This window comes from Salvia splendens, chromosome 20 (genome assembly GCF_004379255.2).
Source record: "Salvia splendens isolate huo1 chromosome 20, SspV2, whole genome shotgun sequence".
NCBI lineage: Eukaryota > Viridiplantae > Streptophyta > Magnoliopsida > Lamiales > Lamiaceae > Salvia > Salvia splendens.
In genome coordinates this window covers 7,224,072-7,295,157 of record NC_056051.1, presented here as the reverse complement: position 1 = coordinate 7,295,157, position 71,086 = coordinate 7,224,072, and the positions used below count along the sequence as shown (strand labels likewise).

At 41.2% G+C, this 71,086-nt stretch overlaps 5 protein-coding genes and 1 long non-coding RNA gene across 9 annotated transcripts in view; 2 read left to right on the top strand and 4 right to left on the bottom strand.

Moving 5' to 3' along the window:
• Positions 1-1,419, bottom strand: part of LOC121780601 (probable protein S-acyltransferase 14) — a 3,265-nt gene extending 1,846 nt beyond the window's left edge. Inside the window, exons 1-2 of one of the 2 annotated variants that reach the window (XM_042178211.1) lie at positions 1,015-1,419; positions 88-298 (exon numbers count right to left, since the gene is read on the bottom strand). In XM_042178211.1, the coding sequence (XP_042034145.1) occupies positions 88-298; positions 1,015-1,224 (421 nt within the window). In that variant the 5' untranslated portion in view covers positions 1,225-1,419. The remainder of the gene's footprint in view (positions 1-87; positions 299-1,014) is intronic. The other variant, XM_042178210.1, reaches the window with a different exon arrangement.
• Positions 1,420-19,530: 18,111 nt separating this feature from the next.
• LOC121782163 lies at positions 19,531-20,688 on the bottom strand. 2 transcript variants are annotated; one of them, XM_042179892.1, is made up of 3 exons: positions 20,575-20,688; positions 20,139-20,491; positions 19,531-20,070 (listed from the first exon to the last, which is right to left on the bottom strand). In XM_042179892.1, the coding sequence occupies exons 1-3, from the start codon at positions 20,615-20,617 to the stop codon at positions 20,032-20,034; spliced, it is 435 nt and encodes a 144-aa protein (XP_042035826.1). In that variant the 5' UTR covers positions 20,618-20,688; the 3' UTR covers positions 19,531-20,031. The 2 variants fall into 2 exon arrangements, with proteins under 2 accessions (XP_042035826.1, XP_042035825.1); XM_042179891.1 differs by having other exon boundaries at positions 20,069-20,491.
• A 3,501-nt stretch (positions 20,689-24,189) lies between these two features.
• On the top strand, positions 24,190-27,842 carry LOC121781102 (receptor kinase-like protein Xa21). The gene is made up of 2 exons (XM_042178796.1): positions 24,190-27,245; positions 27,334-27,842. Exons 1-2 carry the CDS (start codon positions 24,590-24,592, stop codon positions 27,705-27,707), a joined length of 3,030 nt encoding a protein of 1,009 aa, XP_042034730.1. The 5' UTR covers positions 24,190-24,589; the 3' UTR covers positions 27,708-27,842.
• Positions 27,843-37,657: 9,815 nt separating this feature from the next.
• Positions 37,658-42,256, bottom strand: LOC121781390 (fibrous sheath CABYR-binding protein-like). The gene is made up of 5 exons (XM_042179139.1): positions 41,909-42,256; positions 40,241-41,023; positions 38,897-40,180; positions 38,178-38,386; positions 37,658-37,664 (listed from the first exon to the last, which is right to left on the bottom strand). The coding sequence occupies exons 1-5, from the start codon at positions 42,254-42,256 to the stop codon at positions 37,658-37,660; spliced, it is 2,631 nt and encodes an 876-aa protein (XP_042035073.1).
• A 3,995-nt stretch (positions 42,257-46,251) lies between these two features.
• LOC121781300 lies at positions 46,252-50,240 on the bottom strand. 2 transcript variants are annotated; one of them, XR_006046173.1, is made up of 3 exons: positions 47,822-50,240; positions 47,149-47,744; positions 46,252-47,065 (listed from the first exon to the last, which is right to left on the bottom strand). XR_006046173.1 is itself a non-coding variant. In XM_042179042.1 (2 exons), exons 1-2 carry the CDS (start codon positions 47,398-47,400, stop codon positions 46,784-46,786), a joined length of 534 nt encoding a protein of 177 aa, XP_042034976.1. In that variant the 5' UTR covers positions 47,401-50,240; the 3' UTR covers positions 46,252-46,783. The 2 variants fall into 2 exon arrangements, 1 of the variants encoding a protein (XP_042034976.1); XM_042179042.1 differs by having other exon boundaries at positions 47,149-50,240.
• Positions 50,241-61,153: 10,913 nt separating this feature from the next.
• LOC121780606 lies at positions 61,154-63,332 on the top strand. The gene is made up of 2 exons (XR_006046059.1): positions 61,154-62,773; positions 62,865-63,332. It is a non-coding gene; the product is annotated as an uncharacterized LOC121780606 (long non-coding RNA).
• Positions 63,333-71,086: the final 7,754 nt, after the last annotated feature.

Sequence of the window (71,086 nt, the reverse complement as noted above, 5' to 3'; positions counted from 1 at the left end):
ATATAAATTCAACACAAACTCATCAATCATGGAAAAACCAATATTGAAATCTAACAATCTCCTAGGAAGTATGCAAGAAGCACTAACAAACAGAGCAGTGATGGCAGCGAGGTGGCTTCAACTGGTTGCACTTTCTACAAAAGCGAATTCTACCATTCTCTGTGTCAGATGGAAATTCTGAAGCAGTTAATGGGTCATTATCACCCCTTTCTTCATCTGCTGCTGGCCGCCAATTTGGAGGCACAGTGCCAGGGTCCGTAAAGACAACCGAAAAGTAACTCCATAATAGCATCACCAACTGCAGAACAAGTAACTTTATTAGAAATTTTGTTTCATTGCTTGTGTCGCAGCCAATTCTATAAGAAAACCCAAAATGATAGCCAAACAGAAGACAGTATTGCACTGTTACAAAATACTTATAAATCAGTACTTCAAATTGGACAGCAAACAGCTAAACTAAAATAATTCATAGTCCTTTTTCTAGTTCATATGATTCTGGACCACCTGATTCAAGACAGTGAATGAACAATCTCACAAAGATACCAATGAAGAAAAAAGAAAATAGACATGAATACATCTCGATAGCTTTCGATGAGACAGATAGAACACTAACTTCAACTTACAGAATGATTAGTTCAATATCCAATAATCATCAATGTAGTAGACATTCTTGTATTCCTAAACTTGCTGATCAAGCTTCGAGAATACAAGTTTTTAACACCATCACACTGTTCTTCCTGATTAAAAGATCTTAACCACATGAATCAAAAAAAATAAAAATCATTTTTTCCACGATGGTCACATTTAATCAAAAACAAAATGGTCATTCCTGAACATTCTATTTCACTTATCAAGTCCAAAGAAAGATTCATAAAAATCCCCTAAATTTCCCAATGGAGTCAAATTGAAGAAACGGACGGATCAAACTCCACAAATCATTGAATTAAAAATTTCACAAACAGGATAGCATCATATTTTGAAACAAATAAAAACGAAAATCCTGTATTTGAATACCAGAAAATGGAAGAGCGCGAGGACGAAGAAAGCGATGAGTGAATCGAGGCCGCCGGCAGCGAGTCCAGGGCCGTAATTGGAGATGACGACCGCGTAATAGCTGACGCCGACGACGCCAAGAACCAGTAAGATCATGATCGAGCCGAGCCCCCGCAGCGCCGTACAGAACTTGAAGACGTTCCAGGCCATAACGGCACCAGATCTATACATGATAAATTGTTCAATTACACAATCAAAATTAGCTACGGGAAACAGAAGACGGGAATAGAATTAGGTGAATTGAGGTTGTGAATTGTGGTTAGGGTTTAGGGATTCCGATTCCGCCTGACGAGTATGAGTCCAGGTACGGTGGACATGGAATCCAATCGTGAAATATACAGACAATCAGACGAGTAATATCAGTTGCATTTCCATACCAAAAATATAGAGAAATATTATTAAAAGACAATATTGGTATTTAAAATCATAAATTTTGTTAAATTTTGGTATTTTTCATGAAAATTTTGTTTATTATTTTACATAGAAGTTCAATCATCATATTTGTCCAACTTATATGCTTTAATCTTACATGACATTATTAAATAAAGGGTGTGATCAATTATTAACTCCCCTTTAATTGCTAACTACAATTAATTTAAGATCATATGAATTAAGAGATCTAATGGTCTATAATTTGTCATGTGTAATTTCATTTTTCATATTTTAATATTGAAAAAATAAGAATAACTATCACATTTAAGGTTTTGAGTCGCAATGTCAATATAATTTATTAAAGATATCAATACAATAAACTGAATATGTCAACACAATTTAATATTGACATTGAACACATATTAGGTTGACATATTATGTTATCTAGGTTGACATTAACTGTTTGACAAAAAATATGAAAATTTAGGATTTTTTTTAGATTTATGCATGGAAGATCTCGTTGGAATTCTTATAAACTTATCTTTAATTTGATATATGTTGTGTGAAAAAATAATTTAAATTGAGATAGTTATAATCATTAAGTTTTGAGATATTTTTTAAAAGTTAGTTATACCTAACTTTTTGTTAATTGACATAATACCCTAATTGACATTTTTTGTACAATGTATTGATACTCGTGGTTGTATGATCTTGTGTCTTGATTTAGTGATCCAAAGCCTACCATTTAGTTGTAGTTAGCAATTTAAGAATGAGTTAGCAATATAACACACTCTATTAAATCAAATCATCAATGTGATATTTTATGCAGTTTTTAAGGGCCTATATCCTATTTTGAAATAGGGAAATACCATGTTGATAAATATATCATATATTTTTTTATTAAATAAAAGGCTCAAACCATCAACAGCGGTGAGCAAAAAGTTTCAACCCAACCATAAAAAGCGAACAACAAAAACACCAAACGAGAAACAAACATCAAGCCAAAAAACAGACACAAAATAAACGAACACCAAAACCCCGACCAACACACCTCCCACCAACAAAGAGGCAAAAGCAACACCACTGCCAAAAGCCAAGAACTATCCCAACCGTAAGCAAAAAGATATGAGATAAAGTTCACCTTTGTAACATTTGGCAAGTGGTATTGATTCTTTGATAACTTCTATACCATCTTCTAGCTTTGATAAGCTCTTAACACATTTCTCCTGGTAGGAAAGGAAAGTTCGGTAGTGAGTAATGGGATGGGTAGTGAGTATTAATGATCTATAATGCAATAAGATTGATTTATTTTTTCAAAATGTATTATAAAAGTAACTTATTATGATACTAAAGTAACAATATATTTTAAGTGGAAACTTTTTTTTAAAAAATAATCAAAACAATAATAAAGAAATATGCATATTATTAATTATTATAAGAATAATTGCATATAAGTATAAGGCCACCCGCAACGCGTTACGCGGGTGGCTCGAATCCCGTCCCTCCGTGACGAGACGAGCGCGGGACGCGTTGCAGCGTCTCGTCTCGTCCCCAGCCCGCCGAGACGCCCGGCTCGCCGAGACTCCCCGCGAGCTGTCTCGCCACGCGCGCGCGACGTGGCGCCCTCCGTCGCGATACGCGACGCCCACTCGCCTGCCCGCGAGTGGGTTTCGTCACGCTGACGCAATAAATCATTTTTTAAAATAATTTATTTAATAAAAAATTTAAATTTGAAAACGGTAATATTACCGTTTTTCCCAATTTATTTATTATTTTTTATTTTTTACTCTATAAATACTCCTATTTCATCGTCATTTTACACACAAACACACATCTATTCTTCTCAAATCATCTCTCTTTCCACTCCAATTTTCATCTCAAATCAACTCTTTTATTCTTCCCCCAAAGTTAATCGATCTAATGGGTCCATACGAGAAAATGCGTCGAATAATGGAAGAATCATTTGAAGAAGATCGACGCCGGGAGGCGGAGGAAGCTGCGCCTCCCCAAAGACGCTCCCGGACTTACATCCATCGTAACCGGGAGGAAGCTGCCGCAAGGTTAGTACGCGACTACTTCTGCGATAACCCGGTTTGGGGAGATACCTACTTCCGTCGCCGTTTCCGCATGCGGAAACCGCTATTTCTCCACATCGCAAATACATTGGCAGCCCGGGAAGAGTTCTTCCAAGAAAGGTTCGACGTCGTCGGCCGTCCCAGACACGACGCTGCAGAAATGTATTGCAACAATCCGTCAGCTTGTGACTGGACAAACGGCGGATGTGTTCGACGAATACCTCCACATTGGAGAAAGCAATGGGAGAATGTGCTTGATCCAATTCTGCAAAGGCGTCCGGGCAGCCTTCACCGACGAATTTCTCCGGAAGCCAAGCACGACAGATAGCCAGTTTCTGCTCCACATTCACGAAGAAGTGCACGGATTCCCCGGGATACTCGGCAGCGTCGATTGCATGCACTGGCAATGGAAGAATTTCCCTGTGGAGTGGAGGGGGTCGTACACGAGCGGCCACAAAGGCACCCACCCCACCGTTATACTCGAGGCCGTTGCCGACTACCTGCTATGGATCTGGCATGCTGAAAGAGCCAAGGTGTTGCAGGTGTCGCGTCAAGCAAATGATGTATCCTACTGATCATGATAGAAAATCCAAGCTATTCCTGAACCTGGCTATCAATAATTCCTCAACCCACTTCTACTGACTAGTATAGTGGATGTAAGGGTCGAATCCCACAGAGATGAATGCGCTTTGGTAATTGTGGTGATATTCTGGAAAGGTTGGTTAGCTACCACGCTTTGGGTTGAGATTCTAACTATGCAAGAATTTAAGATGGTACTCTACCGACTAGGGGGGTGAATGATGATTGATAAGCGGTTGTGTACGTGAGAGTGGGGGAATATTATGTCTCTGAAAATATGTGGAAGGTACGGTATTACTATAAAAGGCTAAAAAGAATATCAGAGAAAAAATGGTAGTTAAGTGACTAGGCCTACAAATCTGAAAAGTACCAGCTGAAAAGTAAAGGACAAAGTAAAAAGTAGCTAAAAAGCAAAAGTGGTCCCAAACTTGGATGGAGATGTTATCTTCTTCGACATGAATTGGATCAGATCAACAAACCCAGATTAATGGACAAGAACTGCAGATTAACAACTTCGGAAACACAGATCTAACAATTTAAACTTCAAATCAAAAGATTAAACTAACGAAACTGACAATACGCTTACTAGGTGACATGCAAGGTGGTAGAAATCATGTAAGCTAGGCTTCCACACTTAACCATTTCAGATCTAGAATCTAACAGCTATCTAAACTCATGAACTCAGATCTATCAATTCGGAAATGAAAACATGCTTGCACAACTTGGAAATTACCGAAACAGTTAGATCTAAGCTATCTAGGCAGAAAGAAACTGAATCAAACAAGAACCGATGCACAAAAACAACTTCATAACATAAAAACGCAACAGATCCAACGTAAGAAAAACAAGTAAGATTAACTACGAAAGCAAGTAAGATTGTTTTGTCACTCCGGGCGATGAAACTGCTGACACTACGATCACACTAGCTGGAACGAGAGAATGCGGAACTCCGATGAACTGATGGAACTCTCAGGTGATCATGGTTGTGGCGAGGAACGAGAATATGAAGGACAATGCTGAAGGAACTGATCTGCCGAGAGAGAGAACTACTCTAACTAAGAGTGTTTTCCTAAGGTTGATGATTATCTCTCTCTCCAAGTGGCTCCCTTTTATATGGAGGTCTACCCTTGATTTTTAGGGTAGACTCTCTTTTGCCCTTACTTGTGGCTGTTCTTCCCAGCAATCCTTCTTCTCCATCTCGAGCCCTTTTTTTTGCATGCATACTGGTCAGTATGGCAACATTCTGACGCCCTTTTCTCCTGAGTTGTCCGAGCCTTTCCATATTGACTAGAACCCTTTCCCTGCACACTTTAGCAACTGTTTTGCAGATATATTCCAATTATGCACGTTATACTGACCAGTAACCAAGGCCTAGAATACGACTTATCAAACTGCTCACACTTACCACATGCTTGTCCTCAAGCGTGAAGAACAAACAAAAAGAAAATAAGTCGAATTCTAGCCTGGTTACTCCCCTGACCGACCCTATCCTAAACTAGACTCTAAACTATGACGCAAAGAAAAACACATAAACAAAGACAACACACATAAAAGACAAAAGAAACACTTAAACATGTTAATCGGGCTATATTTTCAACCATCCCTCCCCTTCAGATCAGGTGAAATCCGGCCTTAGACAGCCTTGAACTTCCGCCGCCCCCCTTTTCCTTCCCAGTCAGTACATCTGCTCGTCAAGATCACCCATACTCGTGGCCACGCACTGGATTCGCTCAGTCACTCATTCCTCACCAGGGATGTTAGGACTGTTTTTCTCTCAATATGCTAACCACAGATGCTTTGGACTCGGATTTCACGTGCTGCTCCTGAAGGTCTTTAAGGCTTGTAACGGGGCTATTGGTTTGTAGCGTTTGGGGTGGATGTTCCTAAAGCTCTAAGGCTCAAAACTACTACTTATTTTGATGTGGGAGAACTGTGTGCATTTGAGTTTTGGGCTGTTACTCCTCTTGGCTGGACATTTTCTGATATTGGTCTCCAACTGGTCAGTAGCGTCATGTGGCTTCGCCACCCTTATTTCTTCTCTTCTTTTTGTGGTCAAATATTTTCGACCATTTTCTTCGCATTTTCTCATTTTCTTCTGTGGCTTCGCCACCCTTATTCCTTCTTATCTTTTTTGGGGCCTGGAATCTCTTCCTGGTCATTTTCTCCTTGTCTCTCTATTTCTTCCAGTTGGTTTTCTTCTTGTATGTTCTGCTGGTCAGTTGCTTTCTTGCCTTATGCCTCGCACACACACAGTCCCAGTGGCTAGGGGATCATATATGGGTATATACGGCTAGAAAGTGGGGTTCTAAAGGCGGTTTTTTTAAGGGGGTTTCCTACTGCCTTCAGGTCTTGCTACACGCGGTCACCTTACCCTAGACATCATGTGGCAGCCACTCTTTTCTTTTCTGAATTAGTGGAAAGTGGTTCCACTTTAGGCTTTTAACTGGCATTTTAAGAGGGCTTTTGTGTTTGGCTCCAAGGATGGGCTTTTCTCTCACACTTGCATCATCTGTACTGACTAGGAGGTACTAAAGGGGGTGGTTTCCATCTTCCAGCATGTCCTATCTCCTTCAATTCCTTCACCACCAGTTCGAGGCAGTTGAGTTTTAAGCTCAATCAACACACATAAGAAAAAAAAAACTAGAACTAGAAAGACACTAACACAAACACTAAACACAGACTACACATATATACATGTCATACTGGCCGTTGCATCCCCCCTCCCACTTCACAAGTGTCTGCCCTCAGATAAGGCTGTGAAGTGGAAAAGGTAATGGCCAGTATGGCTGACACACAGACAAACCAAACAAGAAAACACATGTTGTTTCTAAAAACTTCTCACACTTAGACTATATAATAGGCTAAGTGGGAAAATTAAAACCTAACAGAACCCAACAAACACAATTATATATACAAAACTCCTCACACTTAGGCTACGCAGTAGGCTAAGTGTGAATTAACATGCACTAAAAAAGTAAAAACACATAAACATAAACACACGCGCCAAAATAGTAAACCCCTTACTTCTCACACTATATAATAGTCTAAGTGTTATGAATAGGGTTTACACACATTATGCTACCTAAAAAACAAATTAAGAAAAATTAAAACTGAAAAAGAAAAAGAAAAACTAACTTGTCACGGGGTGTGGTGGTCACTTGTTCCTCCCGCTCCTTCGCGGTGCAGGGGTTGGTACATGTGGTTCTTCAGACTCTTCTCTCTCGGACTCGGACTCACTTCCCTCGGATTCTGCCTGTCCCTCGGCAGCTTCCTTCTCTGTCTCGGTCACTTCCTTCTCTGGTACTCTTGGTTCATCAGTTTGGCCTCAACTCCTTCAGAATCCCTTCCATTACATTCGTCAGGCGGTTCAACTCCGCCCTAGCTTGCCTGTTTTCTTCCGCTAGTTCCGCCACTGCCCTCTCCAATCTCTCTTGCCTCTGCGTTTAAGCCTATGTTCCATGGCTCGCTGCAACTCTCCCGACCGGAATAGCTTCTTCCCCCATCGCGTAGAAACGCGGTACTCCCTGACAAAGAATGGTGTATCAAACAGACCAGGGGGTCCACCATGGTAAGGGGGGATAAGTCTTCAGCCTCCGAGATGATGATGTTGTTTCTGACGAAAACGCCCAAGATATGGCAGAGAGAGAGGTTTCTCGCAGGATGGGTGGCAATGAGATGGCATTGATAAGCGGTCCAAAGGAGGTATAGCTCTGTCATGGATGTTCGGACAGCCGAATTCGATTGTCCCAGCAAGTTGAAATCCAGGTGGAGTTGTACCAGACGTAAGATTGGATTGTTGAAATGGATGGAGCGAGAGATAGTGGAGGCGAACTGGCCGGCGGCCAGGTGAGTTAACTCCTCCCATGCCTCTTGGGGCTCAAAGTCTACGTGCCTACGGAGAATCCCCCGTTCCCTGCTCCTCCATTCTGGCCCTATGGCCTCCTCCAGACTACACATTCCCAATCTCATTGTCCACTCTATCAAACTCATGCTTATCTCCCCTCCGAACAACCTGAAACTTATAGAATCCTCATCCAAGTCTGTGGTTATTCTAAATCTGAATGTAGTAAAGAACTCTTTCGCTAGCTTAACAGGGATATTCGGATCCCTATTCTCCAACTACCACTCGAAACCCAATGCACGAAGATAAGACAGAAAAGATTCACGGGCATCCAACTCATCGAGAGAAGGAAAATGAAGTACCTTACCACACTTAACTTGCTTACTCTCGTCATCCTTATCGTTGAAAGCATCTTGTAGCTTTTTTGAGTCGAACAGCTTCATCTCCTCCAGCAGCTCATCAAGTGAGCTCCACTGTCCAGCGCTTATACCTCAATCTCTCTGCTGGGGGATGTATTAGCTCCTGGTGATTGTTCGGGAGCTGTTGTTCTCTGCACTCCTCATCCTCCAAGGAAATGTTACTGTCGGAGTTAGACTCTTCACTAACGGCATAGTCACTGTCGCTTGCTTCCTGGTGGTGCGGTGTGGTTCTCTGAGTTGGATCTGTGATAACGATGCCTATGTTGCTTGTGCGCTGTCTCTTGGTGCTTGGCTTTCTCTTGACTGGGGCTTTCCCCTTTCGTTTCCTCTCCTCTTGGTACCTGTCCTCGTCATTATCAGGCTTGTCTTCCGGTTTCTTTCCAGCTTGTGTCGAAGGCTGGTCCTTGGCAGTAGGGCGGGTCTCTACGCGGATACGTGTACGGTCGTCTCTTTGCTCGACATGACCTACTGACTCAGGTGCGAGGTCCAAACCCTCAGCCATCTGCTCAGTCTCATCTCCCTGGTCACTCGGCATTGGGGAGACCACTTCGGTTTCCATCGCAGTATGCTCCAAGTCAGTAGCAGATAAGGACTCCTCCCCAGGTTTTGTGGGAGTGGTCCGTTCCTCTTCGCTTAAAATCTCCATTGGATCTTCTGTTGTGTGTTTGCCCTCACCTTGCTAGATGCCCATTTTCCTAGGCATCTCTGCGATACTCTCTTCGGTTTTGGTCGTACTGCCTTAGGGTCGTTCTTCAACACCAACTTCCGCTTGACGGCCTTCGGTTTTAACACTGGCGGTGCCACTAGTACCGGTACCTCTGTTCTTGCTGTTGTTTCCTCTTCCTCAATCTGCGCATCACTTCCCCCCGCCTCTATTTGGGGAGTTGTTGACTCTGTTTCTTCAGCTCTAGTCTGCCCTTCTTCCACCCGGTCTACTGGCTGGTTAGATAGGCGTTCTGAGGTGTTCCCTACTCCGGTTTCCTCACTCTTTCCTACTGCCCCCAATGCGAGGTCCAGATCTTCAGCCATCGTGGCAGTGTCATCATCCATCCTAGTCACTTCGCTTAAAAGCGCTTCAAATTCCTCATCAGTCATGAGGCTTGCTTCTTGGCCGTTTATTCAGATCTATTTCTTCCCTCGCGATTCTCCTGGGGATTGGTCTCGCTAACGGCGTTCTTTCTGGTTCATCTCCTCCCTCCCGACTCTTCTGTTCCCTTCTTCTCCTCTCTTCGCGTTCCCTTGAGTCAGAGTTCGTAATAGGCGAAGATTGGGGTCAAACTCCATCGAGTTGCTTTGTTCTTGAGTCGGGGAGGGTTCGAGGGCTCTGATGGTGTGGCCGCCCGCGGGAGATTCCCGTTCTGAATGGGTTGTCGAGGTGGTCGGAATGGAAGTGGGTGGTTGTACTGTGGGTTGCACATTCGGTTCTGCTGCAGGTACTCCTGGGTTTCCCTTGTCTACGATTCAGCTAAAATTTGCCAACTCAGCCGCCCAGTATCTATGCTGGTCTTGTGTCGAAGGAACTCCGCCATTATGTCCAAAGAAACATCGCTGAAGCCTGAGGGTTCGGCTCCTGCGGTTGCGGGTTCGGCGGCCGTTCTTCCGGTGGCGGATGCGATTCTGTCTTCCTGCGGGTTGAAGCAGGTTTCGCCACGGTTTGTTTCTTGCCCATTTCTTTTTCCCATGGCTAAAATCAGTGGTTTCTGGTGGTAATGTGGTGTTAGTTTCTGCGGATGACAGCGGAAAAATATTTTTTGGAAGAGAGAATTCGCAAGGTGAGGTTTGTGAGATGAAGGGGGAATGGTTGGAATATGAGAGTAGAATGGGTAGTTGAGGTTTTGTAACCGCCTATGAGCGGTTTTCCAGGTTGGCGTCGATTCGCGTGGGAGGCGGTTGAGAGTGCTGCTCCCTGATTAAAACGTCGCATTCCTTTCTCTGCACACGCGCCCTCCCAGTCACCGTTCGCCTGCAAAGCTGCAACAAACGCCAATTCAAATTTCGTCCCTTAATGATTTTCCCCCTATAATTCCCAGATTAGTAACAAAGTAAAAAAACACTTAAATAAAATGAGAGTTTCACCAAAATGGCAGTCTGGCGGTCAGTACTACTCCCAATTAAATATTTGAGGTCCGAAAAATATTTTTAGGTTTTTTAAAAGATTAACTTGCATGAAAAGAAATTAAATTGACTACCACATATTTACAATATTTACATCTTCCCTTAGGAAATTTGGAATTCTACTTGGCCAACATATGCAAATCATGCTAAAGGAAGCTAGCCAGTGGAACTCCAAATTCCTATCCTACCAGTCAGTATGCAACCTTACATGTGGTTGCAGTGGGGATCTCATCCACTACACCCACATAACTATTCTGCCTAAACACTTTCAGCCTATGTCCATTTACGATAAAATGTTCAGAGTTAGGAATACTCCCTGAAATCTCCACTGCTCCATTAGAACGGAGTGCGGTTATGACATAAGGTCCTGCCCATTTCGACTTGAGCTTTCCAGGCACTAGCTTTAATCTCGACTGGAAGAGTATACTTTCTGGCCAACATGGAGGTCCTGGTTCTTAGATTTCTGTCGTGCCACAATTTGGTTCTCTCCTTATACCACATGGCTGAATCGAACGACTCTATTCTAAGTTCCTCCAACTCCTGTAGCTGCAGCTTCCTTTCCTCTTCACAGGCCCTAGCATCCATATTAACTTTCTGTACTGCGAGTATGCTCGGTGCTCGATCCCCACTGGTAAATGTCACATCTTTCCAAAAACGATCCGATACGGGGACATTCCTATGGGAGTTTTGTAGGCTGTCCGATACGCCCACAGAGCATCCTCTAACCTTACACTCCAGTCCTTCCTAGTAGGGTTGACCGTTTTCTCCAGAATCTTCTTTATCTCTCGGTTAGAGATCTTCGCTTGACCATTTGCTTGAGGGTGATAGGGGCTAGATAACCTGTGGTGCACACCGTACTTCTTCATCAAGGCTTTGATAGTGCGGTTACAGAAATGGGTTCCCTGATCGGATATGATGGCCCTTGGTACTCCAAACCGACTGAAAATGTTACTCTTGAGAAACTTGGCTACCCTCATCCGCCTCACACGTACTGTGGCCTTGGCTTCTACCCACTTGGAGAGTAGTCAACGGCGACTAAGATATACAATTCCCATAAGACGAGGGAAAAGGACCATAAGTCATCCCCCATATGTCGAACAACTCAAAACAATGACCGGGACTTGTGGCATTCATCGCGTGCAGAGATCCCACGGTCAGTTGACAACGCTCAACAACTTCTACAGAATTTGTAGGCATCTCTGTTGAGGGTTGGCCAATAAAACCGCTGTCCAGAATCTTCCTTGCCGGTCTTCTCTGGGACCGAAAATGTCCTCCACATGCCAAGGAGTGGCAATGTATTAGCACGTCCCTCTGCTCCCAGTTAGGAACGTATCTTCTTATCACTTGATCGGCTCCTACCCTCCAAAGGTATGGGTCGTCCAAAAGTAGTATTTTGCTTCACTTTTGATCTTCATTCTTTGAGCTTTGGTGACGTTCGACACTTCCGGAAGCTCTCCTAAACTAAGTAGTTGGCGAGGTCCGCATACCATGGCTCCTGCCCTACTTTCCTTTTCCTGTTTCTGTCACATCCTGGCCAGTAAGCTTCATCACTTCTTCCCAGTCATTTTTCTGGAGGCGAAAATCACTTCACACAAGTGTTCCTCATGGAATCGATCTCGTACTTCCTCGCTGCTCCCAATCTTGCACTATCCTGCTCAAATGATCCGCAACTTTGTTTTCGACCCCCCTTTCTTGTCTTCTACCTCCCAATCGAACTCTTGTAACAGGAGTACCCATCGGATCAAGCGTGGTTTGGATTCCTTCTTGGCAACTAGATACTTAATGGCTGCATGGTCAGTATAAACGATGACCTTGGATCCCAACAAGTACTGCCGAAACTTCTCGAATGAATACACCACAGCCAGCATCTCCTTCTCAGTGTATCATAATTCCTTTGAGCTTGATTCAAAGTTTTAGACGCATAGAAATTACATACCTTTTCCCGTCGATCTTCTGACCAGAACAACCTCCCACCGCATAATCGCTGGCATCACACATCACTTCGAACGGATGATCCCAGTCAGGAGCCCGAATAATTAGTGCAGATACCAGCTTTTCTTTGAGGAGGTTTGAAGAAGCAGTCTTGCACTGTTCACCTCAAAATTTGGAATTCCACTTCGTTTTGAAGAAGTCTGGTAAGGGCCTGGGTGATTTTGGCGAAGTCTTTTATAAATCGTCGATAAAATCCTGCATGCCCCAGAAAATCCCTTATTTCCTTCTGGTCAGTAGGGAAAGGTAGTTTGGAAATGACCTTCCACTTTGGCTTGATCCACCTGGATTCCTCTCTCTGACACCACGTGCCCATAGGACGATGCCACTCTTTGACCATGAAATGACACTTCTAAAAATTCAAGACTAGGCTCTTTGCTGACACCTCTCCAGAACTACGTCAAGTGATGAAGGCATGAATCGAAGGAGTCTCCGTAGACTGTAAAGTCATCCATGAATATTTCTATGCACTCCTCGATCATATTAGAAAAGTATGCTCATCATGCATCGTTGGAATTTCCCAGAACGTTGCAAGACCGAACGGCATGCGTCTGTACGCGTAGGTTCCAAATGGGCAGGTGAAGGTGGTCTTATCCTGATCTTCAAGGTCCCACGTAGATTTGAAGATACCCGCTATACTCATCCAAAAAACAAAAGTACTTCTTTCCCCGCCAGTCGCTCCACATCTGATCGATGAACGGTAGGGGGAAGTTGTCTTTCCAGGTTGCGGTGTTCAACTTGCGGTAGTCTAGCACATCCGCCAACCAGTGACTAGCCGTGTTGGTATCAGCTCATTCCTTTCATTTTGAACTAGTTGAATCCCAGACTTCTTGGGAACCATATGGATAGGGCTGACCAACTCGCTATCGGGTACCAAGTAGATGATTCCTAATGACAACAACTTAAGATTTCCCTCAATATTTCCTCCCTCTTATTGGGGTTTACCTTCCTCTGCTAGCCTCGATGTGCTTTCGCTCCTTCTTCTAGCCTGATATGATGCATACAGACATCGGGGCTTATCCCTACCATATCTGTAAGGCTCCATCCAATTGCTTTTTTGTTCTTGCCTAGAACGGTCAGTAGCTTTGCTTCTTGTTCTTTCGTTAGGCTGCTGCTAATGATCACCGGGTATGAGTTTTCGTCCCCTAGGAAGGCATACTTCAGATTCGCCGGCAGCTTCTTCAATTCAACTTGTGGGGGAAGTGTATCAGCTGGTAGAATGCTCCTTGTAGCATCCCCCTCCTTTTCCAACTCTTCATCTGAATCTTCATCTGTACTAACTGGTAGCTGAGCTCCTGCGGCTCCAATAAATTCCGATTTCTGGCAGAAATCCTTAATTGCTCCTTCTATCTCTTCGTCAGTTAACCCTTGGCTACTGATCAGATCGCACCATGCAGCCACTTCCACATCAGTCTGCTCATACACATCCAACGCTTGGAGTTTTTTCTGCAATAATTCGGTCTCAAGAAAATCTTGGACTAGGGGGTTAATCATATCAACATAGCACAGATTTTCAGAATCGATAGGATTTTTCATGGCCTCATTGATATCAAATGTGAATTTCTCTCCATGAAAATCGATGCAAATTGTTCCCTCTGCCATGTCTACGATTGTCTTGGTCGTCCTAAGAAACGGTCTCCCTAACAATATACCGCTAGACTCCCTAGCTTCAGACTCACTCATCTTGATCACATAGAAGTCAGCAGGATAAGTAAAATCATGCACTCTCACCAACACATTTTCTAACACACCCTCCTGGGCTTTCCCGGTTATGAATTCTTTGATAAATTTTCCAAGCGAGGCAGCTTCACGGCTTGGAGGAATGGTATGGTGACATCCAGCTTCCTAAAAATTGACATGTAATCCACTGGATTTTCCTTCTTCCTCTTGATTACAAAACTGTAAGGGAATGGTTTCTTTCCTTTCTCCTCTTCAATCGGTCCTTCAACATCCTTCCCGGAGTTTTCCTTGGGTACATTTTGGGCTGGAGCCTCCTTCGTGGGTTCCGTTTCCTTAGGAGGGTCTCTCCTAGGCAGTACGCCTCTTGTTTCACCTTTTTCCAATGGTGCTTCATCCAAAAAGAATGGATCCTGCTTCTGAGGTAGAGGTCTGTTGAGCTCTCTTTCCGAGATGACGTCCTTCAGTATATTCATCCCACTAGGCTCTCCATTGGGCTTCCTTGGTTGAGGTCCCTCATAGGTAGTACTGGACCGCAATGTGACCTTGCTTACGTTTGCCTTTTCAGGCACATGGACTGTAGACGGGAGTTTTCCTGAATTCCCCTTCATTTCAACCATTGAACTCGCCAGTTGAGCCAATTGCCTATTCATCATGTCTATGTTCGCCTTATGCTCCTTCTAGGCATTCTGCATCCCCTGCACAACTTCATTATTGGACTGCAACTCACCCATGATGCTTTGCTGCGAAGCGAGCAATTTTCCCATAATGTCCTCCATAGATCTCCTTGACCTGTTAGGATATTGGGACTGATTTGGCCCTTGGTGCTGGTTATACTGGGGGTTTTTGGTAGGGTGGGTAATTTTGGAAGTTCTGGTGGTTCTGGGTAGGTGAGTAGTGGTTATACTGGCCAGGAGGGTTGTACTGGTCTTGGTGATATTGATTCCGGTTCTGGCCTTGGAATTGGTTTTGGGTTTGGGATTGGTTTTGGTTCTGCTGATGTTGGAAACCTTGAGTATGCTGACTCTGGTAATTTTGGAAATTTCCCTGGTGGGGTGGTACATTGACAGAGTTTGAGTTTTGGTTCTGTGGGCTCTGGTTATGGGGTTGTTGGTTCATTCCTGACCAGTTGGATTGGTGGTCGGGATTTGCTGGGCCATGGTTGGAATTCTGGTTCGGGTGGGGGTTGTATTGGTTCTGACCTTGACCTTGGTTCTGATTTTGGTTTCCATCTCCCCATCGAAAATTTGGATGGTCCCTCCTTGGTGCGTCCCGCTGTCTCCCCTAGATCCAATTCCCACTAGAGTTATAATACCCTGCAGCATTGACTTGCTCCATGTTGACGAAGTCATTCGGCTGATCGTAGGTTGGCCCTTGACTCCCCTGCACTGCATCCTTATAGCTCCTAGTTGGGGAAGGTGGTGGTGCGTTCTTCTCGATTGCGCTCAGGAGTGTCTTTTTCAGCTCTTCCCTTTTTCAAATCCATCTTCTGCTATATCTTCTGTTCCTGGTCAGTAGACGAAGCACTCGCAATTCTTTCTCTGCTGTAGCCGTCCCTTGAATTGTCGTATTCCTTCTTCGCACTCAATAGCTTCCCTAGGACCTTTTTCGCTTCACTGACCCTCAGTTGTGTGAAACTTCCTCCTGACGACTAGTTTGCCAAGTCTTTTGTTGCCTTGTTCATCCCTTCATAAAGGTATGATGTATCTCTATATCGGCCATACGATAGTTCGGACATGCATCCAAAAGGCTCATATACTTCGCCCAATAATCACTCAAGGGTTCATCGTAACCTTGCTTCACACTGGTTATCTCTCTCTTCAGCGCAGTCGTCTTAGATGACGGAAAAAATTCGCCTAAAAAGGCTGACTTGAAATCGGCCCAACTCTCAATGGAGTCGGGTGGCAGGCGCATGAACCATGTGTTGGCCTCCCCTTTTAGAACGAACGACAGAGCCTTCAATCTGTAGTCATCCTCGGTTTCCCCCGTCGACCTTCTCTGTGCCCTACAAATCTTACATAACTCATGAAGGAATTCGTAGGGGCCTTCATAGCTCTTCCCACAATACGTAGGCAGAATTGCAAGAATATGGGGCTTCACATCACAAGCCGTCTGTCCTGGGGTGACGACTATAGCCTGCGGCGGTTCCCCTTCGGTATGCGCGTTTAGCGTCCCTATCTCCGGGTCATCATCTACATGGGCAGCCATTCTCCTCGGGTTACCCTCCAATTGTAGCACCTGTACTGGTGTTTCTCCTTCTATGGTGGCTTGCTCTTCGTCACTACTCGTGTCTAGGTCAGACAGGGCTGTCGACAGGCCAGAACGAGTGGTCACGAGTATAGTCCCTCGTGGAAGTATTTTCAGTCTCCACTGGTCAGGAGCCGAGCTGCTTCTCATAAACTGAAAGAAAAAGAAAGGAAAAAAATTATGAACAATATATACGGCAAAGTATCACACACAATAACAGTTAATAATGCCATTCATCCCCGACAACGGCGTCATTTGAAAGAGCCAAGGTGTTGCAGGTGTCGTGTCAAGCAAAGGATGTATCCTACTGATCAGGATAGAAAATCCCAGCTAATCCTGAACCTGGCTATCAATAATTTCTCAACCCACTTCTACTGACTAGTATAGTGGATGTAAGGGTCGAATCCCACATAGATGAATGCGCTTTGGTAATTATGGTGATATTCTGGAAAGGTTGGTTAGCTACCACGCTTTGGGTTGAGATTCTAACTAGGCAAGAATTTAAGATGGTACTCTACTGACTAGGAGGGGTGAATGATGATTGATAAGCGGCTGTGTACATAAGAGTGGGGGAACATTATGTCTCTGAAAATATGTGGAAGGTACGGGATTACTATAAAAGACTAAACGGAATATCAGAGAAAAAGTGGTAGTTAAGTGACTAGGCCTACAGATCTGAAAAAGTACCAGCTGAAAAGTAAAGGACAAAGCAAAAAGTAGTTAAAAAGCAATAGTGGTCTCAAACTTGGATGGAGATGTTATCTTCTTCGACATGAATTGGATCAGATCAACAAACCCAGATTAATGGACAAGAACTGCAGATTAACAACTTCGGAAACACATATCTAACAATTTAAACTTCAAATCGAAAGATTAAACTACCGAAACTGACATTACGTTTACTGGGTGACATGCAAGGTGGTAGAAATCACGTAAGCTAGGCTTCCACACTTAACCATTTCAGATCTAGAATCTAACAGCCATCTAAACTCATGAACTCAGATCTATCAATTCGGAAATGAAAACATGCTTGCAAAACTTGGAAATTACCGAAACAGTTAGATCTAAGCTATCTAGGCAGAAAGAAACTGAATCAAACAAGAACCGATGCACAAAAACAACTTCATAACATAAAAACGTTCGGATCTCAACCAAAATACTTCGAAATCAGAAAGTATTGAAAAATGCAACAGATCCAACGTAAGAAAAACAAGTAAGATTAACTACGAAAGCAAGTAAGATTGTTTTGCCACTCCAGGCGATGAAACTGTTGAAACTACGATCACACTAGCTGGAACGAGAGAATGCGAAACTCCGATGAACTGATGGAACTCTCAGGTGATCATTGCTGTGGCGAGGAACGAGAATACGAAGGACAATGCTGAAGGAACTGATCTGCCGAGAGAGAGAACTACTCTAACTAAGAGTGTTTTCCTAAGGTTGATGATTGTCTCTCTCTCCAAGTGGCTCCCTTTTATATGGAGGCCTACCCTTGATTTTTAGGGTAGACTCTCTTCGCAAAATGACCCTTTTGCCCTTACTTGTGGCTGTTCTTCCCAGCAATCCTTCTTCTCCATCTCGAGCCCTTTTTTTGGCATGCATACTGGTCAGTATGGCAACATTCTGACGCCCTTTTCTCCTGAGTTGTCCGAGCCTTTCCATATTGACTAGAACCCTTTCCCTGCACACTTTAGCAACTGTTTTGCAGATATATTCCAATTAGGCACGTTATACTGACCAGTAACCAAGGCCTAGAATACGACTTATCAAAGTCCCATTGCAATCGTATTTTTTGTACAACGGAAAGTGGAATGCAATGCTAGACTCTCGCCTAATCAGTACTATGTTGCAACTCAAGCATGAGTCAGGGTGGAAAGTTGAGGATTTCCCTGCATACTTCTTCATGCTTGTAGCAGCGCAAATTCACGCTTGGTGTGGGGTAGTGTTCACGCTCGAGGACTTGATTAATCGAGTTCCGCTACTTGCTATGTGGTACCAAACTTTCCACCACTTGATCAACTCGAAAGGAACTTATTGGGATAGAGCTGCCTAGTTTGTATACGCTGCAAATTGCGTATGGGTGTCCATGTTTGAGGTACTCCTTTTCGCAACTTAGTACATGCATGTGTGCATTTCGTACTATTTGTTGTTCATCAATGTGTTGTGTTTGAATATGTCACACAAATACCCTTTTTCGGCTGCGTATTATTACCACGACGAGCCGGAATACAACCGACTCCGGTCATTGTTCAGTGATGGCGAAGACATGGCTGGTCAAATGTTGGACGCTATCGATGTTTCTACATAGTCCATAGAGTTTTGTTGGGAAGAATCAGACTTCATGGATGTAGACGTCGATGAGGGTGAAATCATCTCCAATCCTTTTGTTCCAAAAGCACTCGTATGCTGCAAGCTCGTCTTCGGGGATATTAAACTGGAAAATTGGGCGTCGACGTCGGCTGGTGGTGGTGTAGGTGGCTGCTAGGACAACACACAGTGTACACCGCCATCTCATCATGTCCAAACCTCACAAGTATCTCCCTTCGGTAGCTCATGTGCGTCCAACTCGCCTTACGGAGTGTGGCGGCAATTCGAGAACTACGTATGAAGAATGTTTTGGGCGTCAGAATGATTTCATCCTTTTGTTTGACGTCGAATTGGATATGTTGCTTTTGTATCGTATCTCTAATGTATGCGTCAGTCCTTTGTATGTCGCTTTTGTCTAAGAGGAACCGGCGATAGGGTAATTTTGGTGTGATGTTAGTATGGGGCATGATAAAGTTTGTAATATGCATGCATGGTTGTATATATAGTTGGGGTGCATTTTAGTTGTGAGCATTGTCGAATTATGCACCTCATACAATTACTTTTCTAAGTGGTTTGCATGGATTTGAACTAAAGTTGGTATGGGTTGTGGGCTCGATGTTGTGTAATCAAACAAAACCCTATATAGAAGGGAATTCCTCCAAACCCTTGGCATACGACATGTAACATTACAAAATTAGGTGGAGGTACAATATATACGGTCCTAAACAAACGACGGAACATAATATTGCCTAAACATACCCTACAACGGAATTCAAATTAAAGCATACAATACTTTGCCAAATTTTTGTGCTACTCTTCCAAAGAGTCAATGCATAACCGAGCCGTGCTTTCGGCGGCATCCCATTAAAAAACTCTAACCGCTGAGGCTTGTCGGAGAGTATGTTACAAAGTTTGTACCTCTGAGCAAGGGTGAGCCCATCAACCCCACCAAGCTTCTTAAACACAGCATGTCGGGCCAAACCGATGTTAAACTCATACCCTATTTTGGTGGATATGGCTTCTAGCCTTGCGTTTGTTTCAGCATGAAGGTTGGCTAGGAAAACCATTAGTGAACCATCGCTATCACTAGCTTTCCATTTAGAAGAACCAGCCTTAGTACCAGATATGGGTTTGTCGATGTTAGTAGAGCTATTAGGCGCAACAAGGGGGTCTTCGTCACCATCATTTTCATCAGGAGGTGGGGTCTGTTCAAATCCTGCTTGGGATCATTCTCACCCCATTCACTGTGTCGGCCGGCAGCCATGCGAACCCGGTTAGCGGCGTCGGGTAATGTCCCTGCACCACCGCCGGTCGCGCGGTCTTTGCCGAAAATAAGCTTCCACGTCTCCCATAACGGCTAAGACTTGTTCCGCATGAACTTCGCTTTGGGATCGCGCTGCAAATTCATCGTTTAGTACAATGCTCAGGCGGACAACAAAATAACAAACAATACCAGTTACGTACCTGAACAACTTGCTCCCATTGGTCGTCGTCTATGTCAATTTTGTAGTCTCCATTGACGCTAAAACCAACACCGGACCTCTCTAGTATGTTGCGAAGGGAGCTGTAGCTGTTCTTCCATGACGTGATCTTCGACACGATATTTGGAGTCCTCTTAATATCAGTGGTCGGAAACTCTTGTCTGATACTATCCTCACACCTCTGGAGATACCTAGAACGGAAACCGTTGTCAGATTTCCACCCAAGGGCTACAAGTTCGACCAAAGTCACCCCAAGGATCTCTTCTTTGCGGTGGTTCCACAATCTACGCGTCTGATCCCCCTTTTTGAATTTCCGGCTAGGTCTGTCACGTTGGCCTTCAACATGAAGGAGAATAAACAACCAATTATAGTGGAATACAAAACAAACACGAATGGAGTAACAACATTGATTTACCAACCTCCACCACGTTGGCCGTCCCTAACACCATCGCTCGACGCCATTCTGACATGAAAAAAAGGCAACAAATAAGTACTACGACTGAAGCAAACAATATACGAGGTCAATTGGTGCGAGCTCCGTTTAGTTTACCTTGTAATGTGGATGTATGTGGTGCAGTAAACACCATTTTATACTGCTTTGTAGTCATGAGAAATTGGAGGGAAATAAAAATTGAGATTTTGAGTATGGCAGTTTTATCACCCAAGGATACCACTAAGAATTTGGATACAAAACAGAGGACAAATCCGGCAACTCACACGGATGCACAAAGTCAACATCCGCCGTCACTTCATTGTCAGAAGTTGAATTATGCATTTCACACTGCAGTTAGCAATTATGTGGCACCAAACAAGCTCGAATAATGTTGAGAAGACTCTTAAAATTATTTTGGTATAATTATATTGGCATTTACTGCTATTAACCGTTTGTTTGTTTATAAAAGCACTTTTAATAAAAGGCATATATCATTGTAAAGTATTGGTCAATTTTAAAACGTTTGAAAAATAGAATGTTGAATTATGAAGTTTAATTTTATCAATTATCCCCCGTGTGTTCCTGTTCTTTTCACTTTTGTTTATTATTTTAATCAAACACTATCGTTCATCATTAATGACATTATTTTGTAGGCTGAGAAAAGTTGAATGTTTGTGATTTAATTACTGATATTTTGTTGCCAAATTTTGACGAATTAATCAAAATTTAATTAAAATTCATGATTCAAATTACTATTACTCCAAAAAAGTATTAGTATGAATAAATAATTTGAAACATACTACCCCACTTTAGTTGTTGTTTTTAAACGGGGGAGATTTTGGGTTCAACCTTATTATAAACGACATAAGGAAAAGAAGAAAGAAAGCGTCCATGCTTATAATAAATATTGCATAAATTTTACGTCGGAGATTAGTCTTCACATTAATTATGTATAAAAATTTGTATATGGACAATAGACCCTTGACTCAAAACATGCACATCACCAAGTCTTTTAAGTGTAATTTCCTTGAAGTGTAATTTTGTATATGGACAATAGACCCTTTAAGTGCCATTTTTTTACACATAAATGTACGTTGTCCCTTAAAGTATTCATATTTGAAAGTACTACAGTGAAATTACACTAATTTTTACAAGTCTAGTCAACTTTGGAATTAGTAGTGGACATAGGGGTTATAATGGTGAAGATAATGGGATAGTGGCAGACTGGACGTACTGTTAATATTGGTTATATTAAGAGTAGAATCTAGAGTCATAATAAAGTGGAATAAGTCAAGTAAATTCTCCATCGTCTTAACACTCAAATAATATACATTTATTTTACTACGGTGCATATGAGCCTAAAAAGTTGCAACAACCAACTTAATGGCTTGTCCATTTGATTTACCATAGGAAAGTATTTTGAAGGGGCCAGAAAGAATATGTTTGGTATAATAGAATGGAACGAGGGTGAAATGAAATGACAAGTGTTTTGAATTTCCTTTACATTTTCATTCAATTTTTTCTCATTCGTTCCATCATAACAAGCAAATAAATATAATAGAAATAGGAATCACATTTGGTTCTATCATTTCATTCCATCATATCAAGCATATGCCCTAAACCAAAGATAGAATGACCTAGTCCAAAGTGGACCATACTAGTAGAAAATTAAGCTAATTTTCATCATTTCCTTCAAGTATGAACCCAACCTTTGGCTTTGGAAAATTGAGCAGATGATCTTCTATTAAACCAAAACTTGCAAAAAGATTCTACTACCAAAATACCATGGCAACACCTTTCATCTCAACTCCCTTTCAGTATACCAAACCTAACAACCCGACGCCAACCTAGCTCTGATACCAGCGGCGGATGTAGGTGGGGTCGCGTGGGGTCGGCCGACCCCACCGCTGGCCTGGGCGACCTGCCGTAAAATACCCTCCAGCAGCCTCCGATCCCACGGCATCCAAACCTCTTCCCCGTCGCCTACTCTCCGCCGCTGGCTCTTCCGATTTTTGCCGCTTATTTCTAAGCTGTAAAAACTTCCGCCCCAGCATATTAGTATTTGATTTTTTTAATTTAATTTGGTGGGGGTGGGTTTAGAAATGAGCCTTTTTAATTGACTTAAACTGGAGTACTTTTTATTTTGCAGTCCATGGATATATATACACTATTTTTAGTAAATGTATGTCAGCATTTGTTCCATTATTTCAATTCCAAACTAAGGTAATGCAATTACGCAAAATCAAATTTTAAGTCTAACAGGCGCCACTGATTGTATGTCATAAGAAATAAAAGAATTGTGATATGTATAACAATTATTATTATTATTATTATTATTATTATTATTATTATTATTATTATTATTTTCTCTCACTTTATAGTAAGGATCAAATTTTATATTTCATAATTTTGTAATTTCTATTTGTCCTAATTTAAATAGATATGATAATTGAATTTAATTTTTTTTATTATAATTTAAGTGATCTATTTAAAAAATTTCAATGTATTGATTATGTTATTTCACTTTTAGATTAATGAAAAAAAAATCCAAAAAACCTCGAGTCTCTACTAGTTCTTTTAATGTTGAATAAGAACCACAATAATTGAAAAAATCATGTGGTAGTTGATAACAATCCAATGACATTGGTATTGATAAATGAGAAATTAAGGTTGATCATGAATTACGAAAGTCAATTAATAGTTTTGATGTAAACATTTGAGATCGTATTTGTAGAAAATATGTATTACAAAATAATTTTGAGTGGTTTTCAAAATATGTATACTCATAGAAGCTAACTATCTTGCACATATAAGATATAGATATTTATATTTTATGTATTTTTGTTGAAAAATTAATTATTTAAATATTACTCCATATTTATTGACTTAGTTCAAATCGACCCCACGATTATGAATTTCTGGATCCGCCATTGTCTGATACCACTTGTCAAGATTGTCGGCGTCGGCAATAATAATTTGATATTGTCCGCTTTGAGTCAAGCCAGCACGGATTTGTTTTTGGGTCACTTCCCAAAAGTCCTCAAATTAATTGGTGTTGGACAGGAATTATATACACCTTCCAACTTCTCTCAAATTTCCGATGTGGAATAGGTTTGTACTCAACAAATATAAATTTAGGTTTACCTTATATAATCCTCCCTAGTTACTATATAATGGTACTCAATGTACAGTTATCAAATCAATGAAAATACAAACCCTTTTACCGATCCATTTAACATGTCCCATTGCTATATTCTTTAAAATTTGATGTTACTCTATTATCCACGGAGAGCCATTTTTCTACACACTTTGTCCCTTAAAGTATTCATATTTGAAAGTACTACAGTGAAATTACACTAATTTTTACAAGTCTAGTCAACTTTGGAATTAGTAGTGGACATAGGGGTTATAATGGTGAAGATAATGGGATAGTGGCAGACTGGACGTACTGTTAATATTGGTTATATTAAGACTAGAATCTAGAGTCATAATAAAGTGGAATAAGTCAAGTAAATTATCTATCGTCTTACCACTCAAATAATATACATTTATTTAACTACGGTGCATATGAGCCTAAAAAGTTGCAACAACCAACTTAATGGCTTGTCCATTTGATTTACCATAGGAAAGTATTTTGAAGGGGCAAGAAAGAATATGTTTGGTATGATAGAATGGAATGAGGGTGAAATGGAATGACAAGTATTTTGAATTTCCTTTAAATTTTTCATTCAATTTTTTCTCATTCGTTCCGTCATAACAAGCAAATAAATATAATAGAAATAGGAATCACATTTGGTTCTATCATTTCATTCCATCATATCAAACATATGCCCTAAACCAAAGATAGAATGACCTAGTCCAAAGTGGACCATACTAGTAGAAAATTAAGCTAATTTTCATCATTTCCTTCAAGTATGAACCCAACCTTTGGCTTTGGAAAATTGAGCAGATGATCTTCTATTAAACCAAAACTTGCAAAAAGATTCTACTACCAAAATACAATGGCAACACCTTTCATCCCAACTCCCTTTCTTATTCTCTTCATCCTACTCACCACCATTCCCTCTTCACATTCCAACAACCATACAGATCTTGAAGCTCTTCTAGCATTCAAGAAATCCATACATGACGATCCGTTGCATGCTTTGAGTTCATGGAACGAAACAACGCATTTCTGCAGATGGAATGGTGTCTCCTGCAGCAAAACTCACCCAAGTAGAGTCGTCTCTCTTTCTCTGCAATCTCAAGCCCTTGTTGGATCGCTCTCGCCTCACATAGGTAACCTCTCTTTTCTCCGAACTATCAACCTGCAAAACAACACCCTCAGCGGCCCAATCCCTCAGGAGATTGGCCGCCTCAGAAGGCTTGGCAAGATCGAGTTTAGCAACAATTCTTTTGGAGGTGGGATTCCAACAAACCTATCACAATGCAAAAATCTATATTACCTGAATTTGATTGACAATGAGCTCACCGGAGGCATAGTCCCCGAGATAGCTTCTCTTGTCAACCTCCAAGCTTTAGGCTTGGCAAAAAACATGCTTTCAGGGACTATCCCGCCATTCATAGGAAACTTCACAGATCTAATCCAACTTTCGTTACGATCCTGTGGCTTAGTAGGAGAGATTCCCCAGTCGCTCGTTCAGCTTAGAAGATTGCGGCTGATAAATGTGGGTGAGAATGATCTAACTGGTTCTATTCCATTAGGCCTCTACAATCTTTCAAGTGTTGAGATTTTTGGTTTTAATTTCAATCGACTCCATGGAAACATACCTGTCAACATAGGCTCTACACTTCCCAAGTTGAGGCAACTTTATTTGAATTCAAATAATTTCAGCGGAGCGCTCCCTGCTTCACTATCTAACTCTTCCCTAATTGAACGCATAGCAGTAGCTAATAACAGTTTCACCGGAAATATGATAGATTTAACTAGGTTTTCAGCTCTTCAAATTCTTTTGGCTCAATTTAACCATTTCAATGGAGATGTACGTAATATTTTATCATCGCTGACAAATTGCACCAACCTTCAAACTTTGACGTTGGGTAATAACCATTTCACTGGTTCGTTGCCAGATTCCATTGGCAATCTTTCTAATCACTTGTCGTTCTTATCCCTTCATACAAATCAGTTGAGTGGAAGCATTCCATCTAGTATAGGAAACCTTGTTGGTCTCACTAGTTTGGGAGCTTTTAGCAATAATCTACGAGGTCCAATTCCTTCATCCATTGGAAAACTTCATAAGTTGCAAGAAATATATTTCGCTGAAAATAGACTGACAAATGAGATACCATTTTCATTAGGCAACTTGACTTTGTTGAACAATCTCTACTTGGAAAAAAACAATCTTTCTGGGAGTATACCTCATAGTCTTGGCAACTGTACCAACTTGTTAGCGTTAGAACTTTCAGAAAACAATCTCAGTGGCTCAATACCTTCCGAAATCATTAAACTTTCCTCCATCTCTGTTGAACTTGGCCTATCTGACAACGTTTTGACTGGTACTATTCCATCAGAAGTCGGGGCTTTGAGAAATCTTGGGTACATGGACTTGTCCCACAATAGATTATCCGGAACCATACCGCCTTCTTTGGAGAGTTGTGTGACGCTCAGTATGCTTTACCTAGATGGAAATTCTCTTCAGGGTGAGATACCTGACAGTCTCTATGCTCTGAGAGGTTTAGAATATTTGGATATTTCGCAGAATAATCTCTCAGGGATGATTCCAAGATTTCTTGTCCAGCTTCGGCTGCTGTATCTCAACCTTTCTTTCAATGAGTTGCAAGGTGAAGTCCCAACTCTCGGAGTTTTCCAAAATGAGAGTGCAATCTCACTTGAAGGAAACCAAGGCTTGTGTGGTGGAATTGCAAGCCTAAACCTACCTTCTTGTCCATCATCACCAAAATCCAACAAGAAAAGTTTTGGGAAAATCTTGATCCCAACTATTGTCGGAGCCATATGCCTAGCGCTTGCAGTGTGCTTATGTGTGATCATTATCTACAAGAGACGCGCACATCTAATTGTTGGAACCCCGACATTCCAAGGGCCAGACTTTTTGAGGCTATCTTATGCTGATCTCTTGAGTGCCACAGAAGGATTCTCAGAGACAAACCTACTTGGTATAGGGAGATTTGGATCCGTATACAAAGGAACTATCAATGGTGATGATGAGCAGCAGACAGATTTAGCAGTGAAGGTGCTAGATCTTAGAGTAAGAGGAGCTTGTAAGAGTTTGGCATCAGAATGCAATGCATTGAGAGGCATACGACACAGAAACTTGCTCAAGATTGTGAGTGTATGTGACAGCACTGATTTTCAAGGGAATGATTTCAAGGCATTGGTGTACGAATTAGTTTCCAACGGAAGCCTCGAGAACTGGCTACATTCTGAGGGTGAAGGCAGGAGAAATCTTAGTGCTATTCAGAGACTCAATATTGCAATTGATATTGCATCTGCAGTCGAGTACTTGCATTGTGGTACTAACTCCATAGTTATTCATGGAGATTTAAAGCCGAGTAACATTCTCTTGGATCAAGACATGGTCGCCAAAGTTGGTGATTTTGGTTTAGCCAAAATTGTTTCAAGCATTTCACAGAGCTTGCCATCTACAGAAGGAAGCAGTTCATCAGCAATAAAGGGTACAATAGGCTACATTGCTCCAGGTTTACTTCAAGCTTTAAACTTGTAAATTTTCATGTTTCTTATGTGGATATAGCTAAGTCCGTTGTCTATGTATATATTTTTATGCAGAGTATGGCATGAGCCTCGTTGCATCAATGCAAGGGGATGTATACAGTTACGGAGTTCTAGTGCTAGAGATGTTCACAAACAGAAGACCAACAAGTGATGCATTTGAAGGGTGCCTAGATCTCCAAGACTTCGTTAGCACGGCTTTAACGGACCATGTAATGGAAGTAGTGGATCCATTTCTTCATCAAGAACTTAATGTAGATGAAAAGTATTGGGAGTGCATTGTTTCAATTTTGAGGATTGGAGTGAGATGCTCCAAGCAACTTCCAAGAGATCGCATGTCGATGACAGAGGTTGTTAATGACTTGAAAAAGATAAAAAAAGTGTTTCCAGTTTGTAAAAATGGAAGAAATGTTGCTTCGTTACAACATTGAAATAGTTGTTCATTTCTATCCGTTGGCAACATTTTCAGTTGTAATTGTTAGGCAATGCTCCTGTTTGTTGTAAAGGCAGTTTCTGTTTACTCTTTTTTTTAATTGTGATGTTATGTGTTATGTCTCATTTCTATATTCGTCAAGATTTGCGGTTTCTTTATTTTAGAGTACAAATCTATCCCACATTGGAAATCTGAGGAAAGTTCGAAGGTGTATATAATTTCTGTCCACCCCCAATTTCTGACCCAAAGTGGACAATATCAAACCAATACTGCTGACTTTTGTTTGCATGCTAGAACGCAAATAATTCATGCTTAAAGAAAGTAAATCCTAGAAGATGTGATCTTATCAAAATACTAGGACTCGAATAAAGAATATTTCGATTGCTCATATCTTATCAAAATACTAGGACACGAATAAAGAAGATAGAATTTTCTCACGAAGGAGGAGCGTGAAATCTCACGGAGGAGAAATCATGAGAAAAAAATCGTCCTCTACTCTATTTAGGAGTGGACGAAATTTCCCATCTCAAAATTAATTAATTTATGTCTCATTTATTCTCCTATTTATAATAGTTACATATTGGGCCAAGTCAGGGATCTATGGAAGGTTTTGGAAATGGTCTCCCTCAATTTGCTTGTTACTAATTAAATTGAACCCCTAATTAATACAAGCTTATATTGGAATATTACGAGCAGCCACTACAGAAGTAATATTGCACTGCCCATCCAAATCCAAAATTATAAGTAATCCGGGCTTCCTTTTGTTTAAATGATTATTTCCTGTGCTTAAGATATAAATGTCCATTAATTAATTAATTTATGCTATGGACTTAATTAATTAACATTTTATTAATTCCAAGAGTGGACTTAGCAAGAAACACTTATTTATTATTCGTGGAATAATTAAATTCCAACTGGCCAGTTTTCGAATAATAAAAACTTGTTCGAGCTCCTCTTGGGGACATTATCAAACCAGACTTACCAGACGCGCGATTCAACATAATAGCAATCCTAGTACCGCTAGATATTAATTACTACTACCCAATATATCAGGATTATTGGGTTGCGAAAAACCTGCACCAATTGATAAGTCAAAGTAGTGCATAATCAATAACGTAAGCTCAATGCTAACGTATGTTGATTAAGAAATAATTGTTTATGAAGACCTAGTCTTCCAGTAGATAGCATGAAGACATGTCTTGCTGTTAGATCCGTTCAGTGCTATACCACACCAATGTCATCTTATTTCAGTAAGACTTAGAAATATCGGACTGACATTGCAATCTTTCACGATAGGTAGTCTAAGCCTATCTGGGTTGTGAAATTCTTCTTTTTCTTTTGCAAAGCATTGCATAGAACCGACCGTGTTACCTTAAAGTGGACGATGCCCACAACCGGTCTACTAAGCAAACGACTTAGACTTTGTTTACTTCTTATGCATTCAAATGTTCATAAAATATCTTATAAATGCACAAGCAAACACAATGTAATAATATTAGTGATTTTATTCGTGCGAAACTGCTCGAATAATACTGAATCGGGTTAAAAGTGGATTGTAAATTTTTTCGTATACAAGCAATATTCTATTCGTGCTCATTCGTGCTCGAAACATGCTTTTCAGTATACCAAACCTAACAACCCGACGCCAACCTAGCTCTGATACCACTTGTCAAGATTGTCGGCGTCGGCAATAATAATTTGATATTGTCCGCTTTGAGTCAAGCCAGCGCGGATTTGTTTTTGGGTCACTTCCCAAAAGGCCTCAAATTAATTGGTGTTGGACACGAATTATATACACCTTCCAACTTCTCTCAAATTTCCGATGTGGAATAGGTTTGTACTCAACAAATATAAATTTAGGTTTACCTTATATAATCCTCCCTAGTTACTATATAATGGTACTCAATGTACAGTTATCAAATCAATGAAAATACAAACCCTTTTACCGATCCATTTAACATGTCCCATTGCTATATTCTTTAAAATTTGATGTTACTCTATTATCCACGGAGAGCCATTTTTCTACACATAAATGTACTTTGTCCCTTAAAGTATTCATTTTGAAAGTACTACAGTGAAATTACACTAATTTTTACAAGTCTAGTCAACTTTGGAATTAGTAGTGGACATAGGGGTTATAATGGTGAAGATAATGGGATAGTGGCAGACTGGACGTACTGTTAATATTGGTTATATTAAGACTAGAATCTAGAGTCATAATAAAGTGGAATAAGTCAAGTAAATTATCTATCGTCTTACCACTCAAATAATATACATTTATTTAACTACGGTGCATATGAGCCTAAAAAGTTGCAACAACCAACTTAATGGCTTGTCCATTTGATTTACCATAGGAAAGTATTTTGAAGGGGCCAGAAAGAATATGTTTGGTATAATAGAATGGAATGAGGGTGAAATGAAATGACAAGTGTTTTGAATTTCCTTTACATTTTTCATTCAATTTTTTCTCATTCGTCCCATCATAACAAGCAAATAAATATAATAGAAATAGGAATCACATTTGATTCTATCATTTCATTCCATCATATCAAGCATATGCCCTAAACCAAAGATAGAATGACCTAGTCCAAAGTGGACCATACTAGTAGAAAATTAAGCTAATTTTCATTATTTCCTTCAAGTATGAACCCAACCTTTGGCTTTGGAAAATTGAGCAGATGATCTTCTATTAAACCAAAACTTGCAAAAAGATTCTACTACCAAAATACCATGGCAACACCTTTCATCTCAACTCCCTTCATTTGTTACGCCCCGGATTTTAATCGTTTTATTTTAGTTAAGTCGGATTTATTAGCGCGATTAATGCCCGTATGAACGAAGGATATCTCGTTGTAATCTCCGACGTTGAATCGAATTAAGTATTTTGTTGAGGAAGAAAGTTTAAGTGCAACAAGGATTTCTATTTAAATAGCAAGGATTTAAAATAAGAGATTATTGGAATTTATTGAAGAAAAGCAAATACAATTTCATGAAATAATTGGAGTACAAAGGAAGAGTTGCAAGAATAAAAGTAATTGAAGTGCTATTAGGGGAAAATGAATGCATACAAATAACTCTACATCCAAATACCCAATGAAGAAAATACTACACCACTTTTGAGCTCTAAATCCAAGAAATTCACAAGAATGGATATACAATTTCTCTCTACTAAAAAACTAGGATGAGTAGGAGAGTAGGGCTTCTGAGTGTAAGCAAATCTCATCTCTTCTCCCCTCCAGCTCTCTCGAAAATCCCCTCCATAAAGCCAAGAAGAGGCAGCCCTAGACCTGCAAATCAACACCAAAAAGGGGGAGGTCAATACTTTGCACACATGAGAAAAATGGGGAGCACAACTAAATTTAGAAAGTGAGCAATGGACATTTCATAGCAACAAGAAAGGCTGCAGATTTGACAATAAGGTCAGCCCCAAATGGCTCCCTTCCCAACTTTTCATCATTTTAGAAGCTAACCCAAGCTAGCCAAAGAAATAGAGATCAACCACAAGCCAAGAATTTGAGAAGAAGGCTTCCCTTCTTTCGAGATTCAAGGGGGCAGCCAGGAGAGGGGTTTGTTCTCCCCAAGGATTTCACCAACTTAGTATGTTTTGCATAAACACAAAACTCAAAAGTGAGTCAACCATGCAGCCTAAATTAGAAGTACAATCTCTAAGGAAAGCTGGCACAAAGTGCCAAGGATAAAGACTATATAAACAGCTTCATCTCCCTTCTCCTCCCCACAAATTCGACGCCCCAAATTCACTCAAAGTTAAGAAGTGCAGCAAGGAAAGGAGGAGGAGCAAGGAGGAGGCTTTGAGGCAAGGATCAGCCCGATACCGAGAGGAATCACCAAGCAAGGTAATTCCCTCAATACCCCATACCTTTTTGCATCATGATATCAAGAACTTAGAGGACATAGAAATAGTACCAGCACTCAATTACCGTAGCTCCCAAGTAGAACGTGCTCACGTATAGTAGTTCAAGCATAGCGATGTATAAGCATTAAAGTAGAGACAACAAAAGCACATTCCAGTGAGCTAATGCTCCCAAATGCATAGGTTAAGGCATGACGATAATAGCTAAGAATCAATTCCAGAAATCAAATCCCTCCACCAAGAATCACAATTTTTTTTGAACCAAGAGACCACAATCGAATAACGATAAGTGGGGAAAGAGGCTTAGCTTAGGAGCGGAGGGCTGTCCGACGACGGGCGAGCGCCGATGCGGCGGAGACTGGAGCGGTCAGCAGCTTCACTCGCCGAGGCTGAGGCGACGACGACCCCGAGCTTCCTCGTGCAGCATCGGAACCGCGCCAATGGCGGAGGTAGTGCAGGCGGCGAATCTGCCGCCGAGAATGGCCGCGACGAAGACGTGACGGATGGTGTGCGTGCGCCGACGGGACTCCGGGATCCCCGTCGAGACAGCGGCGACTTCGTCAAAGAGGAAAGGATGTCGCTGCCCTCCGATTAGGACTTTGAATTTCAGAGGAGAAGGGGGCGAATTGGCGGGCTCCGGCGACGCAGAACAGAGTCGGCGACCTCGCCGAAGACAGCGACGCGTCGAAGGGGGAGGAGCCGTTGTGATCAATTGAGTCTGGAATCCCTAAATTTCTTTGAGAAGTTGAATTGGGAGATGGAAATATGAGGATAGAGGAGTGGCGATGGAAGGGAGTAAATGGGTGGTTGACTTCAATTCCGATTTGGGCCAAGGGGATTTAATATAGTGTTTGGGCCCCTTGCTTTAATTTAGCAAATAGGCTGCCGCACATGGGATTTAATTTGGATTATTTGGAGAAGAATTTGGGCCAACGGATTTTCCTTGGAATGGGCTTCACACGTAACTTGTTGGACCAAGACTTAATTATTGGGAGTTGGGGTTAATTTAATAATCGAGTTGAAGATTGATAAATTAATTCCCAAATAAATTATTGAGTTCCCGAGGATGGAAATTATATTTCGGACTCGTTAGAGTATGATCAAGGAAAATGTCTTGATGGGATGCCCATTTGTGTTAGGAGAAATCTTGGTAACCATAACATTGCTTATGAAATTGAGTTCACATGTGTAGTATGGTTAGGTTGGAAATCCTATGCTCTTTACTTGATACAAACTTCATTGTTTGATGATAGCATCCTAATCTCTAGTGGCCGAATTTTTCCAATATTGTTATTACTTTATGATCACGATGATGGTATGATTCATGAGACCATATATTCACTAGATATACTCCACGTAGTGATGTGCGAGCTAGACTATGTAGCCCACAACACCTTTGGTAAGCCTAGTCCAACTTCTAGAACTATGATATTTGATTTGGACTCGCTCGATTTTGTAGGTATACTTGATTAGGATTTGAAGACAAATCCTTCAAAAGAAGGAGGGGATGATGTAAATCCGGGTGTCCCAAAGAAGAATCGAAGAACCGGATTTGAGGACAAATCCTTTCACAAAGAAGAAGAGGATGATGTGAATCTAGATATTCAACATCGAGTTCTTTCTTTTTTTGTTATACTCCACTAATGGAATTCCATTTTAATGAAGGAGATTATATGTATTCCGAAGGGAGGAGTGACGCATAAGAGTTATGCGTCGTTATTAATGAACGCACAACCCTTATGCGTATTTCGTTAATGACGCACAAGGGTTATGCGTCGTTTAAAGACGCATAATGCTTATGCGTCACTAACGAAAGACGCATAATGGTTGTGCGTCTTTCAGTCAGCTTTTAACAGCCCACAGGCAGAAGCAGCGCACAGAATACAATTTCATTTCCTCTCTCGGGTTTTTGGCGATTTCCGACGATTTCCAACGTTATCTCCATAAGATCCGGTAATTTGTTCATCAATTTAGCTACATTCATCATTGTTCATGTTTATTTTGCTTTCATTTGTTAGTTTTACCAAATTTATAAAATTAGGGCTTGTAGGAAAAATGTTCATAATTGTTGTTGTTTTAAATGTTTTTGATGCAGAAATCATGCAAGTATTTGTGAGTTTGTATTGGGGTGGTAGAGTAGTTCAACTACCACATATGGGTATTGGTTATGAACCACCTCGTGCGAGGAGCTCCATCATATTAAATTCATGTGTTTCCTATTATGAATTGGTAGCAATGATATGTGATGCGATGAGAATAGATATGAACCGACACACAATTGAATTATTATGGAGACAATGTATAGTCTTTGCTTCCGGTATGAGTTATACATGTTCTGTGATTTGCAATGATGAAAGTGTGATGTATATGTTCAACAATGCTCAAAATTCAAGTGGGTGTATTGAATTATTTGTTGAGTATTCACCTGTGAGGAGTTCAGAAATCCCACCAGTTGTTAATTATGGTATTGGATCATCTGCGAGGGTTAAACAAATGAGCTTTGATTGTGGTATTGGATCATCTGCGAGGGTGGAGCATATGAGCTTTGATCATAGTATAAATAAGCAGAGAGATGTTGCAGATGTTGCTGATGTTTGTGTTGGATTGAACGATGTGGTAGATGTTGCAGATGATCTTGGTGAGCCAAGGCCACTATCTGAGATAGAGCCAGACCCCGATCTCAGTGATGGTGATGGTGCTGATGATGTTGATGATATTTCTAATGATGAGATAGTACCATGTAAACCTATTATGCAAGGTGAACAACCACTTCCGGAGTACAATCCTAGGAGGTTTAGATTCTTTCGTGAATTACCAAGTCGTCCGTCTGGAGTATCTGATGATGTTGGTTGTAATGAACACAGCCTTTTGTATTGGGATGAGAATGCGCCGCATCAGATTGTGTTGGGAACAAAATTTAATTCCAAGCTACATGTGAAGACTGCTATAACTATGTGGAGTTTGTGGAATGAAAAACAGTTTAAGGTCGTCGAGAGCAAATTAAGAAGGTGGCATGCCGTATGCAAATTTCCAGCAGGAACGACAGTAACAGGGGCATGCATCATTGAAAGAGCAGGTTTGCGTAGGTGTCGTTCAAGCAAGGATGTATCCTACTGATCAGGATGAAACAATCCCCTGCTAAGCCTAAAACCTGGTATCAATAAATCCTCAACCCTCTTCTACTAGGTAGTATAGTGAAGGTAGGGGTCGAATCCCACAGAGATGGTGACGGTTGGACAGATTGCGGTGATATTTTGGATGGTTTGGTTAGCTACCACGCTTGGTTGAGTCTCCACCTAGACGGGAAATTAAGATGGTGTCCTACTGACTAGGAAGGGTGAATGGTGGTCGACATGTAGTGGTGTACGTGGAATTATGGTGGATGCGGTGTAACAGAAAATATGCGGAAAGTACTAGGTTTCTATAAAAGGCTAAACAGAAAAGTAGAGAATAAGTGGTAGTTGTGGTGACTAGGCTGACAGATCTGCAGGGTGTACTAATGGTGAAGGACAAAAAGCAAAAAGCATCTAAAAAGCAAAAGTGGTCCCAAACTTGGATATGGACATCATCTTCTTCAACAAACACAAACTAAAATCAGAAAACAAACCAGATTCAGCACCATAAAAACACAGATTAATAACTCACGAACACAGATCTACAATCAAAAATTCCAAATCGAAAATCAAACATCGAAACTGAAATCCCGCCTACTGATCAGCACGGAAGAAAACAGGAAACACATAACTGCACCTTGCACGAAACAAACATCTATGAAATAAAAGTAAACAGATTATGCTAACTCGAAGAAATAAACTACTAACTGGAAACACACGATTCGGTACTCAAAACGACCAGAAACTCTAGATCTAAGCTAACTAGGCGAAGGAAAAGGAGATCGGCGAAGTAAACTGAACAGAAAACAACTTCATAGCATAAAACATGTTTGGATCTTCAAACAAAGTACATCTAGGCAGTGAAATTCAAAAGCAAACAAAGATCCAGCGTAAGGAAAAACAGGCAATTTAACTACGAAAGCGAAATAAAAGTGTTTTGCCACGCCGGGCGATGGAACTTCTAACTACGATCTTGCTGACTGGATGAGAACGTCTGGAACTCTGCGAACTTCTTGATCTTCAAATGACCATGGCAGTGGCGAGGAACGAGACTCTGGACTGGGCTGAAGGACTGAACTACCTAGAGAATTCTACCTAAGAGTGATGATGATGAAAATAGATCTCCCTTTTTCTCTCCAAGTGGGTTCCTTTTATAGGGAGGCTTGCCCTTGATTTTAGGGTAAATCCTTATTTCAAGATGACTCATTTGCCCTTAACTGTGGGTAATCAGCCTCAGCTATCCGTCTTCTCCATCTCGAACCGTTTTAGCATGTATACTGATCAGGATAGCAACATCCTGACACCCTTTTCACTTGAGTTATTCCGAAGCTTCCCTACTGGTTAGAACACTCAACCTACACGCTTAAGCAACTTGTTTTGCAGATAAAGTTCAAATATGCACATCATACTGACCAGTAACCAAGGCCTAGAATACGACTTATCAAACTGCTCACACTTACCACATGCTTGTCCTCAAGCGTGAAGAACAAACAAAAAGAAATAAGTCGAATTATAGCCTGGTTACTCCCCTGACCGAATCTACCTAAACAAGACTCTATACTACGACGCAAAGAAAAACATTTGAACAAACATAGAAAAACACACAAACAAACATAAAAAGACTAAAACACAAAGATCGGGCTATATTTTCAACCATCCCTCCCCTCGGGATCAGGTGCAATCCGGCCTTAGACAGCCTTGAACTTCCGCCGCCCCCCCTTTCTCTCCTAGTCAGTATATCCGCTCGTCAAGATCGCCCAAACTTTCAGCCAAACACTAGGTTCACTTAGTCACTCATACCTCTCCGGGAATGTTAGGACTGTTCTCTAATAGTGCTCAACCACAATTGCTTCGGACTTAGATTTCACGTGCAACTACTGAAGGGCTTAAAGGCTTGTAACGGGGCTATTGGTTTGTAGTGTTTTGGGTGGATGTTCCTAAAGCTCTAAGGTTCAAAAAATTTCTATTTTATTTGATGTGGGGGAACTGTGTGCATTTGGGCCTCTGGTTAGTTGTTTTTCTTGGCTGGCGCTTCTGGTTTTGATCTCCAACTGGTCAGTAGCTTCTTGTGGCTTCGCCACCCTTATGCCTTCTTCATTTTTTTGTGGCCAAGTTTTTCTGACCATTTTCCTTCATCTTTTCTCTTTTTTTTTCTTTCTTTCCCCCCCTTTTTTTCTTTGTGGCTTCGCCACCCTTATACCTTCTTCTTCTTTTTTGGACCTGGGATGACTCCCTGGTCGATTTTCTTCCAAACTTCCTTGCCCAGCTGGTTCCTGCCTTCTTATACACCTTTCTGGCCAGTAAGCTCCAATCGTCTCATGCCTTGCACACACAATCCCATTGGCTAGGGGTATATATCTGGGTATAAAGAGTTAAGAAAATGGGTTCTAAAGGTGGTTTTTTTTTCGGGGGGGGGGGGGGTTTCCTACTTCCTTCAGTGTTGCTACACGCAGTCACTTCACCCTAGGCACCCTGTGGCAGCCACTCTTTTCTTTTCTGAATTAGTGGAAAGTGGTTCCACTTTAGGCTTTTAACTCACATTTAAAGAGGGCTTTTGTGTTTTGGCTCTAAGTGTGGGCTTTTCTTTCATACTCGCATCATCTATCCTGGCTAGGAGGTACTAAGGGGGGTGGTTTCTGTTTTCCAGCATGTCGTATCTCCCTCAATTCCCCTCACCGTCAGCTCAGGACAGTTGAGTTTTAAGCCCAATCAACACACAAAAGAAAAAAAACTAGACCTAACAAGACACTAACACAAGCACAAACACAAACCACACATATACATATACATCATATTGGCCATTGCGTCCCCCTCCCACTTCACAAGTGTCTGCCCTCAGATAAGGCTGTGAAGTGGAAAAGGTAATGGCCAGTACAGTGGACACACAAACATGACAAACAAAACGACATGCTAAAAACTAAAACTTCTCACACTTAGACTATAAAGTAGGCTAAGTGGGAGAGTTTAAAACCTAAGCAGAATCCAATAATTACAAAACACATATATACATAAACTTCTCACACTTAGACCATGCAATGGGCTAAGTGTGAGCCAACATGCTTATGAAAACAAAACAAAGAAAAAAAACACAACACATGCGTCAAAATAGCGAACCCTGACTTCTCACACTTAGACTATTGCGTAGGCTAAGTGTTATGAAAAGGGTTTGCTCACATACTACACGGATTATACTACCTAAAAAAAATAAAACACAATTAAAATACGAAAAACTAAAAACTGAAAATAAAAAGAAAACTAACTGGTCAGGTGGGGTGGTAGTCACTTGTTCCTCCTGCTCCTTCGTGGGGCAGGTTGTGGTGCAGGTGGTTCTTGCGGTTGCTCCTCCTCATTCTCGGACTGTTTTGTTTCAGGCTCGGCCGACTCCTCGGCATCTCCGTCCTCTTGTCTCTCCTCTTCTGTTTGGGGTCCTTGTGATCCGACTTCCTGGCCTCCGTGGCCGCTTGTACCAGCTTCTCGTACTAACTTTTCAGCAGCTAACTCCCTCAAGATTCCTCCCATCACCGTTGCCAAACGGTTCAACTCCGCCCTTGCTTTCCTATTTTCATCGGCTAACTCCGCCACTGCTTTTTCCAATCTCTCATGCCTCTGCTCCTGCGCTGGTGTTCCTTGGGCTGCCGTCGCTCTCCCGGCTGGTATAGCTCCTTTTCCCATCGCGTAGAAACGTGGTATGCCCTGCCTCATGTAAACGGTGTTCATTCGGATGAACAATGGTGTATCAAAGAGGCCGGGAGGGTCGACCAATGTCAAGGGGGATAAGTCCTCTCCCTCCAAGATAGCTATGTTGTTCCTGACAAAAACTTCCAATATATGGCAGAGGGAGAGGTTCCTCGCTGGGTGGGTGGCAATTAGATGGCATTGGTAGGCGGTCCAAAATCCCAGATGTAACTTCCTTCCGTGCTTGGTGCACCAGAGAAGGTATAACTCCGTCATCGATGTCCTAACAGCGGAGTTCGACTGGCCCAACAAATTGAAGTCCAAGTGAAGCTGGACTAGGCGTAGGAATGGGTTATTGAAATGGATTGAGCGAGAGATAGTGGATGCAAATTCTCCAGAGACTGGGTGAGTTAACTCCTCCCATGCCTCCTGGGGCTCAAATTCCACATGTCTGCGGGGAATTCCCCGCTCCCTACTTCTCCACTCAGGCCCTATGGCCTCTCCTAAACTACACATTCCCAATCTGACCGTCCACTCAATCAAGCTCATGTTCACCTCTCTTCCGAATACCCTAAAGGTTATGGACTCTTCAACCAGATCCGTAGTGACCTTGAATCTAAAGGTAGTGAAAAACTCATTTGCCAGCCTTATAGGTATACTCGGATCCCCATTCTCCAACAACCAATCAAATCCCAACGCACGCAAATGCAACAAGAGAGTCTCACGGGAATTCAATTCATCAAGTGCTGGGAAAAAGAGTACCTTCCCACTCTTAATCTGCTTGTTGTCGTCCTTGTCATCAAACGCATCCTGAAGCTTTTTAGTGCTGAAGTGCTTCATGTCTTCTATTAGCTCGTCAGTGAGCTCCACCTTCCGACGCTGGTACTTCAATCTTTCCACGGGATGATGCATCAACTCTCGATGGTTGTGTGGGAGCTGCTTTTCCCCATACTCCTCGTCCTCTAGGGAGACGTCGTTTTCTGACCCCGATTCTTCACTTGCGGTATACTCACTGTCACTCAGCTCCTTTCGGCGCGGTGGGGCTCTCTGATCTGACTCTGTGATGGCGATGCCGGTGTTGACCGTGCGTTGCTTCTTACTGCTTGGTTTCTTCTTAACAGGGGCTTTCCCCTTCCTTTTCCTCTCCTTGCGGTATCTGTCCTCATCTCCGTCTTCATTTTCCTCCGGTCTCTCCTCTGTTGGTGTTGAAGGCTCCTTCTGGGCAGTAGACCGGGTCTCCAAGCGGATATGGGTACTGTCATCTCCTGGCTCTAGGTGCCCTACTGACTCCGATGCGAGGTCCAGACCCTCAGCCATCGTGTCAGTTTCTTCCCTCTGATCACTAGGCGTGGGTGAGACCACTTCGGTTGCTGTCGAGGCATCTTTCAAGTTGGTAGCCGACAAGGATTCCTCCCCAGGTTTTGTAGGAGTAGCCCTGTGTTCTTCACTAGAGATTTCCAACGCACTTGCTGCCGTGTTTGCTCTTGCCTTGTTGGATGTCCATTTCCCGAAGCATCTTTGCGATACTCTCTTTGGCTTCAGCCGTTCTGCCTTTGGATCACCTTTAAACACTAATTTTCTTTTAACTGCTTTCGGTTTCAATACTGGTGGTACCACCTGCTCTGGTTCCGCTGGTTGTACCTCGGTATTCTTCTCCTCGATTTGTGTATCACTCCCCCCTGCTTCTGGCTGGGGAGTCACCGACTTCGGCTCTACCTCTTCAGTCTGTTTCTCTTCCACCTTGTCTACTGGCTGGTGGGCTAGGCCTTCTGGGTCGTTCCTTGTACCAGCTTCTTCACTCTCTCCTACTGCCTCCGATGCGAGGTCCAGACCCTCAGCCTTCTTGGAAGTGCCATCTTCCATCCTGGTTACCTCGTTCAAAAGCTCCTCAAACTCCTCATCAGTCATAAGGACTTTTTTTCGGGCCGTTTCGTTCAGATCTATCCCCTCCCTTTCCATTTCTTGGGGAACGAGTTCCGCTACCAGTGTTCTCTCCGATTCATCTTCTTCCTCCCGGCTCTTCTGCTCCTCCCTTGCCTTCCATTCACCTTCCCCTAGGTCGGAGTCACAATAGGCAGAAAGACGGTCAACATCCATTGGTTCGATTTGTTGGCGAGTCGGGGAGGGTTTTGAGGATTCTGATGGTGCGGTCGCCAAGGGAGATTTCTTTTCTGGTGGGATTGTTGAGGAAGTTGGAATGGGAGTCGGTGGGTGCACTGTGGGCTGAACATTTGTTTCTGGGGTAGGTACTATCGGGGTTCCTCCGGTCATGCTTGATCCGCCTCCGATTTGGTTAAAACCCGCCAACACAGCCGCCCAATCTTTATTTGGGTCCTGCTGCCTGAGGAACTCCACCAGTTCGTTCAAGGGAATCATCGCCGGAGCCTGAGGAATCGGCTCTTGTGGTTGCGGTTGTGGGTTTGGCGGCCGCTCTTCAGTCGGCGGTTGTATTTCTGGAATTCTCTCTCGGAGGTTTGAAAAGGGTCTCACCGAGGCTTGTTTGTTGGCAGTTTTCTTTAAATCTACTTGTTGGGGAAGTGTGTCTGCGGGTAGAAGGTTTTTTGCAGCATCCCCCTCTTTTTCTAATTCACCATCTGAGAATTCCTCTGTACTGGCTGGTAGTTGAGCCCCTGCGGCTCCAATAAATTCTGATTTCTGACAAAAGTTCATAATTGCTCTTTCTATCTCTTCATCAGTCAACCCTTGGCTACTGATCAGATCACACCATGCAGCAGCTTCTACGTCAGCCTGCTCATAAACATCTAAAGCTTGGAGTTTCTCCTGCAATAGTTCGGTCTCAAGAAAATCATGGACTAGGGGGTCAATCACATCAACATAGCACGAGTTTTCAGAATCTATAGGTTTTTTCATGGCCTTATTGATATCAAAAGTAAATTTCTCCCCATGAAAATCAATGCAAATTGTTCCCTTAGCCATGTCTACTATCGTCTTGGCCGTTCTCAAAAATGGTCTTCCCAACAAGATGCCACTCGATTCCCTAGCCTCGGACTCACTCATTTTGATCACATAAAAGTCAGCAGGGTAGGTAAAATCATGCACTCAAACCAACACATTCTCTAAAACACCCTCAGGACTTATGCATGACCTATCAGCCAGTTGGATCAACACCCTAGTATTCGACAATCTAACCCCCTTCAATCGGTTATAGATCGACAAAGGCATGACATTAATAGAAGCTCCAAAATCACACATTGCATGCTCGACTTTCACATCTCCTATAGTTATAGGCAAAGTGAACATACCTGGATCGGCCCTCTTGGGCGGTAGCTTCTCCTGCACAATTGCAGACGCGATCCCTTCTACCATGATCTTTCCATCCTCCTGGGCTTTCCCGGCTATGAATTCCTTAATGAATTTCCCAAGTGGGGGTATCTTCACGGCTTGGAGGAATGGTATGGTAACATCCAGCTTCCCGAAAATTGACAAGTAATCCACTGGGTTTTCCTTCTTCCTCTTAGTTACGAAACGGTAAGGGAATGGTTTTTCCCCCTTTCTCTCCTCTACCGGTCCCTCACCAACCTTCTTGGGACCTTCCTTGGGCAGATTCTGGGTCTGAGTTCCCTTCGTTCTGGATTCTACCTCTTGATGGGGTTCCTTCCTGACCAGTACGTTCTCGGGCTCGCCTTTTCCACATGGTGTTTCTCCCAAGAAAAATGGGTCCTGCATCTGGGGTAGAGGTCTGCGTAGCTCTTCTTCCGAGACAACGTCCCCCAATAATGTTGCTCCACTTGGTTCTCCACTAGACTTCTTTGGCTGGGGTCCTTCATAGGTAGTACCGGATCGTAGTGTGACTTTGCTCACATTCGTCTTTTCAGGCACATAGACTGTGGACAGGAGTTTCCCTGAGTTTCCTTTCATTTCACCCATCGAACTGGCCAGTTGGGCCAACTGCCTATTCATCATATCCATGTTCGTCTTATGCTCCTTCTAGGCACTCTGCATCCCTTGCACTACTTCATTATGGGATTGTAACTCACCCTTGATACCTTGCTGCGATGCGAGCAATTCTCCCATCATGTCCTCCATAGATCTCCTTGACCTGCTAGGATATTGGGATTGATTCGGCCCTTGGTGCTGGTTATACTAGGAATTTTGGTTGGGCTGGAAATTTTGGAAATTTTGCTGGTTCGGGTTAGGTGGGTATTGGTTATACTGGCCAGGAGGGTTGTACTGGTCAGTATGATATTGGTTCTGGTTCTGGTTCTGGTTCTGGTTTTGGAACTGGGTTGGGTTTTGCTGAGGTGGTGGTCCTTGGTTAGGTTGACTCTGATAATTTTGAAAGTTCCTCTGGTGGGGTGGTACATAAACAGGGTTTGGGTTTTGTGGGTGTTGGTTTTGAGGTTGTTGACTGTGGGGTTGTTGGTTCCTTCCTGACCAGTTGAACTGGTTGTTTGGATTTTCCAGGCCACGGTTGAAATTCTGGTTCGGGTGGGAATTGTATTGGTTCTGACCTTGACCTTGGTTTTGATTTTGGCTTCCATCTCCCCATCGAAAATTTAGATGGTCCCTCCATGGTGCGTCCCACTGTCTCCCCTGGATCCAATTCCCATTTGAGTTAAATTACCCGGCAGCATTAGTCTGCTCCATACTAACCAAGTCGTTTGGCTGATCAGAGCTCGGCCCTTGGTTCCCTTGTTCTGCACCCTTGTAGTTTCCAGCTGGGGAAGTTGGTGGCACATTTTTCTCGATTGCGCTCAAGAGCGTCTTCTTCAATTCGTCCATCTTCTGTTCTATCTTCTGCTCCTGGTCAGTAGACAAGGCGCTGGCAATCCTTTCTCTGCTGTAACCATCTCTGGAATTGTCATACTCCTTTTTTGCGCTCAACAGTTTCCCTAGGACCCTTTTAGCTTCGCTGACCCTTAGCTGCGTGAAGCTTCCTCCTGACGAGGAATTCGCTAGATCCTTGGTAGCTTTGTTCATCCCTTCATAAAAGACATGGTGTACTTCAATATCCGCCATGCGATGGTTGGGGCACGCATCCAAAAGGCTCATATATTTCGCCCAGTAATCACTCAAAGGCTCATCGTACCCTTGCTTCACATTAGTTATCTCTCTCTTCAGCGCACTTGTCTTCGACGATGGGAAAAACTCGCCTAAGAATGCTGACTTGAAATCGGCCCAACTCTCAATGGAGTTGGGTGGCAGGCGCATGAACCAGGTGTTTGCCTCCCCTTTCAAAACGAACGGCAAAGCCTTCAATCTGTAATCATTCTCGGTCGCCCCTGCTGGCCTCCTCTGCGCCCTACAAATCTTACAAAACTCATGAAGGAACTCGTAAGGCCCTTCGTAACTCTTCCCGCAGTATGTAGGCAGAATTGCGATCACATGAGGCTTCACATCACAGGCAGTTTGCCCTGGGGTCACAACTATGGCTTGAGGTGGTTCTCCCTCGGTATGTGCATTCAGCGTCCCGATCTTAGGATCTTCTTCTCCTTGAGCGGCCATCCTTCTCGAGTTTCCCTCTATCCTTGGTATCTCTTCAGGTATTGGGCCTTCTATGGTGTATTGCTCCTCGTCACTACTCGAACCTAAGTCAGAAAAAGTCGTCGACAAGCCGGATCGAGTGGTTACGAGTATAGATCCTCGCTGAAGTATCTTCTGCCTCCACTGGTCAGGAGCCGAGCTGCTTCTCATAAACTGGAATAAAAAGAAAGAGAAAAAGTTATCCACAATATATACGCCAAAGTATCACGCACAATAGCTACTAATAACGCCATCCATCCCCGGCAACGGCGCCATTTGAAAGAGCAGGTTTGCGTAGGTGTCGTTCAAGCAAGGATGTATCCTACTGATCAGGATGAAACAATCCCCTGCTAAGCCTAAAACCTGGTATCAATAAATCCTCAACCCTCTTCTACTAGGTAGTATAGTGAAGGTAGGGGTCGAATCCCACAGAGATGGTGACGGTTGGACAGATTGCGGTGATATTTTGGATGGTTTGGTTATCTACCACGCTTGGGTTGAGTCTCTACCTAGACGGGAAATTAAGATGGTGTCCTACTGACTAGGAAGGGTGAATTGTGGTCGACATGTAGTGGTGTACGTGGAATTATGGTGGATGCGGTGTAACAGAAAATATGCGGAAAGTACTAAGTTTCTATAAAAGGCTAAACAGAAAAGCAGAGAATAAGTGGTAGTTGTGGTGACTAGGCTGACAGATCTGCAGGGTGTACTAAAGGTGAAGGACAAAAAGCAAAAAGCATCTAAAAAGCAAAAGTGGTCCCAAACTTGGATATGGACATCATCTTCTTCAACAAACACAAACTAAAATCAGAAAACAAACCAGATTCAGCACCATAAAAACACAGATTAATAACTCACGAACACAGATCTACAATCAAAAATTCCAAATCGAAAATCAAACATCGAAACTGAAATCCAGCCTACTGATCAGCATGGAAGAAAACAGGAAACACATAACTGCACCTTGCATGAAACAAACCTCTATGAAATAAAAGTAAACAGATTATGCTAACTCGAAGAAATAAACTACTAACTGGAAACACACGATTCGATACTCAAAACGACCAGAAACTCTAGATCTAAGCTAACTAGGCAGAAGGAAAAGGAGATCGGCGAAGTAAACTGAACAGAAAACAACTTCATAGCATAAAACATGTTTGGATCTTCAAACAAAGTACTTTTAGGCAGTGAAATTCAAAAGCAAACAAAGATCCAGCGTAAGGAAAAACAGGCAATTTAACTACGAAAGGGAAATAAAAGTGTTTTGCCACGCCGGGCGATGGAACTTCTAACTACGATCTTGCTGACTGGATGAGAACGTCTGGAACTCTGGGAACTTCTTGATCTTCAAGTGACCATGGCAGTGGCGAGGAACAAGACTCTGGACTGGGCTGAAGGACTGAACTACCGAGAGAATTCTACCTAAGAGTGATGATGATGAAAATAGATCTCCCTTTTTCTCTCCAAGTGGGTTCCTTTTATAGGGAGGCTTGCCCTTGATTTTAGGGTAAATCCTTATTGTAAGATGACTCATTTGCCCTTAACTGTGGGTAATCAGCCTCAGCTATCCGTCTTCTCCATCTCGAACCGTTTTAGCATGTATACTGATCAGGATAGCAACATCCTGACACCCTTTTCACTTGAGTTATTCCGAAGCTTCCCTACTGGTTAGAACACTCAACCTGCACGCTTAAGCAACTTGTTTTGCAGATAAAGTTCAAATATACACACCATACTGACCAGTAACCAAGGCCTAGAATACGACTTATCAATCATCAGTACCACCGACGCTGAAAAGGTGAGGGAATGTAAGTGGGAGGTTTCAGTTACACAAAGGTCGCATGACGATATGTGGGAAGTTAGGAAGTAGAAGGATCGACATACTTGTGTAGGCCATCGTGCTAACAGAGATCATGCTAACTTTTCATTGGCAATGATTGCTCTGTTGATTCGACATCATGTGCGACAATGTGCCGATTTCAAGGTCTTCTCAATAATAGCTGATGTTGAAGACATATTTGGTGTGTTAATCAGTTATAAGAAGGCATGGTATGCAAAGAGAAAGGCTATAGAGTTTGTATACGGTGGATGTGAGGAATCATTTAGACAGTTGCCAAGCTACATGTTCGAACTCCAGTCACATAATCTGGGCACAATTGTTGAGTGGAAGCACAACGAGTTGTTGAGTGGTCAACTATGTTTTCTGGGCATTTGGGCCTGCAATACATGCGTTCCAGAAGGCCGCACCGGTGTTAACAGTGGACGGGACTCACCTATTTTAACTTCAAACACTAGATAAACTCATCTAAGCTCGAACAACTTCTATAATACTTACAAATATAAGTCCTTTAACAGTTCCACCCTTGGACACAAGCTCGAACAACTTCTACAAATATAATACTTACAAATATAACATGAGAATTATTTTTGCAAGAATTGAACTAGAAACAAGAAATTGTTAGATGACTATTTTTTTAGTACTAATAGAAAAACTATTTGAATGTAACTACATTGTTATTCCTTGTTGAAATATTATTTCCCCGGAGGCGTGAACTTTGTTGGAGCTTTCCCTTTGTTCTTCCTTGTTGAAAATCCCCTTAATACATTGTGCATAGCCTTCCCAATCTTACTTGATGAACTCTTCACAGTTGGACGTGAGGATCCCTCGATCGGTGGTCGAAATATAACTTCATCATCGTCTTCCCCGCCCTCGTCTTCATGGTCATCTTCTTCCTGGCCCTCTTCTTCCCCCACAAGATCCACAAATTGATAATTCTGAAAATATGGATCACGTCCTGGTTGAGCTGCATCCCAATCAAACCCACCGCCAAAGAATGAATCACATGATGTTCGTGCTCCCCATTGCGAGGGCTCGTGGCTTGCACCACTCAACTGAGACTATCCTGGGGGATCGTACTCCGGACTCAAGGGCTATGGTACCGGATACTCAGGTTGCGGCTGCTGCTGCTGCGACAACCTATGCTGTCGTGTAATCTCGTGTCCACCTGTCCGGACACCCGGCAGTCCATGACGAAGAGAAGTTGGAGGGCGTGGCGGCATGACCACATTTCGCCATTGCGAAGTTGGATACTCCATCACATCAGTATGATCCGTCGTACGAAGGGCCTCAGCAGCCATTTCCCGAATCTGCCGTAACCGAGGGTCTGTGTCATGTTCAGAGGTCAAATGCCATATCCCCTGAAGGGTCTCAACCTAGATAACAAAAATAAAATCATTACAATCAATCTATACAAACTTCAAACAAAATACATTTTATATACAAAAACATAACATACCAATTTCTTCATTGAAGAGGCTGACTCGTTCATCCCAACAGTTGACTGTGTCGCAGGTTGAACTAGGTACGGCACTATGATCCTATGATTAATGCGACCATCCATGGTCGCCGTGGCATGGTCAAAAGTTGCTTGGAACCTGTCGTGTCTCAAATCCCATTCATCAATGAAGAATTTATGTACCTTAGCCCAATCGACGCCCTTCCTCCCACGGCGGTGACTTTTAATCAGATGTCCGGCATTATGCAGCATCCTATCACAATACTGAGGAATACGCTAGTAGCGGTTAAATTGTCGGCAAACGCGTCCAGCCTCGTGTGCCTCGACAAATGACCAGCACGCCAAATAAGTGTCGCACAAGAAGGATGTAGTCGGATCAATGTAGTAATCGGGCAGGATATAATCTGCATACGGTGTCCACAGAAACTACAAAAAAATAATATGAAAAACACAATTAATTTCATACTATAGTAAATTCATTAACTAAGACAACAAAAATAAATTTAACCTGGTCCGGACGAATCAGTGATAATTGATCACGATAATGAGCTACTGAATGTCGGGGAGCATTTCCAATTTCAGTAACTTCGTGCCACCTATACATAATATTAATGTCAAAATAAGTTACCAAAAAAGTACATAATTAAGTGAGTTAATGTAAAAAATGCATTACTTGGCTCCGCACGGGGTATACGGCGTGTGCATAGGCGATATCAAGAAGGCTGGCCTCAATGTAGGCATTCTTTCCCACGCCCACAACTGCAAAAGAACCATAGGTCCATCCACATCTCTTCTCTGCCTGCCTACAGAAGCCTCGCACAAATAATGATACAGATATGCTAAAGCAGCACTACCCCAACTAATATTAGCCACTTCTTCTGGATCGTCAAAGGCATTTAACCACATAAAGGGGACCTTGCACCCTGTGGTGTCCGGTAAAATAAGCTCGCCTAACAAGATCAGAGCATGTATGCGTGCTCTTTAGATGTATGCATAATCATGCAGCCCATCACCCAACGGCATCGTCGCTTGGTGGATCAGAGATGTCATCAACAAACCACCGTGCTTCGTTTCTATTTTTGCGTCAGGTATCCATCCCAACACATCTCTACACTTGTTGGGCCAATCTTCATATCCAACAGGGTAGTCACGGCCAGTGAAAACACGACTGTCTGCTCTCAAACCCCACAGGCTTTGCACATCCTGTAAGGTTACGGTAACTTCACCAACTGGAAGGTGAAAACAGTGTGTCTCAGGCCTCCAGTGCTCGATCAAGGCAGTTATAAGCTCATTGTCCATCCTCATCGGCCTTCCACATTCAACCACGCCTCTGAACCCCCATACATAAAGCCAATACATCACATTTTCATGTATTGGCACTGCCCAAACCTTACTCTTCGCCCTACGAACTCTCAACACATTTGTTGTGCCATTTGCCAACAATGAGGCTGAAATGTGTTCGTTTTGATGAAATAGTAATGATGGATCCTCAGGTTCATAAAAACTCAACAATCTAACTAAATTGCAACTTCAGTTGACAACGACAATCTATATTCCAATTTGGAAACATCATCAAGATTCAAATTAGGCAACAAAAGGGGCGCAATTACAAAAACTGAATCAATTACTTCTACCCATTTAATTATATGCATATGAAATACACAAATTACGGAAAATCGACCAAAAAATCCATCAATTTCATCATAAACCTTAATTTTACTAAATAATATGCATATGAAATACACAAATTACAGAAAATCGACCAAAAATTTCCATCAATTTCATTATAACCCCTAATTTCATCATAATTCCTAAGTATAGGCAACAAAACAACAAAAATAGACCAAAAACCCATCAATTTCATCATAAACCCTAATTTTGCTAAATTACGGAAAACCTGCACAAATTATGCCATAAATGATGTATTTAGCCAAATTTAAGAACAATTACCGGAATATGGTTGCAAAATGGTGGAAATTCGCCGAAAATTGCTGGGAATCGTCGGAATTTACTGGGAATCATCGGAATTTACTAGGAATCGTTGCTTAGGTCGCGGCTTTCTGTCTATGATGCGAAGTGTTCTGCCTTCGCTGCCTGTTTAAAACCCGCCGGAAGACGCATAAGCTTTATGCGTCACTAGCCAAAGACGCATAAGTGTTATGTGTCGCTAAGGAAAGACGCATAATGCTTATGCGGCACTGAACAACGACGCATAATGGTTATGCGTCACTAAACAATGACGCATGATAGTTATGCGTCACTAAAAAATGAAGCATAACGGTTGTGCGTCACTCCCTGAGTCGGAATACAACTAAAGCTCTTCATTAAAACGAAATTCCATTAACATGCATTCACAAAAAAAGAATTTTTACACAACATCATAAATTACCAAGACATCGCGGGTCATAGGTTGATTAGGGTCCGAGAATAAAGTGGAGACATGACAAGGAGCCAAGCCGAATTTGGAGGTCGGATTCAAACTAGAATTTTCCTATGAAGATAAAATCCAAATTCTCTCCTAAGACAACCATTGTCTTCATCGTCGAAATAGCATCATGTGAGTATCTTGCATGCCTCAATCGGAGCCTGGATGAGGAACCTATGGTCGTTTTAAGAAAGTCGGTCAATGTAGAATGAAACGCGCGGGCGCTTTTCCTCATGCAAAATGCCTGGTCAGGCGTTTTTGTCGAGAGATCGATTTTTGTCCAGAAACTTCATGTTGGCGGGCGAAATGAGCCTAGGGAAACGCCCGGTCGGGCGTTTTGTCCGGGATGTGTCTTTTTGACCAAGAATTGTTTTATGTTGCTCATTTTTCACTCCTAGTATAAATAGACATATTATGGTTTTTCTATGGCAGCTTTGAATGATATTGTAAGAACAAAGACTCCATTTGTGAGCACCCATCTTCATTTTTTAAGATTTATCAAAATCCCTTTTGGTTGCATTCCAATCAATTGTCGGGCTTAGGTTGAATGTTAAGGTATGCTTTACTAGTTTTTATGTTGCTAGTTTTGTGGAGCCATTAGATTCTTGCTTTGGTGAAAGTTGTCTTGGGTTGTCTTCATTATTTTGTAGAAGGTCCATAGGTTCTAAGCATCTATCTAAATTATAACACATTCATCTTCTTCCTTTTCCACCTTTTTTTTGTTTCATTTGTTGTTGGATTTGTTGGGTTGTTGAAATATTTACTAGAGCAAGTCCGGGGCAAACATATGTGTCTTGAATCCTTAAGATTGACATTATTTGGTATCAAGAGCCATTGGTTCTTGTTCTTGTAAGTTTAAAAAAAACAAAAAAAAAAGAAATTGTCAAAAAAAAAGTCATACTCCAAAATATATCCATGGGCTTTAGCTATAAATTGTTATATGTGTCATTGGGTATGTCAATATGATTATTCCAAAGTTGTAGACAAAAATTGCATCAATTGTTGGGTCTATTGTTGTTGGGTGAAATTGTGCACACAAAGTGTTTGTTGATTTGTCCCATTGGCCTAGCACCTTACTTTCACTTATCTTTTGGTTTCTAGAACTAGTAATTACTTGTCTAGTTGCATATCTTGTTTGTGAATTGTGCTACCCTTGTGGATTATCATCGTTGAGAGCAAGTGAGGGAAAGTATCCTAGCCACAAAAATTTCTATGTCTTCCGAGCGACATTGGGTGTGAGTTTTGGGGAAAGGGGTACATATTATGGGAAGTGAGCTCCTCATTAAATTCTCCATTCTCGTGTGTGTGTGTTGTTTGTGTTAGTAACAAAAACGAACTTGTCCCTAGTCTTGTGCAATTTGTTTTGTACGTATTTGAAATGGTGAACTCTAGGCATGACTCGCCTATAAAGGAAGTTGCCTCATCATCCGATGTTACTATCGAAGAGATGTTCTCCTCAATCATGAAAGAGATGCACGAGGTGCGGGGCAATGTGAATGCTAGGCAAGGCGGATTTACGGCATTTCATGAGGCCATCTTAGAGATAGAGTTAGGCATAACCAATCCATAGCACCTAGTGACCGAGAGAGACATGGTAGGAGTGGCTACAAGTCAAGCTACCATGATGATGGACTTGTTAGAGGGAGTAGAAGGGAATGAGCTCCAATGTTTCATGGAGAGTCTCACTCTAGGTGGATGAGGGATCATGATCGTCATAAGGTGCATGAGTGGTTAAAGGGGGAGGAAGTCTCAAGTAAAGCAAGTAAGAGCGCAAGCCCTCGACATGGTGGTGGAGACACAAGCCGAAGAATCATCCCACCAAAGAAGGTGGACCTATCTCATCCTATTTATAACACAAAGGTTTCGTCGTGGTTGTCATCCAATTTTCCTCTTTCAAAGAGCTTGATTCAAAGTGAGTGTGACAATGTTAACTACATTGTTAAAGTGCGTGTCAAGCATATGGTGGATTTTGTTGTCGATGATGATGAAGAGCAATGTGAGGATGAAAAAGAGTCCATGGTCATACATGAATTAGACGCACGCCCAACTTTCAATAATGGCGTGTCTAGCATAGTGGAAGCCGGAAACGAATGTGAGTCGTTTAATGCCCTTCAAATCTTGAACACCGAACCAAAGCTACATGAGGTTGATAATGGAAACAAGCACTTGAGAGAGAATCGAGAGAAAAAGAAAAAGCTAGAGAGCGGGAGCATGCTTCAAAAGCCAATAGAGTGTGAGAAAAGGCGAAAATGTGAGACGCAAAAGCCAAGAGAGAGTGGTGGGGTGATTGTGAATCAAAGAAACCAAGAGAGAAAAACTACAAGCATGTGAGGAAAAAAAGTTGCTTGTTAGATTCTAAGATCAACCTTGGGAGGGCTCTAAATCACCCTATCCTTTTTGCCCTTGGTGAGGAGAATGAACCTTATTTCACTAACACTTATAACTTGTCTTTTTTCTTTAATAATTTTATGAGACAAGAATTGGGAGGATTAGAATGTGAACACCGAGTCATGGATGTACCGATTAACTTCCTAACGGTAATAAGCTCATGGAAGCAATGTCGAGATGAATCACCCATTTCCCAAGGTTCAAGTATTCTCACCTTAACTTGTGATAATGATTTAATGAAACAAGTGAATGTGATTGGTTTTCAAATGCCCATTTGTGTTGATACTCTTATCACTTGAGGTTTGTTTGATATGTGGCATGATAATCTAGAATCATTACTTGCTAAGTTTAGTCTTACAAGCTATGAGGATCCTTTCTTGTGTATCCCTAGCCCTTCTAAGAATGTAAATTCTTTTATGAAGGCAATGTTAGATATGTGGATTGGTAGAGTGGGTGGATTTGGGACCAAGAGGTACAAAGTGTTTGATGCATGTGTGTCTTGGCATGATAAGCTCTATTATTGCATGAGAATCAAACCTTTTAATGGAGTTGGTATATTATATGGCTATTTTTTCAAAGATCTTACAACAAATGGTTTTGTTTTGAAGTGCCTTGTGAAAGAATTGTTAGACTTTTGTGCCTCCATATCATGTGCTTATATTTTGGACTCGTTAGAGTATGATCAAGGAAAATGTCTTGATGGGATGCACATTTGTGTTAAGAGAAAACTTATGAAATTGAGTTCACATGTGTAGTATGGTTAGGTTGGAAATCATATGCTCTTTACTTGATGCAAACTTCATTGTTTGATGATAGCATCCTAATCTCTAGTGGCCGAATTTTTCCAATATTGTTATTACTTTATGATCACGATGATGGTATGATTGATGAGACCATATATTCACAAGATATACTCCTCGTAGTGATGTGCGAGCTAGACTATGTAGCCCACAACACCTTTGGTAAGCCTAGTCCAATTTCTAGAACTATGATATTTGATTTGGACTCGCTCGATTTTGTAGGTATACTTGATTGGGAATTGAGGACAAATCCTTCAAAAGAAGGAGGGGATGATGTGAATCTGGGTGTCCCAAAGAAGAATCGAAGAACCGGATTTGAGGACAAATCCATTTACAAAAGAAGGAGAGGATGATGTGAATCTAGATATTCAACATCATAAATTATCAAGACATCGCGGGTCATTGGTTGATTGGGGTCCGAGAAATAAGGTGGAGACATGGCAAGGAGCCAAGCCGAATTTGGAGGTCTGATTCAAACCAGAATTTTCCTATGAAGATAAAGTCCAAATCCTCTCCTAAGACTACCATTGTCTTTATCGTCGAAATAGCATCGCGTGAGTATATTGCATGCCTCAATCGGGCGCTTTTCCTCATGCAAAACACCCGGTCGGGCGTTTTGTCGAGAGATCGGTTTTTGTCCAGAAACTTCATGTGGGCGGGCGAAATGAGCCTAGGGAAACGCCCGGTCGGGCGTTTTGTCCGGGATGTGTCTTTTTGACCAAGAATTGTTTTATGTTGCTCCTTTTTCACTCCTAGTATAAATAGATATGTTAGGGTTTTTCTATGGCAGCTTTGAATGATATTGTAAGAACAAAGACTCCATTTGTGAGCACCCATCTTCATTTTTGAAGATTTATCAAAATCTCTTGTGGTTGCATTCCAATCTATTGCCGGGCTTAGGTTGAATATTAAGGTATGCTTTACTAGCTCTTGTGTTGCTAGTTTTGTGGAGCCATTAGATTCTTGCTTTGGTGAAAGTTGCATTGGGTTGTCTTTATTATTTTGTAGAAGGTCCATAAGTTTCAAGCATCTATCGAAATTATAACACTTTCATCTTCTTCCTTTTCCACCTTTTTTATTTTCATTTCTTGTTGGATTTGTTGGGTTGTTGAAATATTTACATGAGCAAGTCTGGGGCAAATATACGTGGATTGAATCCTTAAGATTCACATTATTATTGTTAATGACTTGAAAAAGATTAAAAAAGTGTTTCCAGTTTGTAGAAATGGTAGAAATGTTGCTTCTTACCAACATTGAAATTGATGCTAGTTTCTATCAATTGGCAATATTTTCAGTGCTGATTGATTGGCAGCTGCTCCTTGTTTGTTGGAAAGGCAGTTCTGTTAACTCTCAATTTTATTCTTATGCTGTGTGTCTCTCTTTTTTTTTCTATTGTGATGTTACGTCTCATTTCTATATTCTTCAAGATTTGTTGTTTTTTTTATATTTCAAGTCTCAATCTCTTGATGTTATGTCCCATTTTTAAATTCTACAAGATTTGATTTGTATACAAGTGTGAAATCATTGAGGTAAATGAGATAGCACATTAAATATGGAGTAGCAAACAATTTGGAAATTAAAAGGCGTAATTACGATTTGATTCCTTAAATAATCGAATTTACATGTAGGTCCAACAAAATTTTGAAAATGCAATTACGTTCCCAGGGTTTTTAAAGAATTTAGATTTGGCCCTTCACTCAGTGAAAAACAATTAAGCTTTGGAAGATGTATTCTGAAACTTTGTAAGTCACAAAAAACTCATGTTATTGCTTCAAGTGGAGAGCTAGGCTCCATCAAAGGAGTGGATACTGTTGAAAATTACACGCTTTGAGAATTTATAATTGGTTTTATGTTCCCTCATTGTCTGATACGGGTCCCCCGATAACACCTCCGGTATCATTGGTTTAATTATTTCAGTTTTTCCTTTTTTTGAATATTTTAGTTTATGTTGAACTCTATTTAAATTATTGTTGAGTCGGGCCTTAATTATAAGCCCCGTTCGGGTTTTCTTTGCGGTTCTTTCCCGAATGCCTAAGTTAGGTCGAACCGCCCTAGGGTCCTTAGTCTTAAATAGGGTATTTCATTGACCAATGGAGATTATGAATGAAATAATTCCCTAAACCTAACTTGTGCAACAAACCTTTTTTTTTCGTCTCTTTGCTGCCAAGCGGAAAACGTCCGCAGATCAGCAAATTCGTGATCAAGACTTCGAACTTGTCGAGGAATTGATCATTGTTACATCGCGAGAAGATTGATAACCGGTTCGTTGCGGAGCACGCCCGTAACATTGTCATATAAACTGATGTCTATTAATCACTTGACAAAGGAGCTCAATTGTACAATCTTGATGCATCAGAATGAAAATGTTGCCAATAGATAGAAAGGAACATCTATTTGTACAACTAAAGCCGCCTGAAAGATAGTATAAATGAAAATGTTGCCAATAGACAATAGATAGAAAGAAGCTGCCCGTTACTTGGACGACAAGTAGTTAAAAGATTTATGCATATCTTTTGTACGCTCTCCGTGCCATAAAAGATGTCACATTTTCATTTTTGAAAAAATTTATCACACATTATGTAAAAATTATATTTCTCTTTGAGTCTTAGATTAGTGTATTTTATTATTTTATCCTCGGTTTTTCTTGTTGGTTCTTTTCGAGATGAACTAGGAAAGTCGAACCAGTTGTGAATTCTATAAATGCTAGAATTCCGTAGACAAAAATCATTGAGAACTAATCTTATCTCATTCATATTCTTGAAACCCTAGTACCTAAACTAGGGTTGAGCTCTTCAATTTATGTTCAATTAATCTCTTCAATCCCGGTGCTTTAATCCGATAGATCTAAGGCTTAATTATCAGTATGTATTTTTATAGTTCCAGTTATTTTTATCTACGTTGTGATGGTTTTTTGGAGGAATAAATACTACGGGAATCCTAATTTATGATATTATGTATTGGTCCACTTGTCTAATTTACATATGTAACGTTTTGTACATTCTCATGAATTCAAGGTAGGGTTGTTGGAGAAGTGGTCGAAACGATAATGAAGAAAATGAACAGAATAATTAATGGGGTGGAGTTGGAAGGTATTGTTTCTTACATTCGTAAAATCCACTTTGTCCCTTAAAGTATTCATATTTGAAAGTACTATAGTGAAATTACACTAATTTCTACAAGTCTAGTCAACTTTGGAGTTAGTAGTGGACATAGCTAGTGGTTATAATGGTGAAGATAATGGGACAGTGGTAGACTGGACTTACTGTCAAAATTGGTTATATTAAGAGTAGAATCTAGAGTCATAATAAAGTGGATTAATTAAGTCAAAGTAAATTATAGATCGATCTTACCACTTAAAAAATATACATTTCTTTAACTACGGTGCATACGAGCCTAAAAAGTTGCAACAACCAACTTAATGGCTTGTCCATTTGATTTACCATAGGAAAGTATATCTTGTCAATGATTATGTTGAAGGGTCCAGAAAGAATATGTTTGGTATGATAAAATGGAACGAGGGTGAGAGGGTGAAATGGAATGACAAGTATTTTGAATTTCCTTTATATTTTTCCTTCAATTTTCCGTCGTTCATTCCATCTTAACAGGCAAATGAATAGAATAGAAATAAGAATCACATTTTGTTCTATCATTTCATTCCATCATATCAAACATGCCCTAAACCAAAGATTGAATGACCTAGTCCAAAGTAGACCATACTTGTAGAAAATTAAGCTAATTTTCATCATTTCCTTCAAGTATGAACACAACTTTTGGCTTTGGAAAATTGAGCAGATGATCTTCTATTAAACCAAAACTTGAAAAACGATTCTACTACCAAAATACCATGCAAAACCTTTCATTTGTAACCCCTTCCTTATTCTATCCAACCTTTTCATTCTTTTCACCACCACTCTTTCTTCACATCCCAACAACCATACAGATCTTGAAGCTCTTCTAGCTTTCAAGGAATTAGTAGAGTAGACATAGTGGTTATAATGGTGAAGATATTGGGATAGTGGTAGACTAGACGTACTATTAAAAATGGTTATATTAAGAGTAGAATCTAGAGTCATAATAAAGTGGATTAAGTCAAGTAAATTATAGATCGATCTTACCACTCAAAAAATATACTCCCTCCGTCCGCTATTAGGAGTCCCAGTCACTTTTGCACACTCGTTTTATAAAAATGCTAATAAATAGTTAAAGTAGAGAAATGGTAAAGTAAGAGAGAATGATGTTGAGAAGTCTTCTCCACTTTAACTATTTATTACCATTTTTCAATTTAACTATTTATTATCATTTTTATAAAACGAGTGGGCAAAAATGACTGGGATTCCTAATAGTGTACGAAAGGAGTACATTCTTTAACTACGATGCATATGAGCCTAAAAAGTTGCAACAACCAACTTAATGGCTTATCCATTTGATTTAACAAGAGAAAATTATATCTCGTCATTGATTATTTTGAAGGGGCAGAAACAACATGTTTGGTATGATAGAAAGGAATGAGGGTGAAATGAAATGAAGGTAGAAATGAAATGACAATTTTTTTGGATTTCTTTTACATTTTCAATCAATTCCCCTACCTGTCATACCAAGTAAAATGAATAGAATAGAATAGAATAGAATAGAATAGAAGTAGGAACCACATTTTGTTCCACCATTTCATTCCATCATCCCAAACATGCCCTAAATTTAAGATGTAATAACCAAGTCCAAAGTACACCATACTAGTATAAAATTAAGGTAATTTCCATGAAGATCCTTCAACTACGAACACAACTTTTGGCTTTGGAAAATTGAGTAGATGATCTTCTATTAAACCAACACTTGCAAAACCATTCTACTACCAAAATACCATGGCAACACCTTTCATCTCTACTCCCATACTTATTATTCTATCCACCCTTCTCATTCTTTTCACCACCACTCTTTCTTCACATCCCAACAACCATATAGATCTTGAAGCTCTTCTAGCATTCAACAAATCCATACATCACGATCACTGCATGCTTTGAGCTCATGGAACGAAACAGTGCATTTCTGTAGATGGAATGGTGTCTCCTGCAGCAAAAGGCACCCAAGTAGAGTCGTCTCTCTTTCTCTGCAGTCTCAAGGCCTTGTGGGATCGCTCTCGCCTCACATAGGTAACCTCTCTTTCCTCAGAATCATCGACTTGCAAAACAATACCTTCGACGACCCAATCCCTCAGTAGATTGGTCGTCTTAGAAGGCTTCAAGTGATCGAGTTTAGTAATAATTCTTTTGAATGAGGGATCCCAACAAACTTATCACAATGCACCAATCTTTATTACCTGAATTTGATTGACATTGATCTCACCGGAGGCATAGTCCCCAAGATAGCTTCTCTTGTCAACCTCCAAGCTTTAGGCTTGACGAAAAACATGCTTTCAGGGACTATCCCGCCATTCCTAGGAAACCTCACAGATCTATCCCGTCTGTCGTTAGGTTCTTGCCTCTTCAAGGGAAAGATTCCAGAGTCGCTCGCTAAACTTAAAAGATTGCAGCTGCTAGTTATGTATGAGAATAATCTAACTGGTTCTATTCCCCTCGGCCTCTATAATCTTTCAAGTGTCGAGATTTTCATATTTCATTACAATCGACTTCATGGAAGCATACCTGTTGACATAGGCTCTACACTTCCCAAGTTGAGGCACCTTTGTTTGAGTTCTAATAATTTCAGTGGAGCGCTTCCAGCTTTGCTTTCTAACTCTTCCTTAATTGAAAGCATACAAGTGAGTGCTAACCGTTTCACCGGAAATATGATAGATTTAACTAGGTTTTCAGCTCTTCAAATGCTTTTGGTTGGAGATAACCGTTTGAATGGAGATATAGGTACTATTATGTCATCCCTCACAAACTGCTCCAACCTTGCAGCTTTGGAGTTTAATGAAAACCATTTCGCTGGTTCGTTACCAGATTCCATTGGCAATCTTTCCAATCACTTAAGGTACTTACGCCTCGATAACAATCAGTTAAATGGAAGCATTCCATCCAGTATAGGAAACCTTGTTGGTCGAATCTTTTACATCAGACACACTTTATACAAAGAAGCCACAAAAATTGAAAGCGACTACAAAAATTATAGTATAGGAAACGGATACGAACCTCTATTATTATTATTTAGTTTAGATATTATAGGGATTTAGCATATCTTTTTCTATATCTTTGTTTTCTTGTTCATTAAGTTAGTAGCATTATAAATAGGATAGACTGTTATCTTTTTTATTCAGTCAATCAATATATGAAATTATCATTCTTTTGGCTCAATTGAGTAGCAAACAGGAAACATCTCCTAAGGTTGCCGACGAGGCTGATCTCGCGCTCAACCGCCCCTCTTTGCCGTCCAAGTCACGACCCAGCGTTGGGCGCTTGACAACGACGACATCTCGTTTCTTGATTTTGCGTGGAAATCGACGTTAAGGATTTAGGTCCTTAACAACTGGTGCTTTCATTGAGAGCTGACCCTCCCACCATCTCGAACCGAAGCTACACCGCTGCCCGACGGAAAACATTCCGCGCACAGCAACTGCTTTGGTTGTCGAGTCCCGCCTGTCCGCCGAGCTCTAGCCGCAGGACAACACTACTTCTGCAACGCCCGACGGGAAGGATTCCCGCGTGCCGCGTCGAAGTCAGACGATCATCATCCACCACAGCCACGCCTCAGTCCATCAACATGTCATACAACTACGCCGGCTATCGCCGTCGTCAATACGACTTCCCTCAGGCCACACAATCATTCCGTCCCTACCATCCGGCCCAACCTCGCCGTGTAACTAGTTGGGACCCTCCGAGCATCCGGGTGGAAGTACTCCGCCCGCCGTCGTGGCCTGATCCAGAATCACCCTACGTCTCACACCACTTGGATCCACCTGATCGTCGCCCACGACCGAGATACCAGCCCATCGGGTACCGCGATCGCGCGCAAGACGCTTGGCCCCGACACCGCGGCGGCTACGTCGAGAGGGGTGGCCACCTATCTGATCGCGGAGAGCATTAGACCCAATTAGGGTTTGATCGCTACCCGACAACCAAAACGCAGCGGCACCGCCCAACGTGCTGGGACCCACCGGCGCAACAGCAGGACCGCGGCTACCCGACCGTTGACCGGCCCCGACGCTCGGAGATGTGCTGGGACCGACCTCGCCCTCGGGAGGAGGTGAGAGCGCGAGTCCAGCCCGCCTCCCACCAGCCCCGCTACTCCACCGAAAAGCCAACGCGGGACCTGTACAGTCAGCCCGCACGTATGACCAGTCAAACTCCGGAGCAACCACGCCTGCCGCTAATACGGGTCTCCCAGGCGGAGAAGTCAGAACGGTCCAGGTTGGGTCTCTGCTGGCACTGTCCCGAGAAATGGGTGATGGGACATGTGTGTAAACAACGCATTCTCTGTTATGCAGATGATGGGGAGGAGTTTGAGGAGAACATTCAAGATGAGAATTTAGCCGAAGAGAAAACTGATAATACTCCTACGATAGTATTCGGTGATGATGTTCCCCATGACATTACCGATGTTCACAATGATGGCGCTCCTCTTGATGTTCAAAACAACAAGTCCCCTAGAGAGTTCCTCAAGAACAAAGGGATTGTCAAGAACGACAGTGAGCCACTGCAAGTGCTCGTTGGGGTATATGATGAGAAGATTGGTGAAAAGGAGGAGACATTGCTAGAAGATAAAGAGGAGGATGGTTCTATTGGTGAAGTGGAGAAGATAATCGCCTCACTCAATGTTGCTCAAGTGTCATCCAAAAATGTTGTTGGAAATTGTTGGGGCAAGAAAGGAGATGGTGCTTACACCGATTGCCCATAATTGCTTGTGTCTATGTGGATTTGAATGTCGGTGATGTTCCAAGTATGAATCATCGATCAACATCGCTCGACAAAGATGCAAGGTTGATCCCTCCGAGTAATGACACGCCATGCTTGGGCATTCTGGGAGGCGTGGACAAGCTTTTCGATTTAGCAAGGAATTTTTCCGACAAAGTTGGGTCTCCTTTGTTGATTTTTTATGGAAGTGAAGAAGGGAGACGTTCATCTGTTCGGTGTGTGTTTGATCCGGGAGGAGTTGCCTCGCCGAAGCTTCTGCTTTCAACTCTCCTTTTTGCTTCGTGGTTCCCACCTTGAGGACAAGGTGGATTTTAACCGTGGGGGAGTTGATACGAACCTCTATTATTATTATTTAGTTTAGATATTATAGGGATTTAGCATATCTTTTTCTATATCTTTGTTTTCTTGTTCATTAAGTTAGTAGCATTATAAATAGGATAGACTGTTATCTTTTTTATTCAGTCAATCAATATATGAAATTATCATTCTTTTGGCTCAATTGAGTAGCAAACAGGAAACATCTCCTAAGGTTGCCGACGAGGCTGATCTCGCGCTCAACCGCCCCTCTTTGCCGTCCAAGTCACGACCCAGCGTTGGGCGCTCGACAACGACGACATCTCGTTTCTTGATTTTGCGTGGAAATCGACGTTAAGGATTTAGGTCCTTAACAGAAACCTTGTTGGTCTCACTACTTTATATGCTGATACCAATAATCTAAAAGGCCCAATTCCTTCCTCCATTGGAAAACTTCACAAGTTGCAAGAAATCAATATCCAAACAAATAGACTGACAAATGAGATGCCATTTTCATTGGGCAACTTGACTTTGTTGAACATTCTTTCCTTAGCATTAAATAATCTTTCTGGGTTATACCTCAAAGTCTCGCCAACTGTACCAACTTGTCATATTTAGACCTTTCATATAACAATCTCAGTGGCTTAATACCTCCTGAAATCATGAAGCTTTCCTCCATTTCCAATGTACTTGACCTATCTGGCAACGTCTAGACTGGTACTATTCCATCAGAAGTTGGGGATTTGAGAAATCTTGGATATATGGACTTGTCCAACAATAGATTATCCGGAACCATTCCTCCTTCTTTGGGGAGTTGTGTGATGCTCAGCTTGCTTCACCTAGAGAGAAATTCTTTTCAAGGGGAGATACCTGATAGTTGAGAGGTTTAGAATATTTGGATCTTTCACGGAATAACCTTTCCGGGATGATTCCAAAATTTCTAGCTGAGTTTCGCCTCTTGTATCTCAATATTTCTTTCAACAAGCTGCAAGGTGTAGTCCCAAGTCTTGGAGTTTTCCAAAATGAAAGTGCAATCTCACTTCAAGGGAACCTAGACTTGTGTGGAGGCATTGAAACCCTACACCTTCCTTCCTGTTCATCATCAACAAAATCAAAGAAGAAGGGTTTAGGTAAAATCTTGATTCCAACTATCGTCGGAGCCATATGCCTAGCGCTTGCAGTGTGCTTATGTGTCATCATTATCTACAAGCGACATAAATTGCAAAATGTTGGAACCCCAATATTCCAACCGCCAGAGTTTTTGATGCTATCTTACGGAGATCTCTTGAATGCCACAAGTGGATTCTCGAAGACCAATCTAGTTGGTGCAGGTAGATTTGGATCTGTGTATAAAGGAACTATCAATGATGATGATGAGTAGACAGATGTGGCAGTGAAGGTTCTTAATCTTAACATAAGATGAGCTTCAAAGAGTTTGGCATCAGAATGCAATGCATTGAGAGGCATACGCCACAGAAACTTGCTCAAGATTGTGAGTGTGTGTGACAGCACTGATTTTCAAGTGAATGATTTTAAGGCATTGGTGTATGAATTTGTGGCCAATGGAAGCCTCGAGAATTGGTTGTATTGCATTCCTGAGAATGAAGGGTTTAGAGCTCTCAGTGCTATTCAGAGACTGAATATTGCGATTGATATTACATCTGCAGTTGAGTACGTGCATTGTGGTACAGACTCCATAGTTATTCATGGAGATTTGAAGCCGAGTAACATTCTCTTGGATCAAGAAATGGTCTCCAAAGTTGGTGATTTTGGTTTAGCCAAAATTGTGTCAAACATTTCACAGAGCTTGCCATCCATGGAAGGAAGCAGTTCATCAGCAATAAAGGGTACCATACGCTACATTGCTCCAGGTTAACTTCAAACTTTAAACTTTTTAATTGATAAGTTTTTTTATATGCATATAGCTAAGTCCGTCGTTGTCTGTGTATGTGTTTTGTTAAGAGTATGGCATGAGCTACGTTGCATCAACTCAAGGGGATGTATACAGTTACGGAGTTCTTGTACTTGAGATGTTCACAAATACAAGACCAAGGGTGTCTAAATATCCAGGACTTCGTTAGCATAGCTTTGGCGAACCGTGTAATTGAAGTAGTTTATCCAATTCTGCATCAAGAACTTAATGTGGCTGAAAAATATTGGGATTGTATTGTTTCAATTCTGAGGATTGGAGTGAGATGCTCGGAGCAGCTTCCAAGAGATCGCATGTCGATGGCAGAGGTTGTTAATGACTTGAAAAAGATTAAAAAAGTGTTTCCAGTTTATAAAATTGGTAGAAATGATGCTTCTTACCAACGTTGATATTGATGTTAGTTTCTGTCTTTTGGCAATATTTTCAGTTGTAATTGATGGGCAGTTTCTGTTCATTTTCAATTTTATCCTTAGCAATGTGTCCCCCTTTGTTTATGTTAAGCCTCAATCTCTTGATGTTATGTCTCTTTTTATATTCTTCAATATTTGATTATAATACAAAGTTTGAATTTATTGAGGAAAATGAGAAAAGTGGCATATTAAATACAGATAGAAAAAAATAAGTGTCGACAAATATAAATTAGAATGAAACATGGTATCAAAGCATAATCATGTAAAATGGCCAAACACCCAATTCCACAAAACGGAAGCAAAGAAAAAAAGTGAGTCAAACCCGTAAAAGAAGATTCCAAACCAGATACCACCACAATCGGTGGCGCCGCCGCAGATCCACCGGGAGAGCGCACGGTTGTTGCTCGGTAGAATAAGAATGCGTAAATCCAATAAGAAAGTCAAAATTGAGGGTAACTTCAAACATAAGAATAAAGATCCTACAAATTTAGCCAACATTTCGGAAAAGGGAAAATACAATTTGATTCCTTAACGTCATCGAATTTACATGTAGGTCCAATAAAATTCTGAAAATACAATCATGTCCCCAGATTTTTTATAGAATAAAGAGGAGTAAGATTTAAGAAAATTATGTTAAGTAAATTAAATCATCAATTTCTTTCACATTCCATTCATTTTTATGTAGTAAATGAGATTTAAGAAATTGTGTTGAGTAAGTTAAATAAAAGAAAATATAACAACAAATTGAAAAAAATAGAAAGATGAATAGAAAATAAAGTAAGAGAAGGAAAAATAAGAGAGAAGATGTGTTGTTTTTGTTAAAAAAAATGATTCAGTTATATTGAGACAACTAAAAAAAGGAATAAACCCAACTACAAAGAGACGAACAAAGGGATGAAGGGGGTGGAGAAGATGTGTTGCTCTTTCAAACTCTATTCTCTCACCACTTAACTTTTCGCGTAACAATTTTTAAAATCTTTTGTTCAAAATAAATGTATCAACTAACACAGAACGCGTGACATATTAATTTTACATAATAAAATATGAGTGAAATAAATTAATATAATGTAAGTCTATTTCTATTTAGGATAAAAAAAATTATTATAGGATGGACTAAATTGATAAAAGTACACTATGTAACGGGGGTATTATTTGGCTAGGACTTAAACATCCCTCCCTAATCTCTATTGGTCCGCCCTTTTAGAAAAACTCTTTATGATGTGTGTATGAATATACATCACTATATAGTGGTGTTTTTATGATGATCCAATTGAATGATTATTTAACATAACAAAGTTAGGAAGGATTATTCAATCATTATGATTGATCTTACACACCCATAAATTGGACTCAGCTATGATCTTTTCAGTATATGGGTGGGCCGGGCTCAGGGTCCAAATCGATGCATTTACATAAGTAATTTTAAAATCTGAAAAATATTCTAGACACTTAAAAATATTTACTCCATCAACAAAATAATATCCACATTTATCATTTAAATTTATCCACATTTTAAATCTCATTTACCTTTTCATTTTTTTAAGTGGACTCCCCACCCCATTAATTCATTATATGCATAATAAAACTGATAATAGGACTTATATTCTATCAATGTTTTTATTCATTTTTTTTAACAACTTTTAAAATTTACACCGAGTTAAAATGATACGAAATACTTTAAATCGTGGACAGATGGTGTATATTATCTAAAATATGGGCCATTCTATAAGATTTTTGTTTGTTTCGGGTATAATTTTTTGCAGTTGCATTTTCTCTTTAGTGCATATTATTTAAAATGGAACTCCTATTCACGGACATATGTTTGCTACAATGAACTTTTTGATTGTAAAAGCATTAATAAAAAACGTTTGTACCTTTTTAAATAGTTTTGCAAGAGTGATTAATATGATTAATTATTGTCAATTTAACTATACTAAGTATTTATTTAGTTGTTCTTCCTAGACTGTGGAGATTTGGGTTCAACTTTCATTATTCTCTCGTCTCCAATCTTATTGAAAAGATATGAAAACAAGAAAGAAAGAAAGAATCCGCGATATTCCAAGTCATTTGGGCATAAATTTTTTGTTGGAGGCTCATATAATGCACGATGGTTTGTTGATTTTATTGTCATATTGGCTTAATTTTTTTGTCGGAGCCTCACGAAATGCACTATAGTTTGTTGATTCTATATAAATACAGAAAACTCTAGTCTTCTTATTAATTATGTTGAAAATTTTGTTACGAATAATAGACCTGCCCCGCCGCCTCGAACCCGTGCTCGTGCTCGTGCCCGTGACTTGGACTTGGACTTGGATCTTGGCAATTGGTCTTTGGACTGTTCTTTGGGCCTGGTTGAGAGGCTCGGTGCTTGGGCTCGACCCAAGGCAGGTTGGTCTAGTTCTTGCATTTGAACACACCAATTCACAAGCATACACAACATAAGCTCTCTCCCTCTCTGCATTGTCTTTTCTGTCGAAACTCTGTCCTCTCCTCCATCCAGTTCGGCGGAGCTCTGCTTATAGCGGTGCTGCTTCACCAGAGATGTAGTCGTTTTATCTTTGGGGGCGAAACGTCAATCCGAGAGCACTACCGGGGCGTATATCATCTTGCGGGAAGAGGATTCCTCGACTCAGCTAAACATGTTCACGGTTTACTGTTTCTTTTCCGTTGTAATTTCATTTCAGTTTCTCCATTTGTATTCCTTCTTTTGGGTTGTATTACGCCCGGTTCATATCTTGTAATTCAGAAACCAACAATCGCAAGACGAGATATAACTTGTCTTTGAAGGAATTTGGACCTTTTAACTGAACTTAATTACTTTCGAAACTTAACACCTTTGCTGGAGATGTCGACTGAATTTAACACCGTCGCTGCAACTCCATCCACCATGTCGACCACTGCACCGTTCAACACGTCGTCAATTTCGACGATGATTCCCACCTCGGGTTCACTACCTCTTCATCGACAACCTCATCGGGGTTTACGTTCCCCTTTGGGCTCACTGCTGGATCCACCTCGAGTGGGTCGGCTGGTTCCACTTTTAGTGGTTCCGTCGGATCCTTTTTTGGATCGAGTGTTGGGACCTTCGGGTTCAACACGGGTGCTGGTTCATTCGGGTCCGGTACGACCATGGGGGGCTCTATGCCCAACATGAATGGTGAGGGCTCTAGGCCCAACCAAGTTGTTGGCTCCTTCAGGGGCAACGTGATTGGTTCCTTTCATGGACCAACTGCGACACCTTTGGCACCAAGAATGATGCCACCTGCCGAGAAGCCACCAAAATTTGGAGGATCTGACTTCAAAAGGTGGCACCAAAAGATGTTGTTTTACTTAACGACAATGGGCTTCGCGAATTTACTCATGACAGACGAGCCGCCTGCGCCAAGTGATCAAGGGACAAGGATCGAAGTCATGGCTGACTATGAAGCTTGGAGAAAATGAGATTATCTTTGTAAAAATTTCATTCTAAGTGCTTTAGATGATAGTTTGTACAATATATACTCCGTTGTAACCACATCAAAAGAGATTTGGGAGAGCCTAGAAAAGAAGTATAATATCGACAATGCAGGTACTGAGAATTTTGTAGTAGCCAAATTTTTGGACTATAAAATGGTCGACTGTAGACCCGTCATGGAATAGGTTCAAGAGTTCTAAATGCTCATCCACGCAGTTGTTGCTGAAGGGATGATCTTGCCCTACAACTTGACAAGGTGCATGATCATTGAGAAGCTTCCTCCTAGTTGGAAGGACTTCAAGAGCTACCTCAAACACAATCGAAAGAGGATGACCTTTGAAGACTTGATCGTGAAATTGCGCATTGAAGCTTGATGTGCGCAATAGTGACCAAAAGGATAAGGGCTTTCGCCCACTTAAATCAAAAGCCAACTTGATGGAGCGGGGCGGTCGCTCCAACAAATGCCCTCGTCCAAGTCAAAATGAGAAAGGGAAGGGAAAGCAGCATGCAAAGAAGTTTGAAGGCGACTGCTACAAATGTGGCAAACCTGACCACTTTGCCAAGGACTGCCACAGCAAGAAGAAGAAGTTGGCTGCCCACGTCGTTGAGAAGGAGTTCAAGGACTGGGATGAGAATGACCCCGTTGTTGTGGTCACTGAAGAAGTAAACCTTGTTGATAACAAGGGTGGCTGTTACATTGGGACCGACACTATTGCTCATGTCTGCTCCGACAAAAGCAAGTTTGCCTCCTACACTACTGTTGAAGGAATGGAGATCAACATGGGGAATCAAGCATCGTCCAAAGTACTCGGCATTGGCAACGTGATTCTCATGATGACGTTCGAGATCTCAATCACTTTGAAGGATGTTCCCGGACATCCGCAAGAACCTAGTGTCAAGATCAATACTAGTGAATAAGGGGTTTAAACTTGTATTTGAGTTTGATAAGTTTGAATTGTACAAGTTTGGAAAGTCACTCGGAAAAGGTTATGTAACCGATGGACTTTCCAAGCTTAGTGTGGCTACACGCCATTTTTCAAAGTCATTGGCTAATAGGAATAAAACATCTACTTCCTCTTACTTGACTGAGTGTTCAAATTTGTGGCATTGTAGATTGGGACATGTAAATTCAAAAGCCATTAAAAGATTAGTAAATTAAGATTTACTGAAGGCTACTGAAATGGATACCCAAGACAAATGTGAAATATGTCTTGAAACTAAAATGACTAAGTTGTCGTTTCATTCAGTTGAACGGAACACAAAACCCCTTGAAATAATTCACATGTGATCTAAGGCTTGTGCAAACTAGAGGTGGTAAAAAGTACTTTATCACTTTCATAGATGATTGCACAAGGTATTGTTACATTTATCTTTTAAGATGTAAAGATGAAACAATTGAAGCGTTCAAAAATTATAAGAACGAAGTTGAGAAACAACTTGGTTGTAAAATCAAAACGATTCGAAGTGATAGAGGAGGCGAATATGTAGCCTCATTTTAGGAGTTATGCAATGCAAGTGGTATAATTCATCAAACAACTGCTCCATACTCACCACAATCTAAAGGTGTTGCAGAACGCAAAAATAGAACTCTAAAAGAGATGATGAATGCGCTGCTACTTAGTTCAGGATTGCCCCGGAACATGTGGGGGAGGCTATCTTAACAACCAACTATATCCTAAGTAAAATCTAACTCAAAGGAAAGGATGTCACTCCTTATGAATTGTGGAAATGAAGGAAACCATCCTACAAATACCTCAAAGTATGGGGTGTTTGGCGAAGGTAATGGTTCTCCCGCCAAAAGAAGTTACAATTGGCCCTAAAACAATTGATTGTATCTTCATCGGATATGCACTTAATAGTAGTGCATATCGATTCATTGTTCACAAGTCAGGAATATCGACTATAACAGTAGGAACAACAATCGAGTCAAGGAATGTTGTATTTCTTGAAAATACATTTCCTTGCAAAGACAAAGAAGAAGTCACAACTAATTTTGAGACGATAATTGAAGATGAAGCCACTAGTTCTAAATCAGTGGATGAAGAACCTGAATCGAGCAAGCATGCAAGGCCCGGTCCAAAGGATACAATACTACGACGTGGTAGTAGGGTCAGAACACCAAAAATATTTGGTCCTGACTACATTGCTTTTATGTTAGATGAAGAACCAACATCAATAAAAGTAGTCTTTGATGGCCCAGACATGCTACATTGGAGAGAAGTTGTTCAAAGCGAAATTGATTCAATTTTGCTAAACCACACTTGGATATTGGTTGATCTACCCGAAGGTGCGAAACCTTTAAGATGCAAATGGGTCCTTAAAATAAAATTTAAGGCCGATGGAACAGTTGATACATATAAAGTTCGACCGGTGGTAAAGGGTTTTAAACAAAAGGAAGGACACGACTTCTTCGATACCTATCACTTGTAACAAGGATTACATCTATCTGAGTACTTCTCGCGATTGTTGCACTGCACAATCTTGAGATTCATCAAATGAATGTAAAGACTACGTTTCTAAATGGTGAATTAGAAGATGAAATCCATATGGAACAACCCGAAGGGTTTGTAGTACCTGGACAAGAGAAAAAAGGTATGCAAGCTCGTAAAGTCCCTATATAAATTGAAACAAGCGTCGTTACAATGGCACTTGAAGTTTGATAATGTGATATTATCAAATGGGTTTAAAATCAACGAGTGCGACAAATGTGTCTACATTAAGAGCACTGATAACGGTCACGTTATAGTGTGTCTATACGTTGATGATATGTTAATCTTGGGTAGTAACACTCAAGTGATTAACGATACAAAGGCCATGTTAAAGAGAAATTTTGACATGAAAGACATGGGTCTAGCCGATGTAATTCTTCAAATGAATATTCTAAGAACATCCGACGGAATCATCTTCACACAATCACATTATGTTAAGAAAATATTGAAGAAATTCAAAGCTTATGATGGCGCACCGATTAAGACTCCAATTGAACTCGACGATCACTTGAGCAACAACAAAGGCCTGTTGCACAAGAAGAATATGCACGGGTCATATGGTGCATTATGTACTTGACTAATTGCACTCGGCCTGGCATTGCTTGTGTCGTGAACAAGTTGAGTCGTTACACGAGCAATCCAAGCAAAGAGCATTGGAGAGCTCTTGTAAGGGTTTTGAGATATTTAAAACATCCTCAAAATCATGGGCTACACTTCTCCAGATACCCCCGGTACTTGAAGGGTACTGTGATGCAAATTGGATATCCGACAATAAAGACTCACTTTCAACAGGTGGATACGTCTTTACTAATTAAATTGTTAATCTAGTCAAAATGTTATTAATTGTTATCTCATTGATGGAACCCTTAAATATAAATTAAAAGATACTCTTATTTAGGATCAAAAGCTACTACACTATGAAAACCAAAAAGTTTTTGGGCGAATGTAGAAAATCAAGTTTGGATTCATGTAAGACAAACCTAGATCGACTGTCCTTGTTCAAAATGAAGTCCTTCAAGTATGAACACAAGTTTTGGTTTTAGAAAATTGAATAAACAATCTTTCTATTAAAGGAAGCTAGCAACACTATTCTACTACTTGAAGACATCAAAAAGCTATGGCAAAACCTCTCATCTCTACTCCCTTCCTTGTTCTCTTTATCCTCTTGACCACCATTCATTCTTCACAATCAAACAACCATACTGATCTTGAAGCTCTTCTGGCTTTCAAGAATTCCATACACTATGATCCACTGCATGTGATAAGGCTCGTTTCATGCATCTATTTTACGTGTAAATTCTGTGATTTCAACGGTGCTAACATGCGTATATAAGTCCAGGTGTGTGAAAAATCTGCCAGACCCAGGAATGAAGGACAATTACCAGGGCAAAGGAAATAGAGAAGAAAAGTGAAGAAAAGGAGCGAATTCCGCGAGGGTACAATCATCAAATCAAGATTACCGTTGCCCTAGGGATTGGAGCCACACCTATAAATACCAGGAAGCTTACGAATTTGAAAGAGTTACTTAGTTAGAGAATTTCCTTGGGTATTTCTGGCTCGTTCTTCACACTTTCACTCACGCACTTGGTTCCATGGAGATTTGGGGTAGTTAATGGTGGTTTTTGTTAAGTTCAGCTGAAGGTGTAACACCACTTCTAGAAGGAGTGAAGAAACAATTTATTTTCTGCACGTACTCTTACTTCGCCGATTTCCTTGCCGGAAATTCGGCGATTGCTTGTGACTCATTTAAGCTTACATTTAATCTAGTTTTAATTTCTGTTTTCGGTTGATCTTAATGTTTACTGCTCTGATTACTGCTTTGGATGCGTTTCGCAATTGTTTTGGTTGATCGGAGTTGAGATCGATGTTAATCGGAGTAGATCTTTTGAATTGAGGTTGAA

Bases quoted from the DNA above. Each gene is read 5' to 3' on its own strand.
- LOC121782163 (XM_042179891.1), bottom strand. From the start codon at position 20,617: ATGGCGTCGAGCGATGGTGTTAGGGACGGCCAACGTGGTGGAG. The intron at 20,492-20,574 runs GTTGGTAAATCA...TTCATGTTGAAG, and splicing joins GGACGGCCAACGTGGTGGAG to GCCAACGTGACAGACCTAGC.
- LOC121781102 (XM_042178796.1), top strand. From the start codon at position 24,590: ATGGCAACACCTTTCATCCCAACTCCCTTTCTTATTCTCTTCATCCTA. The intron at 27,246-27,333 runs GTTTACTTCAAG...ATTTTTATGCAG, and splicing joins AATAGGCTACATTGCTCCAG to AGTATGGCATGAGCCTCGTT.
- LOC121781390 (XM_042179139.1), bottom strand. From the start codon at position 42,256: ATGGGTGAAATGAAAGGAAACTCAGGGAAACTCCTGTCCACAGTCTAT. The intron at 41,024-41,908 runs GTTGGTGAGGGA...AACTTTTGTCAG, and splicing joins CCAAGGAAGGTCCCAAGAAG to AAATCAGAATTTATTGGAGC. The intron at 38,387-38,896 runs GTCAGATTGGGA...TACATGAGGCAG, and splicing joins TGAGCTTGATTGAGTGGACG to GGCATACCACGTTTCTACGC.
- LOC121781300 (XM_042179042.1), bottom strand. From the start codon at position 47,400: ATGCTGCATAATGCCGGACATCTGATTAAAAGTCACCGCCGTGGGAGG. The intron at 47,066-47,148 runs GTATGTTATGTT...TTTGTTATCTAG, and splicing joins CCTCTTCAATGAAGAAATTG to GTTGAGACCCTTCAGGGGAT.